Here is a 72,089-nt window from a genome sequence, read left to right as displayed (position 1 = left end):
GGAGATTTGTGGGTTTTGGAGGTATATGATTTTCTATGGAAATGTGGTAAAGGTTTTCTTGTGATTAGGTGTGGATTGAGCTTGTACTTCGTGATATTAATTTTTGAGGATATAGCCTTTACGTATTTTGGTGATTAATCAGAGTATGCGCGAAAGCATGATTTTTGGAGATACTTAGAAGTTCAAATTTTGTATCGATTTTGAAAAATTAGTAGTGATTCGAAGTTTTAATAGGAGATTGATCTTTTGGTCATGAAAATTTTGTTTATTGATGGTTAACTTTGGAAGTGGCTATTAGGTTACCAAAGTTGGAATGGGATGAAAGTTTGGAAGGTAAAACAGAGACGTCGTTGATATTAGTAATTTATGGTGTGAAGATAATAACCATTGGATTGGTTGGGAGTTGTCGATGATATGTATCTCTCAATTATCTTCAGAGTTGTATCCTGTATCTTTTTGGCGCTGGTGTTTGATCTTGCAAATTTCGAGGACAAAATTTGTTTTTAAGGGGGGAGGATGTGATGACCCGTTTTTACGTGTATTTTCACTGAAGGTGTGTTTTTAATTTAATTAATATATTAGTTCTTTTATTTTAAATTATTGTATTTTAATTAGTTTTTTATTTTATTTGATGCGGTGTTTAATTTATTTTAGTTGTTTTATGTTTTTAAAATCGTTTTCGGTGGATCAGTTTTCGGATTCTGGAAGTGAGGACTGGACCTCATTTCCTTTCTCTCATCTTTTCTTTTTCCCCCTTTTCTTTTTCTTTTCTTTTTCTTTCCCTTTTTCCTTTTTCCTTTTTCTTTCTTTTTCTTTTTTTCTTCTTCTTCTTTCTTCTTCTCCTCCCGTGCACCCGTTTCTCTCTCTTCCCTCTCCCCTTCGTCGTTCGGCCCAGCTACCTTGACCCGCCGCTCGCCGGCGACGTGGTCGGCACCACCCCTACCAAAATCTCCCCCTCTGGCCGATGATCACCCCCCACCAAATATCTCCCTCATCCGGCCAGCCGTTAGCCCCCTACGCCCCTTCTAAGCCGCATGGATTCTTGCCGATTCCAGCGCCGTCGCTCCACCTCCGTTCACCACCTCTTCACAGCTTCTTCATCTACCTCTTACCGACCTAACCCACCCAATTTCAGCCCCGATCCGTTGCCGGAGCAGCTCCCACAAGATCAACTTCGTTCAGCCCCTTTAAGTTCCTCCACCGCCGTTTCCACGACCACCTACGGCCAAAACTCACTTCCTTTAGTTTCATAAACATCTCAAGGCCATTCCCTATCAATTTAGTGTCTTGGTTTGTCCCCGTTCGAAAGTGGGTAATTTATTACCCACGACCACAGTGTAAAAATACACTGTTACATTGTTTTTCCTCCGCCATTTGCAACGCCGCAAGCTTTCGAAAAATACCGTATAGCGCTGTAAGTATTTTCTAAAGTCTACTTTTAGATTTAAATATATTTTGCTCTTACAATAAATATTTGATGTTGGTTGGTTGATTCCGGACTGAGTCCGAAGAGTTCGGAGGTCGGATGGATTGAGGACGAAGTTGCTTGATTTGTTGATTTGTATTGGTTGGTTGATTTGTGCCTTGAGATTGCATTTACATGGTGCATACACGTGCATTTTATTTAATTGAGAAAATCTTGTTTTATTGGCGTAAATGGATTTTCGGGTGTGTGTGTCTCACGAGCCCAAGCCGGGATGGGTTATTATCTCGGTGGATCTCCTCTGTTCACTCGGGAGCATAATATACTGAGTGATGTCCCCTGAGTTGTTGCTGGGCAACAACGGGAGCGAGCGGGATGGTAACGCTCTACGTATCGACTCCGTGACCCTTCACTGGCAAGGGCTAGATGATGCTTGGCTACGAATGCGCGGGGCGCGGAACTGGGCATCGCTCATTTAGGTGTCACACACGTGGTCGTTACCTGCGGTGTGGCACAGGGTGTGCGGATGACCCCTAGGGGAGGTCATAGTGCATACGGATTATTTGGTTAATAGTTTGAGTTGGATATGGGCCAAATGAGACTTTTGGCGAGATTTGAAAAATAATATATTTTTAGGGCCAAATGGGATTTTTGGCGTGCGTGGAAAAATATGGTTTTACGGGTCATGTGCATTGGCTTTTCTTTCATGCATATTGTTTGAGTTTTATATGTTTTTATCTAGTGGTGTTTGGATTTTACTTACCTGCGGCACCATTTTTGGTATCGTAGATTTTGGTGCAGAGTTAGAGGAGGAGGAGGAGGCTGAGCCCGAGGATGCGGCTCCGCTGGAGTTCTAAGTTGGGTTATGCTTTGTATTTAGCTTTAAAACTATATTTGTGTTTTGTAATATTTTATTATGTATGTTTTGAACAGTTTTGTATTAAACAATGAAAATTCTGGTACTTAGTTTATGACTTTGCTATCTGCTGCGTGTTTCTTCGTGCACATTTGTTGCTTATACACACACTTAGCACTCATCGATAGAGTGGTGATCCGTGATGTCACCATCCGGACATCTCGATTTTTCCGTGTCCGAGCGTGGGGATTTGGGGGCGTCACAATCGATTTGCAGTTTCAATTTTATCATTAACTTATTTATTTACTCATCCCTACCAAATTCACATCTAGATAAAAATTAGGTTAAAGCTAAAATTATCTCCTAATTTCTCCAAGGCCGCTTGATTTTCTAGGAAAATGTTTGTCGAAATCACATGTATGTATATGTGTACACATGCACACAAAGATCAAGAGAACTTCTAGAATCAAAGAGGAGCAAAAAATCAGAGGATCTGGCAAACACACACACAAATGCATAAGGCTGTAAAAGAAGGAAAAGATTGAAGTGCTTGAAGAATTAGGGGAGCTAGTAGGGAGGGTAGATTTTCGATTTTGTGGGTGCAAAAGCAGAGTAGATATGGGTGTGACAGACATGGTCAAGATGGGTCTGTTGCTTATAGGTGAGAAATGCAACTGATGCTCATGGATGAAGGTGGTCTAAAAGCCCATGAGGGTGTGTTTTAAACGAGGGTAAATTAGACATTTCATATATTCTGACGTGGAAGATGTGTGTTTTCGTGTTTTATAAGTGTGGTGCGTTCTAGCATTTTTCTATTTATAATAAGCTTTCTAACAAGCTAAATCCTAATTGATTTTGTCCCAAACAAATTAACGCGACAAGGAATGAGAATTGAGTCATTAATAGAATAATATCGAATAATAAACACGAGAGTTTAGTCATTAATAGAATAAAATCGAATAATAAACACCGAGGATACTGTCCAACGAGGTATCTATCTTGGAGCGAAAAAGTGGGCAGTGATCGATGTATCTATCTTGGGGCGAAAAAGCAGGCAATTATCAATCTAATAAAGCGTAAGTCTTAACCCGAAAGTACTCTTTTCCTCGCCAACCGGCATGGATCCCCGAACAGAGCAAGCAGAACCTCCAAGTAGAAGCTATTGGCGATGGAGTAAGCAGGACTTTTTCCCAGAAGCCTCATTCGATAGCCTCACATCCTACAAGGCCGCACTATCCCACATCTGCCACCGCCTCAAGGACCGCGTCCTTGACCGCTCCACCGACGATTTCGAGCTCGTCGAGCTCAGCAAGGCCAGCGAGCACCCCATGCACAAGTGCCTCACTTGGTGGGACCTCCTCTGGCTCAGCTTCGGCTCCGTCGTCGGTTCCGGCATCTTCACCATCACCGGTCTCGTAGCCCACGACCACGGCCCCTCCGTAGTCGTCTCCTACGCCGCCGCCGGTCTCTCCGCTTTGCTTTCCGCCTTCTGCTATACCGAGTTTTCCGTCGAGATCCCCGTCGCTGGAGGCTCCTTCTCTTACTTGCGCATCGAATTGGGCGACTTCATAGCCTTCATCGCCGCCGGGAATATACTGTTAGAGGCCGTGGTCGGCGCGGCTGGGCTGGGCCGGGCATGGTCTTCCTACTTCGCCAGTATGATAAAGAACGACCCAGATTTCTTGCGCATTGGGGTAAGTTATTTGGCTAAAGGTTTTAATCTTTTAGATCCCGTTGCCGTTGGGGTGCTTTTAGTTGCCAACGGGGTCGCTATGAGTGGGACAAGGAGGTCGTCTTTCTTGAATTGGATTAGTTCTATAGTCAGTGCTTTTGTCATTGTGTTTATAATAGTGGTTGGGTTCGTCCATGTCAAGAGCTCAAATTTGGTGCCCTTTTTTCCAACGGGAGCAAAGGGTGTTTTCGAGGCTGCTGCAATCGTGTACTGGTCTTATACCGGGTTTGATATGGTGGCGACTATGGCGGAAGAGACTAAGCAACCCGCGAGGGATATACCTGTGGGGTTGGTTGGTTCCATGGCTATGATAACTGTGGTTTATTGCATGATGGCTTTGGCATTGACCATGATGCAGAAATACACTGAGATTGATAAGGATGCGGCGTATTCAGTTGCCTTTGTTAATATTGGAATGAATTGGGCCAAGTATTTAGTGAGTATATGTGCACTGAAGGGGATGACTACGAGCTTGTTGGTTGGATCACTTGGGCAAGCTCGATACACGACTCAGATTGCGAGATCGCATTTGATTCCCCCCTGGTTTGCTCTCGTGCACCCAAAGACTCGAACCCCCATTAATGCTACTCTATTGATCACGGTAACTAGTATAATTGTGGCATTTTTCACTAGTTTGGATGTATTGTCGAGTGTTTTCTCGTTCAGTACGCTCTTCATTTTTGTGCTTATTGCTGTTGCATTGCTCGTGAGGCGACATTATGTTTCGAATGTGACACCAAAGAATGATTTGATTAAATTTCTTATTTGCTTATTTGTTGTTATCGGATCTTGCATTGGCGGAACGGTATTTTGGAATTTGAACGTAGGAGGGTGGAATTGGATTGGGTATGTAGTAGCTGTTTTAGTTTGGCTTTTTGGGACCTTGATGATGGCGCTGCTTCCAAAGTACCGTGTTCCCAAGTTTTGGGGGGTTCCACTCGTTCCATGGTTGCCTTCACTGTCAATTGGGATGAATATTTTTCTCATTGGGTCACTTGGTTCTGTCGCACTTTGGAGGTTCTTCATTTGCAGCGTTGTAATGCTTGTCTACTATTTGTTAGTTGGTGTCCATGCCACCTATGACATCGCTCATGAAAACAAGCAGGATTCAAAAGAAGTTGAGGGAAAGAAAGATGTTAATCAAGGTGTGTAAATGTAAATGTAGGTACGGGAGTCTCAAATTATGTTGGTGGTTTTCACGTTCCCGATGTTACAGCCATATTCAATGAATATCATCCGTATTTACTTCTTTTCGGAATTGTTTTGCCTCTAGTGGAGACTACTTTCTGAATCAATTGGCGAATTTTCAGTACAAGTGCATAGGTTGAAGTCTCAAAAGCCTCTCAGTTCATGCAGAAATGCTTAAGTATAGAATTATATCCATTTCAACCCCAAGGACTCCACTTAGTTCTAGGACTAGCATTGGGTAATGATTGATTCTTATATAGTGAATAAAGGAGTAATTAAGTATGGAAAATTAATTTTACAGCTTGTGTAAATTATCCAATTTTATTTAATTTTAATGCCAAGAGCTTAACCCTGTTGCCATTTCTGCAGCAACACTTGTGTGGTTTTGACACATGCTAGGACAAATATTTCCCAGGATTTACTAGGAAGCAGCCACTATTCATGTTACACGCGACACACTTATAGGTTTTTATAAAGTGTATGGATTCTTTTTATAGGATATATAGATATTTTTTATAAGGTGTGTGGTGTGCAATGATGAATAGTGGTTGCTCTCAATATTTTCTCATATTTCCCATGGGCTCAAAGGGCCATAAACCAATTCAGCCACAGCTAGGGCCGCAATCGCCAAAATACCTAAGAAATTCGAACCCATCTTTCATTTGTAAGGACTTAATGACGTAACGGACGAGGATAGAAGTCAATACCCTCTAGCATGATACTCGCCCACTACATTCCCGATCCATATGAAATCATGCTGGGAGGCAAGGTCAACCAAAAGAGGATATTCGACGCATGTAAATAAAGATCGAAGTGCGTACCACAAAGACGGATTTGAATAGAAATTTGAGAAACAACATATACACTTTAATATCACTGACTTAGTCTCGATTTGGATTGTTAGGGGTTCTCAACCTATTTCATCTTATCTCATTTCATCATTATAACTTTCATAAATTTTTACACAAATTATAATAAACAATTCAATTTTTTCAAATTTTAAAATAATAATAATATTAAAAAATAATATTCTAATAATATTTTATTCAACTTTCATCTCAACTCATTATCCAAACTTAACTTTAAGTATCGGAAGTGTCCCTCACCACCTGAGCCATCTTTAGTCTTTAGTTGCATGTTGCTAAAGAGGTTTTGCAGGAATAAGAAACACGTGCACAACAATACGTAATTATTTATGGAATATATGATTCCATACTACCATGTTTCGTCATTAATTAATATCATTGGTTCAATCATAATCAATCTATAGAGAGCCAATTCGCAAAGCCGGCAATGGAACCATCAAGATTGACAATGATTTTGATGCAGTTTCTGAAATTTCCCTCTGGCTTTGGTCATGATTTGTAGAGATTATTTTGGACATACACTTGTGGTTTCTACATGATTCATTCATATAAGATGTTACTAGCGACAACCAAGAACCAATCTGGAATGGCTTTCAAATCTTAGCATGTTTTATAAAATTTGACTGGATGGAAATAACAAGTTGTTTCTCAGCATAAAACAAGCCTTTTCTTTTCCATCACACTTGTTCTTACGTTTAAAACTTTTTATTGGATGTAACATCCTGTCTCTCTAGGCATGTATAGCTAGGGAAATTGAATGCTACAAATCTTAACACATCACATTCTTACACCAAGTATAAAATATTCCACACATTTATAAACTAAAATATGAGTGCTTTATTCAAAAAATACCCCATTTTTATACTAAGCCGCTCATGATTCGGCTATATTATACAAAAAATGGAGTATCGATGTTATCTGTGATGCCCTCAAATTCCACTTGGGATAGGACAGACTTTGAAACGTTAGAACATGTAACACAAAGTTACCTGCTCCCGTTCATAACAATTAAAGATGCAATGTACATAGTATGCATATAGCAATATGTAACGTTCACAACGGATAATATTTTTCTTAAGCAATACTATGTACCAAATGAGATAAATCCCAAAACTTTAAAACATAATACATAAACATTAGAGTGATAAACATTCTTGATTACATAATAAGTCCAAAAGGTCTGTAATCACAAAAGTACAAGAGATAGAGCTCCATAAGTACATGCATAAACTCAAACATTTACTGTACTAATCCATCGACTAGATCACGCAACTTGATCGAGGATGGCATAATACTATCTATGAGTCTAATCATGGAGGCTACTAGTTTAGCATTGTTTTTGTGCTACCTAGTCGACCGTCTCCAGTCAGCCAGCGTCTGTTGTATCTCTTGGTCCTGAAGACTAGAACTATGTGAGTGAAGGGGATCTTATCTTTTGTTAGTGGGATAGGTGCCCAAAACCAAGAGAAGGCCCAAGGTCTAATGAATTTCAGTCATAAAGGGGTTTAGGATCTGAGAAAAGCCATTAGGGTTTTGTGTGTAAGTGAGAGACCACTTGGAGCAAAGCAAGAAGGGGAGTTTTGAGTTCCCAAGGCTACAATTATCATGCATCTAGGAAATAGGTGTTTCGGTTTTTACTAGGGATGTGTCACTTGGCAAGCATGCAGCCAAGCTTTTAGAAGAAGTTATAAGAAAGAAGAAGGGCTTAGGGCCCAATTTACTAGAGTGCACACGTCCCCTTGGCAGCCAACTTCAACATGGCCACTTGCCACACATGCATATGTCTATGGAATTTCTAGAAGAATCTAATGATAGATGAAGAAGAGATGGAATTCGGCCAATGAGTAGGAGACACCACGTCTTCCATGCAAAGAAATTTAAGGATTCTAGAAAGATCTTATGATGCACGAAAATCATTAGGGTTTCGGTTTTGGAAGGTACACGCCACCCACACTACCATTTGGCAGCGATGCACTTCACCTTCTCTTGGTTCATTGTATCTTGACCAGAAATGGATGAAGCGGAGCTTAGGGTTTAGCCACCTCAAGTGAGGAGCCAGATGTCCTCCATGCAGAAAAGTCTCTTAAGTTTCCTAGAAAAATAAATGATGAGAGAAAGAGGAATAGGATTTCGACTAGGACATGTAGAAAAGAGAATGGCAAGGCTTTGACACATGGCGCCCATGCAAGGATGATTCTTACATTTTCAAGGAAGCAATGACGAGGGAGTAAGAGACAAGTTTCAATAATGGCAAAGCATGCCACTTGACACCATATTCATTTGGAACTTTTAGGTTTCCCAAGAGTATAATCATGAAGAAGGCATTAAGGGGTTTCGGCTAGTGCCACTTGACACACATTCAAAGTGGTCTTAGATTTCCTAGGAAAGCAATTATGAGAAAGATGAAGAGGATTTTGAATTTTCAAGAACCCATGCCACTTGGCAAGACTATTATTTTCAAGAACACTTTTCATATTTTTATACCCTATATCTTAGCCTAGTGTGCCGACCACCATCAATCAATATCACTCGAGCAATTAAAGCTTAGAGGTGGTTGGTGGAGCATTTATGAAGAGTTATTAATGGATCTCATGAGAAATTGCACAACATTTATGAAGAGTCATTAATGGTGTTCATGGAAAATTGCACAGTATTTATAGTCATTAATGGAACTCGTGGGGAGTTGCACATCATCTATGAAGAGTCATTAATGATGGAGGCGCCACTTGTCTAGTATGCATCAGCCATGCGCCACTTGTCCCACATGCAATAGCAAGGCGCCACTTGTCCCACATGCATCAGCTAAGCGCCACTTCTCCAGCATGTAATAGCCAAGAACTAGGACAATCCACTTGGCAATAAAGTTGAAATAAGAAGAAAGAGAGTTTGAGCTAGTTTTAGTACAAAACCACCCCTTATCTTCTTAATTAAGGGTTTTACACGAAAATCACACTTATTTCTTGCTTTTCTCTTTTTCTTCTCTCTACTTGCTCACACATAAGGGTGAGAATCGGCCGGTCCGATCCAATTTTGGGAAGACCAAATGAGTTCGGTTCGATCTCGGTCCGGAGGTTTTCCACCCCGGACCGGACTAGACAGGACAGAATAAAAAAAAATTAAAAAAAATATATAATTTATATAAATAATTTTATAAATTAATTATATAATTTTTTACTAATACTAATATTTATAATTATATACTAATACCAATATCTATACTAATACTAATAGCCTAATATGGTATTAAAAATAATAATACTAATAGTCTAATATTATAATATACTATAGTTATACTTATACTAATATTTTTTTTTTTTTTTGAAAATGGGATACTAATATCATTGATTATGCTGAAAACAGCTCAGACATTATAGTGGATTGAATGGACATAGGGCATTCTTCAATGTCATATACATCATCATCTAGAGACAAGGTAGACTTGGCTAGTTTATGAGAAGCTTGGTTGCCTTCTCTATGAACATGCGATACTTTCCAACTTCCACAATTAGCTAAAATCAACTTTGCATCTTCAACTAGGAGGCCCCCTAGGCTCCAGTTTCTCTCTACACCTTTTAAAAGGTTGATGACCAGCTGTGAATCCCCCCTTCCAGGTGGAGCTGTTTGAGTCCTAGTTCCCTGCAGAAAGTGGCTGCCAAGACCGACCCGTAGGCTTCTGCTTCTAGAGCATTCCCCGCTAGAGGCCTTCTTGCACTTAGAACACCTATTACATGGCCTTTATAGTCTCTAGCTATCACTCCCAGCCCCATTGTACTTTCTATGTTGAGGGCAGCATCCCAATTGACCTTGTACGTTCCCTTGGCTGGCTTCCTCCATATTCGTGTGTCCTGAGTAGTTGGCTATATGTGTTCCTTCTTTGAGCTGTTTGCTTCTTTGTAGTTGAGGATTTCTGCTTTGGCTCCCCGTACTATTGTATTTGGATGTTTGAAACCCTTTGCATGCATACTCTCATTTCTCCTGGACCAATTGCCTCTCATTGTGATAGCACACTCCTCAAGTTCAGAAGTTTTCAATTTTTGGTTCAGCTTTGACCAAATTTTGAGAATAAGATCATGTTGAAAGGACATTTTCTGGGTTTTGACACTTCCCTGGTTCCATACGTCTCTTGCTGCTTCACAGCCCCATAGTGCATGACCAGATGTTTCGGGTTCCAGTTTGCAGATTGGGCACATGCTCTCTTCAACTACTTTCCTTCTTTTCAGGTTGGCTAAGGTGGGAAGAGCTTCTTTACAAGCCCTCCACACAAAGTGCTTGACTGCAGGAGCTATCTTCATTGACCATAGACGTTTCCACATCTCCTTTTCCACCTGTTTCTCGAAGTTCTCGCCTAGTTCTTCAGTTTCCAGCTGCTGATGAAAATGGTAACCACTCCTTACCGAGTATAGCCCATTGTTCGATAAACTCCACGTCAATCTATCCTCCCTGCCCCTTGTACTGATCGGTATGGAAGTTATGGCTTTGCACTCCTCATCTGAGAACATTTCCTTGAGTATATCTTCATTCCACCTCCTTTGGCCAGGCAGTATTAAGTCCGATACTTTTTCACACCAGCAGTCCTCCTCTCTTGATGAAAGCACTCTGTTGTATGGGAGGGATGGGACCCAACTTTCTGTCCATATGTTAATACTGCAGCCGTCACCCACTCTCCACATTAGGCCAGGTTTGAGTGTTTGCAATCCAGCCATGATACTCCTCCAAACAAAGGATGGCCCCGCTCCTGTTTTAGCTTCCAAAAAACCACCCATGGGGAAATACTTCTGCTTTAACACTCTAGACACTAGTGAGGCTGGTTCTTGTAGAAGACCTTGAGATCCCTGAAACCGAGCCCTCCCTTTTCTTTTGCTAAGCTGAGCTGATTCCATGGGACCCACTGGATCTTTGATGAATCTTCATTAAACCCCCACCAAAACTTTCTAAGAAGTTGGTTTAGTTTAGTAGTTATGGATTCAGGTAACAAGAACATGCCCATTGAATAAAGGGGGATGGCTTGGAGCACAGCTTTGAGGAGTATTTCTTTACCTGCTGATGAGAGCTGGTTGGTTTTCCAGTTTACTACACGAGACCATGTTCTATCAATGAGGGTGTGGAAAGCTCGGACTTTGGTTCTACCTAACATGGCTGGAAACCCAAGATACTTTTCAAAATTGCCCATGGCCTTCATTCCAATCTAACTTAGTACCCTGTTTTGCAACTCTTGCTTGGTGTTCTTGCTGAAAAACACTGAGGATTTATCTCTATTTAGTACTTGTCCCGATGTCTGCCCATAAATGTCCAGAATTGTCATTATTTTGGTGAGTTCCAACGGGGATGCTTGGCAGAATAAAAGGCTGTCATCTGCGAAAAACAAGTGACTTACTTTCGTTGGACCTCTGCCAATAAGAACATTTGAAATTTCCCCTCCCTCTTCAGCTTGGTGCAGTAAGGCTGATAAGGCTTCAGCACACAGTATAAAAATGTATGGGGAAATTGGGTCTCCTTAGCGGATACCTCTCGTGGGTTTAAAATTCTGTTGGGGCTCTCCATTCACCAAAATTGAGTAAGAGACTGAATTAAGGCACTCTTGTATCAGTTGGACCCACCGGGATGGGAAACCCATCTTGGTCATTACAGCTTTCATGAAAGTCCATTCTACCCTATCGTATGCCTTGCTCATGTCTAGTTTGAGGGCCATGAATCCCTTTTTTCCTTTGATTCTTGTACTCATTAAATGAAGGACCTCGTAGGCTACCAATGTGTTGTCTGATATGAGTCGACCAGGAACGAAGACGCTTTGATTTACCAAGACCAGCTGAGGTAGAATTGGTTTCAATCTGTTAGCTAGAGTTTTGGAGACCACTTTATACAGCACATTGCATAGGGTTATTGGCCTATATTCAGTTACACTTCTTGGGCATTTGACCTTGGGAATGAGGGCTATATACGTGTCGTTTACTTCCTTTAGAGTGCCACTGTGATTCAAGCATTGTAGGGCAAACCCACACACATCTTTCCCTACTAGGTCCCAGTTTTTCTGATAGAACTGTGCAGGGAATCCATCCGGCCCTGGTGACCCGAGAGGATTCATTTGGAAGAGGGCCACTTTAACTTCCTCTTCAGTAAACTGTTTACAAAGTTGTACCTCCATCTCAGCTGTGATTTTTAGTTGAATGACAGATAAACATGACTCAATATTAGTCGGTAATGATGAGTTGAACAAATTTGAAAAGAAACCTGTGAAGGCTAACCCAATCTCCTCAATGTCCACGACTTTGTTTCCTTGTGGGCCAAGGATGGACTTGATTGTGTTGATCTTCCTTCGGTGAGTGGCTTGCATGTGGAAATATGATGTATTTTTATCTCCATTCTTCAGCCAATGCTGTTTTGCACGTTGTTTTCACTTTAGGTCATTTTCCTCAAGAACTGTTTCAGCTTGTTTCTGCAAGGCCAGCATTTGATTTACATGGTTACCATCACCCTTGTCTTGCAATTGGCTTATCTTTGCCCAGATCTGGTTCAAATCCTGGTTCTCATGCTGGTTTTTAACTTTTTTCCACTTCATGAGTCCCACTTGGCATCTTTTTTGCCTCTTTCTCATGGATTCAGCTATGTTTTTTCCCATCCAAACCCTATTCCATTCAGCTTCTATGACTACAGCACTGTCTTCACTAACCTCCCATGTGGCTTCATATCTGAAGATTTTTTGTTTTCTCCTATTTCTTTGGATTTGAACTGGCATTCTGATGTGGATTGGAGAGTGATCTTCACAGCCGCCATGACATTACAGTTCGCTTCATTAAAGAGATCCAGCCATGGTTTATTTGCCAATGCTCTATCAAGCTTTTCCTTTATGTGCCCTTCCCCTCTTCTGTTATTTGACCAGGAAAAGCTTTGACCTACACTTGGGATATCTCTGATTTCACACTGTTCTAGCACCCTTCTGAATTTTTCAATTTGCTTATATGGTCTACTTGGACCACCAACTTTCTCTCTTTGGTGTAAGATCTCATTAAAGTCTCCTACACACAACTAGGGGGTAGTTGGGTCAGGTTTTAACCTCTTGAGGAGGTCCCAGCTGCCATCCTTTTTCCCTTTGTCTGGGTGACCATAGAAACCCGTGAATAACCAGGGCCTTGCTGAGTCCTTGCCAGTGATCATTGCACTAATGTGCCACGTGTATAATTAATTATTTTGACCTGCCACTCCTCCTTCCACAGTAGAGCAATTCCCCCACTCAGCCCCACACTCTCCACGTCAAAACATGCATCAAAACCTATAGATCTTCTAATGCCCTCCATACTACTTTTGTTACATTTAGTTTCCACAAGGAAAACTAGCATGGGAAACTTCTCCTTAGTTAATTTCCTAAGGATACGAATTGATCAAGGGTTCCCAAGCCCCCGACAATTCCATACTAGGAGACTCATTGGGGAGGGCAGTGCTGGGATCCAGCCACTGCCTTCAGGCTTTTGGATTCGGGATCTTGAGTATCATTCTTTGCTCTTTTCTGTTGAGGGGTCACCTCTTTGTCTCCCCTTAGACTTCTCTTTTTAGGGCCCCTTTGGACTTGTATGTTGGTGATATCCTGTAAAATAATAGGAGAGGGTACCCCCCGTGCTTTCCTTTTCCACCTGCCCCCTTTATGATTCTCATCCAGTCTAGCACCTGTCCTATTCGAGTCCCTTTCAATCTTGACATTACAGAGGTTGTAGTTGGGTTCGGTTGAATCTGTGTTGTCACCATTATGTTCAGAATCCCCTATTCTCCCTCTTGACTGGTTGGAGTTAGAAGTCTGTTAGGTTTAAAGTCCTCTTGCTTAGTACAGATGTCCTTTGGAGCACTACTCAGATCCAATTCCATCATAGTAGGTGGAGCCTCTTGACTACTTTGTAGTGTTTGAAAACTGTCTTCCTCTTCTTGTGTACCCAACATTTTTGTCTCTTCCTCGGGTTGTCTCTTCTTATGGGCCTCCCCTATACTCAGGTTTTTCATAGCAGCTGAAATGCTTTTTTTCCCATCCATCGTGAGCACACCAACAGGTTTTTCTGCTGTTACTATCACTGCATCTGATTCTTCAGAGTTATTATGCTTACAGCCCCTCTCTTCCTTAGAACTGGCTTGCTCCATTTCCTTATAGCCCCATCTATCCCTCTCCCCATTGTCCTCCTTAGCCGAGGTCTTCTGGTTTTTCACCTCCTCCCTTGCCTGATTGCCCCCATACTTCCTCCTATCAAATATATATGAGTTCATAGGCTATGCCCGAAGCCATGACCCATATTGATATTGGTTTTCCTCGGGGTGGACTTCAAGGTTGTATCTCGAGCATATTTTGCCTTTGTGGTATAATACCCCACAATGAAAACAGAATGCTTGCAGCCGTTCATACTTAAATGAGATCCAATATTTTAGTCCTTCAAATTCCATCCATTTACCTCTTAGGAGAGGTTTGTGCAGGTCAATGGTTGTTCTTACTCAAAGGCATCTGCCCCAAGCTGAGCCATCCGAATCTGTGTCAACCCTTATTACATGTCCAATACAGTTGCCCAGCTTTTCTCCTATATCTTCATTCATGGCAGCTAGTGGCAAGTTATGGCATTGCACCCAAAAAGGTTCAAACCGAAACTGGGTAGCATTGATTGAAGTTTTGGCATCAACTTCTTGGAGGGTCAAGAGGTTTCGGTCGAAACACCATGGTCTCCCGCTCAACACCTTTTCTTTGTCTTGCACTTTTTGGAATTCTATTAGGAAGCATTGATCATTTAAATCTTTAAAGCGCACCCATCCTTCCAACCTCCAGACCTGGGCTATTGTATTTCTAAATGCTTCATTGTTTACCCCTTTTTCTGAGAGGATTCGGCCAACCACACAGGCATTTTCTCGAATAGCTTTGGTGCGTGAGTCTTCCGCTTGTATTTTAATAATAGTCGTTTCTTCATTTGACAGGTTCAGACGTTCCCATCGCTTGGTAATCTCCTCTTCAGCCATAGTAGCAGAGAATGAAAGAGAAGAAATCAAAATCCCAATTTAAACAGAAAACGAAACTCACAAACAGTGAGACCACGCCGTTTGTCGTAAAGAGAGAGAGAGAGAGAGAGAGAGAGAGAGAGGGCCTTCGAATCAGCTATACATTGAACATTGCATAGAGACTTTTTCAATATACTTATACTAATATAGACTATATAGTTATATTAAATACTATAAGTAATACTAATACTAATATATAGCTAAATCACTATAAGTATAACTATATATATTTAGTATGAATGTATTATTATATTCTTTAATGTATGACTATACTATATAGTACAACTATATATTAATATATTAACATATTATAAGAGTTATAGTATAAATTATAATATAGAAATTATAATATACTAAATCACTATAACAATATAACTAATACTAATATATAGCTATACTATTATATAGTTATACTTTCACTATAATTAGTATTAATATATAGCTATATAGCTATATAGTTGTACTAATACTATTAATCTATTATATAGTCTAAGACTCTTAAGTCTAATATAGGCTATATGGCTATAACTAATACTAATATTATTAATATTAATAATGTAGAAAATAGTTATACTAACTGATTGATTCAACATAACTAATATTATTAATATAATATAGCTATACTAAATTACTAATAGTCTAATACAAATACTATTATATAGTTATACTAATCGTAAATTCATAATAATTAAATCATTATAAGTCTATAACTATATATATTTAGTATCAATGTATTATTATACTATTTAATGTATAACTATTAATTATAATATATAGTACTAGTATATATTAATATGTTAACATATTATAAGAGTTATGGTATAAATTATAATATATCATATATGTATAAATTTATAATGTATTGGTATAGTTAACTTAACATGTAATATGTTATTATTAAATCACTATAACTACATAGAGTATTAATAATATAGTATTTAATATAACTACATAGAGTATTAGTAATAAAAGTATTACTATTATCTAATATAGTATGACATAGAGTATTAATAAATATGTGTTGTTTGAAGAGATATAGTATATTACATATAGTATTACTAGTATTACATATAGTTATTAGTTATAGTATTAGTACCAGTGTATTATTAGTTATAGCAAATAAGTTAATAACTATTACTAATTTACTATATACTAATAGACTAATAGTATTAGCATATTACTAATATATATATTAATATATATATAATAGTATACTATATATATATATATATTAAATATATCACAATATAATTACATAAGTATTAAACAAAATGTCATAGGATTTAAAAAAAAAAAAATCAATTGTGGACCAAATGGACCGTCCGGACTGGACCGAACCAAATGGGACCGGACCGTCTCGACCCTTAGGGAGTTCAGTCCAGTCCAAGGTGGAAAAACCCTAGACCGAATAGGTCAGATCCAGTCCACAAAACCTCCCCAGACCGGACCAAACTCACCCCTACTCACACACACATGAAACTCTAGCTCCCTTTCTCCCAATCATAAGAAAACCACACAAAAATTTTGAGAACCAAGAGTTGTGGCTTCAAATAGTGCAAACCTAGCCTCCTCTTCAAAGATTTTCAACTTGGTGAGTAATCTTCTCCTCTCTATTTTTCGAAATAAATATTGGAGGGTGTGTTAGTGGTCTAATGGAAAATTTTTCTAGAAGAATGAAGTTGATTTATGGTTTGAACACATCATGGAATTGATATTTACAAAACATTTCAACAAATCAACAAAACTCTTCCAAGTTTCAATAACATACTCCAAAACCAAACATTTCCATCACCAAACACCAACATTTAACCTTCAAACCTCCAATAAAATTTGACCATTACTCTCCCAAGAATTCAAGACCTAAACCTTAACAAAATATAAGAGATTTGAGTTAGGAGAATAACACTTGCAAAGCCTGGAACACGAAAAACAAAGCACCAAAAAAGTTTTCCTCCAAGGTTTACTAGGTTTCTCTCTAGGCCAAAGGGATAAAAAAATATATCAAGTGTGGGAGAAATGAGAAGGGTGGTGTGGGAGTATAGGAGCTGACTTGGAATGGGTGAGATCTATGATACAAGATATGAGGGTGGCTTGTGCAAGAGGAGGAAAAAAAATGCCGAAGTGTGGGCTAGAACTTGCCGCCGAGATGGTGATTTTGAGGAGTGAATTGTTGCTTTTTTGACCTTCCATAAATGGCACTATTTGGGACTGAAAACAAGGTGGAATTTGGGCCATGAAATGATCATTTAAGTGGGAGAAGCTTTTGTGAGAAGCGTGGAGGAAACTAGAGGTTTCAACCAACAAGAACTAAATAGGCTTAAACGAATGGCATGCATTTAGGGTTTATATGGGGTTTCGGTTAAGGTCTCAATCCACATCCAATTTCCTTGGTCAAATGAAAGTACCAAGGTGTAGGGGAATAGATGAAGGTTTAAGAAAGTGTAGTTGAATGGTTCGTTACTTGTGGAAGTGGTTTAAATCTAGAGGAAAACACCTGGTCAAAACTAGTTACAATGTTTAGGGTTAGGATTTCAGTTACCCTAAGCATTTGGGGTTTCAAAATTCACCACTAGGTTTGGGTTTCATTAGAGTTGAAACCCTCTTTATGGCTGGCAAAATAGTGCTTAAGTGGATAGAATAGTGGATTGTGTAAGAAGCATGTTAACTTGCTTGGTTTTCACTCCATTCACCTTACACGATTATACTACTCTTGATAAGTGTCAAGTGGATTTGCTAATGGAGGGTTGTTATGATATCATGTATCCAAAAAGGTTTTCTAGAGATTATAGGCTGATTTGGAGAAATTCATACTAGGCTTTTATATATTTACACAAGACATTACAATATGTTTGATATAATCTGGAACCTTGTCCAAAAATACAAAATCATTAGGTAAAGAAATTGCATCTTTAGCTAAGAGATGAGCCACATGGTTAACATCTCTTAGAACATAATAGAAGTCCCAACCCAAGAAGATAGACAGCAAAGCAAGAGCATCTTGTATAAGATGACCACAAGAGGAATATAAACCAGAAGCAGCTTTAATAAAGTTCACAACATTTTTAGCATCTCCCCCTAAGATCACTTTGCCAAAGCCCAGCTCAATACAAAAGGCAATAGTTAAGAAAGCTCCAAAAGTTTCTACAACTTGAGGTGTAGGATTTCCAAACTTGCAAAGCTGCTTTGTAGCAATGAACCTATCAATTTCATCCCTTAGAATAATACCAATACCCATTCTTTTACTTTGATAATCCAGAGCAATATCCCAATTTTCTTTTATAAAATTTGACAATGGCAACTGCCAAACCTGAACAGGAGCTTGCTCTTGAATAGTATTATGAAATGAAGATTGAATAGTTAGCTGGAACTCTTTTAAAGAAACATTAGCCATTTGAAATAACTGAGAGGATGCCAGAAAACACCATCATATAGAAGTTCATTATGTCTCAGCCATAAAAGTCTAGCAATAACCAGGAATAATTCAAAGTCTACAAAGTCTAAATACTCTGCCTTTGTAAGTAAGTACCATGCCCATGAGACGGAGAGCAAAAAGACTACACTTTTGAAATTTTTTACAACAAAAGCCCACACATCCTTAGACAAAAAGGCATGCCCAAAAGAATATGTGGCACGATTTCCACTTCAATTACACAAATAGGAGATAAGTCCTCCTGCAGCACATGCTTGAGTTTAAGATTACGCCGAGTAGGAAGTATATCACAACAAGCCTTCCAAATAAAAGATTTCACCACTGGTGGTGTGTTAGAATTCCAAACCTTCTACCATATTTTATCAAACACAATAGCTTAAGAAGAGGAGCAAGAAAAGTTGAAGTTTAAGTTGAGTTGAAGATAAGATGCACTTTTAACATAAAATCTCTCATCATAAGTACACCCACATACCATTCTGACTTCACTTGCCAAAGGACTAATACACATAATTAAGAATCATTTCAACTTCATCTTCATTAAAAACAATCTGCACCAAAGACTTATTCCAAACAGTTGTGCCTAGAAGAATAAGTGCTGAAGCTGAATCATTTTCACCAAGCACAGAAATTGGAGATTGAATCTTACAAATCAAATTGTACAATATGGATAGTATGTGGTGTAAAAGTCTTAAAATAACATTGCTCTTTAATCAAAGTAATATTTTAGAACTCCTATAAACTCTAAAAGATTGCCTCCATTCAAACACCCTATAAATGTAAATGAATGATGTGAAGAATGAAATAAAAGAATGAAAATAAAGTAATGAAGGATTGAATACATGAGACTTAAAATGAGAGGTCCGATGAATGTTACAAAATTATGTTACCAAAGGATGAGGGGCAGATTGCAATGTCAAGGTGGCTCACTGGTTACACTTGTGATGACCATTTCAATCTACTAGGTTTCATCTGTCAATTTCATGTGGAACTATGATCACAACGATCACTAATCCTAAGATATGGGCTACAAAAGTGTTTACTGACAAAATAATAGGAAGAATAATAAAGTGTATGGAAATGAATGATAACGTATTGATATCATCTACAAAGAAATATTTTATTCAGTCAAAATATGTGATACAATGTGAATGAAACTGAAAATGTACGAAAATCCTATGTTCGTATATTTACTATGTGAAATACCTCACCTTGATAATAACTATGCATACATGAGTTTTGTTCAGAGTATAATTCCTTGACATCCTTATATATTTGTGATTTATTCAGACGGTGGTTCCTCACTATAACTATGAATACATGTATTTCTGCTTGAATGGTGATTCCTCACCATGAATAAATATGTGTTCATAAATCAATTTACATAAAACCGTGCATGCATATTTATCATCATTAATAGTACTATCATGGTTGTTTAACCTACTATGGTGGTCCCACCTGCCATATTGTTAACCAAAACCTTAGGCTGTATTTGGATACTGAAAGTACCTTCTCACTACTATTCATTACTTTATTATTAATTTCCACCTACTTTTTTTTTATAAATACTTTCCACCTACTTTTACTACTATTTATTACTTTTCACCTACTTTTTATTACTATTCATTACTTTATTATTACTTTCCACTTACTTTTTACTACTATTCACAACAATTCTCAACACCCAAACCCACCCTTAGATCTTGATGCAAATGTAACCCAAGCAAAGTTTCCCAAGAAAGAATCACCGATCCTACCTGAGTTGGAAATACGAAAGTCAGTCTCTACTATTAATTATTTGTAATTGTTAAGATGTACCTTTTAGTCAGGAGATGAACTATGTTCAGTTCGTTGTACCTAAATGTAACTAATTAACAGTTGGTAAGAGTATAATATTTTTTTTATGTCGGGGAACCTCTCCAAAGCAGGGCCCTTTGAACCCACTCTTGCAGAGTAAATCCCGATTCCAGGCACCACACACTCGAAAGTTTCCCTACACGAAACTAATTTAATCGTTGGCTTTTCACCAAGGGGTATGGCCCCAAATAATTATTTGTCCTTGAGAGGTATTGAACATTGAGCCTTGAAGGGAGTGATATCCAAAGACCAAGGTTTTCATCACTTGGACCATCCCTTGGGGTTGGTAGAGTATAATATTATTTGGGAAGTATCAATGACATATAGATATTACTATTATTAATAAATGAATTTCTTTTTGGTATAAACCCCATGTACAATTAGCAATTAGTTTCTAACTAATCCTTTCTCATTCCATTCAAACTTATTTTACCAACTACATACTCAATACATGATTACATGCCTAGAGCCAACAATAAAAATTGGGATGTTGCTAACTCGCTGACATCTCCGACACCACGAATCTCCAATCTCTTTACCGAGAAACGGGATGCCACAAAAAGTAAAATAAAATTAAAAATATTAGAGTAACACTCGTTCTTACATATTAGAGGGGCCGCCATTCCTTGCTATTCCACCCATTGCATTAAACACACTTATATAGCTGATTTACCCAACAACATACATACACGATTATGAGAATGATTCATCTTCTTTTGACAATGATATTGAGTTGTTCAAGACTCATTATTTTCATTTATAGAAGAGTCGCTGAAAGATCTGGACTAACATGATTTAACACACCTAATAGGTAGTGTTTGGATAACTAGAAAAATATGAGAAAAAATGTAAAGAAAATGGTCAAATTCAAGGTTGACCTAGCCTCCAAGAGAAAAGAGATAGAGATAAGAAGTAGGAAAATATTGTATTAAGTTTCTAGATTTCCATTTTTAGTAGCTACAGTACCCTTATATGTTAAAATGCAAAACACTAGATAAAAAGGCCTTAGCCTTGCTCCAACATGACTCACGACTACTAAGCAACTTAACAAAAGAAAACAAACCAAGGCCCAGCTACTCTGCAACCCACTCCCTAACATGATGACAATTAAGTAAATCAGGCCCGATTAGACTTGGCCTAAGCCCGACCCAAGCATTCCATTCGTGGACTGTGACAAACCATCCCCCATAAAAGCACCTTGTCTACAAGGTGTTGTATCTTTGCCCACGATTGTCCCACCACCTAGATCAAAAACAAGAATTTTCTTTATAAAAGCGTGCACAACATGCTTTTGCATTCGCAAGCCAACTTCCTTTCTCAGCAATTGTGAAAGACTTTCTAACACCATTGTCAGGGCAAACTTTTCCCTCTCAATATAAGCACTAGACTTTGTTATAATCACATTCATCACTAAGATTGTCTCTAGGTTCACACATTCTTCAAGATTCCTTATGGAAATTTGATGCATAAATTCAACTAGAGAAAACCAGTCTACATGCAAAACTCAAATAGTAATATCATGATTACAGGTCTCCATGCCTGAAATTCTAGCATCAGGTAATATATTCCCCAAGTGGAGTGGAGTTTGAATAAAATATTTCATTTACGCTCACAAAGCACATGCCCCTATCAAATCCATGAGAATCCACAATGTTGTTCCCAGAGCGAAGTCCTTCAACAATCACATTGTCCCGTCTTTCGAACTTCCTTTCCAAACTCAAGAGGTGCTTCAAAGAGACATGCAATATACGTAGAGATCTATGAACAATGACAACATTTTCTAGAGTACAGAGATCAAGCAATGGTTCAAAAAAAAGCCTCCAACCGTGCGCCTCCATTACTCATCTTTGTCAACACAGAGTAGAGATGAGACTTTTGCAGCTTCTGATGTATGAAAAGTGTGCATATGAAACTTTAAAACTACATCAGAACTTCCATCTTTGAGTGATTCCACTACCAATTTTGAAATGTTCATGCTCATGAACCCAAAAAGGACATGAAAATCTGTCTGACACATCACAAGCAATTGGGTAATCAAATTTATTCTGATGTTTCGACAGTTTGAAGAGCCCCAGGTGGCTAACAATTTCTCAAAGAGAGTAAGACAAACAAGTGGATCATCAGGATCACACTTCGTCTAAACTCCAATGGCTTTATCTCTAGCAAGCACTTTGTGGCCAGTCTCCGCTACTTCAACAATACTCGCAACAAGCCAAGCATCTCGAAAACCATCTGTCTCTTAGAACACCTTTCGGTGTTGCCCTGTTTGGCCCACCTAGTTGAGTGATGGCATCGACTAAACGGTCATGAAGGTTTGAAGTCCAGCGAAAACACTACTTCCCAGTTCCCCCACCAGAAGAAACAGGCATTTAGTTTTTTACTACCAAAATTTTTGGACCCACAGAGGAACTGCCTCGCTGCTTAACACATGAAAAGCATCTTGTGAGTCATGCCTTAGCTTCTGGTATTTTCTCTGGCCTTTTATCAAACACATTACATGCAATTCTCAAATTGATGATGATCTGTCGGCAATCACGTCCGTTGGACAGTAATTGGAAATGAAGAAAGACATGGGAAAGAGAGGAAATAAACAAGAGAAATATAGCAAGGAGTGGAAGAAGTGTTGTTGGCTTTTTGGATTTAAAGTGACATCAACAAAGACAAAGGTTAGAGAATAAGAAATGTGAGAAAACAAATGTACCTGCCATGAAGGAAAAACTTAAGGGCCTTGTAAATATGTGTTTGTTTCTCAAGAAAGTGTAGGAGAAGAAATAAATCTGAGGGATCTGGAGATGTGGGAAACGGAAATATTGAGGACCGGATCCACCCGAATCAAACTTCCATCTGGTATCGAGAACTATCCAGATGGATTTTCCTTCTCTGAGCATTGTATGGGCCTTGATTGGGACATCTGACGGGAGGGAATGAAAGATGAGATCATTTCTAGAAAGTGATGGAAACGAAAATCGTAGAGGGAAATTTGAGTGTTGGAAAGTTAATTTCGGATATTCAAGAGAATATCTTGGAAAAGGAATTTTGATGGGATGACCCTTGGTTTGATCTTCCTCTTCCGACAACGCACAGAGCTCTTGTTCCAAATAGGCAAACTGTTCATTGAAGTTGTTCCTAAAGCCTTGAAAATTATTCTCGACATCTTTGAATTTCTACAAAATAACTTCAAAATGTTGTTGCGATTGCTTGACCATCTCTTTAATTTTAAGTAATGATGAGATAATTTCTTCCATTTCTAGGATTGATGAAGTAGCTGCCAATGAAAGCTTGGCTCTGGATACCACTTGTAACACACCTGATGGGTAGTGTTTGGATAACTAGAAAATATGAGACAAAATGTAAAGATAATTGTCAGATTCGAGGTTGACCAAGTCTCCGAAAGAAAAGAGATAGAGATCATAAGTAGGAAAATATTGTATTAAGTTTATGGATATCCATTTTCAATAGCTACAGTACCATTATATGCTAAAACGCAAAACACTGGATAAGAAGGCCTCAGCCTTGCTCCAATATGACCCATGACTACTAAGCAACTTAACAAAAGAAAACAAACCAACTAAGGCCCAGCTAACCTACGGCCCACTCCCTAACATGATGACAATTAAGTAAATCACCAGCTACTCTGCGGCTCACTCCCTAACATGATGACAATTAAGTAAATCAGGCCCTATTAGACTTAGCCTAAGCCTGGCCCAAGCATTCCATTCGTGGACTATGACACATGCTAACTGAGAAAAGAAGTGGGATTTCACCATCAAAGTTTATAATTTTCTCCAAAAATTGTTGGATGCATAAATGTTATCTCCTTTTTCCTAATGAGGTGGGCAAAAGGAAAAAGACTAGTCTCAAAGATAACGTAATCAATTACTAAGGTTTAGAGAACAAAATCAAAATCAATAGGTCTAGCATCGATGAAAAACTACATTATCTATTTGGTTTCATATCATTAAAAATGACAGACATGCCAATGAGAAACTAACTCAAATGAGACCTCCCCTCCATCTCAAAGGAGAGTGAAGTTCCACCCAAGCACACTTGTGGCTTGCCGATTGGAAAAAAGTTCCACCAAGAGTCAGACAGGCAGATTCGAATATTCAGGAAAGACTTCAAGGAGAAGCACAGCCTCTCATACAAAATTGTTTACAACTGTAGGTTCAAACATATATATAATGAGAATATCCACATCAAATAAAGTGTGGCCAGGTTTGAACAAAGCTTGGATTCACTTGGCTCCGTCAAGTTTTACATAGCATTCAAAAAGTAACGATGTGAATGTGGCCAACCAAATACAAGAAACGATATACACATCCAAACACAGCCTGCTTTTTGCTAGAAAATTGACTTGCTCATAACCAATTAAGAAACAAAGATAATCAACGCACCACACCAACAAATAAATCAGAAACCTTAAGCAAAAGGTTGAGATTTTATTTAAGAACCTGAAGATCTGTAACTGAATGACCCAAAAACATGCAATAAGCAATAAACTACACCTCTTATTCCCAAATGTACTGAAACTTTTGTCATAGAAGTCTACATTGTCTATTATTTAAGGCACTCTGAAGGTCATGTTAAAAGTAAAAGAAGTTTAGCCTCAAAACAAATTTGAACCACAAGAATAGAGATCAACATCACCTAGTAAAAATTGATAGAGAGAGACCTAAAAGCATCAAAATCGATTGAATTAATTTTTGTAGAACAAAAACCTAGACAAATCTAAGAAAAGTCCTTTTAAAAAAAAAAAATTTTGATGAATTCCTTTTAAAAAAATCAGAATAAAAAGTACAATAAACAGAGAATTAATCACTTACCAGATGGGCATATGATCATGATTCACACATATCTTAGACAGCCATAGTTTGCGGGAGTAGAAGATTTAAAAATGTCAAACCATCACACGTACCAGCTTTAATTATCAGACTCTCTGCCCATGTCCAGCTGTTTTTTTCATTATTAGAGATTAGCCAATACAAAACTGTTGCAAAAGTCAGAGAACACAAACAAGAGGAAAAAAACAGTTGTTCTAACTTGTGTTTATTCATCACTGTTCCAATAAAGATCTGTCAAGGAAGACACTCAGATGAGCAAGGCAAACATCATATTTGGCCCCACACACAACCACCTGCAGCAGTAAACTGGGCAGTCATGAGACCAGGATCTGTCACTTGTTTCTTCATGGTCCACCATTAACACAATCACGTATAGGGTGTAAGGCTGAAGAGAAATGCAGCAGTGAAATACACCAGCAAAATTTGTACTTATGATTTATGAATACACACTACAAAAAAATTGCCCTTTTCCAGTGCTTGATTTTGTCACAAAAAGTGCCCAAAATGGCTGCAGTTGTCTTTTTTCCGTTGATTTTTGCATCAATGCTAGTTGGATGCAATAAAAGGGATACAACTGCTTTTTACCAAAGATTTGTTGCCGGAAAAGGTCCATAAATTCGCCACATCAAATCTATTAAACCATGGTTAAGAGTCGGCGCAAGGAGTTTCCTGGTGATATAAATAACCATTTCCGGTGATTTAAAATTGCCGGATATAGTGTAACCGTTTGAGAAATATATTTCCGGTGATTAAAAATAGCTGGAAATGGACCTTACAAAATAAATAAAAAATATTCATTAAACAGGATACATGAAACATTCATATTGTAGCCTTCAAATGCCCAACATTAACAAATCTTCCTCCATACAATGTGCCACCATATATTCTCCATTATGACTTTATGATTATAAATGAACATGCTTTACTTTTTCAAATGGCAGATGACAAGGTAGGGGAATAGGAGGTGAAGATGGCACTCAAGACAGATGCAGGCCACCTGTCTTTTTTTTTTTTGGATAGTGTAAATAGGTTTCATTGATATAATCAGGGAGTTACAAATTTGTAAATCCATACAATTTGCTGTAAGAACTCTGGGCAAGAATTCCAATGTCTTCTATATGCCAAGCATACCCACATACCCAACCTACGAGCATATCTGGGGTATGAAATGGAGAAAAGCAATATCTATTGCCATGATGCATAAGAATCGAAAGTGATGCAAATAAAAGGAACCTATGAAATATACATGGACCAAAAAATTATACATATGCAAAGTATCACAAACTGACATTAGTCAAAACACAATTGGGAAAGCTGTAAAGAAGTGCTGCCAAATAATAATTGGATTAAGACATTGCACCAAATGACAAAGACATTCAAAAACAATACAGGCCACCAAGATATATATCTATCATTCAGCTCACCAAGAAAAACTAAAGTTCCAATAAATATGAAATCCACATGAAAAAATTAATTTTTGAATGATAAACCCCACTCAATACCATTTCGAACACTCATGATCTGCTGTTTACTATAAGAAAATAATTCCATTGATATTTTTAAGAAAAGAACACTCATGATCATGTCACTGGATATTAACTCACAGTGTTTACCAAATTTACCTAATACAACAGAGCATTGAAGTTTTTTATTTCATGGAGGTTCTAACCTTATTCTGCTCAAGGTCCCATCATTTCACTAGTTTGTCATCACCAGCAGAAAACTTGTAAGTATGTTTGTTGTTGACAGCAAGGCCTGCAAAAGAAAACACCCTTTTTTACCCATCTTGTGCCCAATAATATAGCCATTAATCATGCCATAATTCGGCACTAAAATTTCTATAACATCATTAATTTGTTAGGAGCTGACCTCGTATTTGTTCAATGTGTCCTGTTAGTGTGAATTTTAGCCTTCCACTTCCCACATCCCATATCTGGTCAGGCAAAAATAACAATAAAAAACACTCAGTTGTTGTTCCTTACAAAGACTAAAGATAATAGCTTTTTTAGTTTAATTGGCTCAATTTAGCCAGGTTTTCTGCCCAAGTTCCCCAGAGCAGTTTCTAAAGATATTAGTTACCTAACCATTTCGAAGTTCCCATTATTCAGATGTAGACAAATTCCTACAAGAAGGAAAACAAAGCAATCTAAGCCAAATTGTGCTATGTGCCAGACAATAAAATTGATACGCATGATAATGCAAAATGGTCTACAATCCACTTTCAAACTTCAATTGTCTACTGGTTTCTTAGAGAGAGAACTGAGAAAATTCAATTCCATTTCCAATGCTCCCTAACTGCATATTTGAAGAAAAATATATGATGACAAGTATTAAAGTGCATCTAAGCATAATGCATGCGCATTTCAACAACAGACTGCATGATAGTAACATATGAGCTTTTTAATATAAGGACCCTACATTCACAATTTTTTTTTATATAAGTAAAGAGTACCCTAAAAAATTCAGCCAATGACATAATTTGCATACATTATTCCAGGTCAAGTTTATGTTGTGAAGAAACTCCATATATTGCAAGAGATATTTAAAAATGTAGTCAAATATCATACTTTATAGGGACAGGGAGCTTGATCATGTCAGCATAGTGATTCATATTTCAAGGACTCAAACTCAAATAAGTTTAGTAATTGAAATGAGTATATATATATATATATATATCCTTATGTATGCATGTATGTATGTATGTATGTAATGTGTGTGTGTGTGTGTGTGTTATTGGAGCATATCTTGGTCCAGTCTTCCACTGCTCTGAGTTTTTGATTAGGTATCCATCTTTAAGGATGCAATATGCTTGCTTGTTCGAGCCTATTGAGGGTTCATCTTCCCTAAAAGTAAACTTTGAGCATATGAATTAAGAGATAATATTTCTTTTTAATCTTTCCAATCGATTTGTTAAAGCATCTAGATTTATTGAAGTCAGTAAATAGAAACAAAAACTAAGCTAGACTTTTCCCCTTTTGATGACTAGCAGTAGTACTTGCATATAAAACCATTCAATCCTACAAAATTTAACCATATAGATATATATATTTATTAGTTGTGTGTGTATGTATGTACATGACGTGAATGAAGAGATTTTGATGGATTCAATGTTCTCAGGACAAGGCCTTTAAATAAGAAAAGTGTCCTGTCCTGCTAACTAATCTATGCGTTTCATAGAACCAAATAAAAAAAAAAAAACTCAAAACAAAAACAAATTAGCTATAGAGACCAGATGATCACCTTAATTCCTCATACGTAGTCTATTAGCTGCTCAATGCCATCAAGGGAAACAGTGATACAAGCCATACAGATTTGGGCATTTCATACCTCAAAAATACTAGGTATTAGTTTAATAGCCAACAGAAGCTGCCAAGCAATTTAAAACAATATATATATATATATATCAAATGCATAAGACCATGGTCTGATAATATACATATGAGCTTAGTCCATTGCATTGTATAAAATTCAACTGCAACTGCATTGTATAAGCCCACTTACAGGTGCAGACATACCAAATACATAACACAACTAATTAAAAGGAAGAAAGCACCAACTTTTTGAGCCTAAATCCAAAACCTTAAGCTATATAATTTTGAAGTGGTGGCATTTAGACTCTCCACTTACCCAAGAATTAATGCTACTAAAACATGGAAAGAAAGGCATAGGAGGTTTGAAAGCTATCTATGGTAAACAAAAATCTGTGAATCAACCAAGTAAAAAAGCATGGCCAATACTTCAATGAAAGTTAAAAAAGAAACATAGTCGAACTTCATAAATAGCCCATTATACTGCCAAGATCTTCAATAGCTAAAGTGAGTCCAAGTTGGCCCGGTTTCCCATTTACCACATACAAGATAATTATATGAAGTCTAATATTTTTACATGGTATAAAGTTTACAACAAATAAGTACATGCATATACGTTGTCTGAAATTTTTTTTCCCTATTTCAATATATTAATCGATCAACATATGTGAGTGATAAAAGCTGATTCCGACCCCAACATTTTAACTCAAGTGAAGTACTTTATTCATGCACTTTATGGTTGCAACTGAACTCATTTTATGCTCAAGTGCAGATCATTCCGATAGAGAAGAGTAGAGTGCATTCTTTTCAAACCTTGAACAAACAAGTAGAGTGCATCTTCCGATAGAGCAGCACGTCAAATTCATAAAAAGTGTGAACATGAAATTAACACCAAAGCAGTGAGGTTATTGTAAATAAAAGCATTTCTTTCTACGCTACTAAACAAAACCTGTTAATTAAATAAGAAAAGTGTCCCGTTAATCTGATCAAAATTACCATGCAGATCGATCGATTCCGAAAGCCCAGGAAATGGAGAAGAAGAAGTTGTGGGAAGAAAGATGGATTGGGGATTGTACGGACTAAAATCGAGTTTGGGCGGTGGGGGAAATAAGGCATTTTCGTTAGTTTTGGCGGCCGGGTGATCTGCTCTTAAAAAACACCAATTCCATCGGGCCACCTATGGCGTTAACAAGTCTTTATCTTTTGCGACGAATTTTTTCATCGTAAAAAGCAAAAAATGCTGCAAAAAGTCCATTTTAAAACTTGATGCTGTTAAAACAGTATTTCTATCGGACCACTCACATGGCAAGAAGTTTTTGATTAGAGGAAGTATTGGGAGCAGCCCCTGTTTGGGATCAGCCGAATGCACACATTACGTGGCACAACTAAATGACCAAATTCTCCTCCAACTTTCCGTTCCCTCCCTCAGTATTTTCACATTTGAGCTGAGAAACTGAGCTCGAAATCCTCTCCCCTGAACGTGTGTCCGAGTCATTCCGTCGTCAGCACTCTCTCCCCACCATCACCTCCTCGTCGTCGTCGTTCCATGTGCACTCTCAGCCCACTCTCCCCCTCATCTCGCGCATCCTCTCCCCCAAACCCAAGGTCCCCCTCGCATTCTCTCCCCCAACCCAGTCTCTGCCTAGCACCTCCTTCTACCCAGTCTCTGCTTTATTTTCATCTTCACTTTGTTTGTGTCTAATCGAAGTTTTTTGTGATAGAAATTTTTTGATTCATCTCCATATTTAAGAACTTTCTCTTGACTCAAAAAAAAAAAAACTAAAAATGTAGAATCGGGAGTGGGGAAATGGGTTTCATATCTCAACCGAGCAAAGAAGCTAGATTCTCTTGTTGGTCGCCATCCAACTGCTCCTCCTGCCTCCAAAAGGACTATATGTATATGCCAATGTTGGAAGCGGTATTATGCTAAAAAGTTTTACTCATCTTTAAAGTCAATATTTTTTTTTTAAAGCCAGTACTTGCCAACAAAAAATGCTTTTGGTTTCTCATTTGACTGCATCTCTCAATGTATCATTCCATCATTCATCACTGCAAAATATGTTGTTGTGGATTTAAGAGTCTTGCCTTCACAATGATTTTGAGTTTCTCTGTCCATTTAACTTGTTTCAAAATGGTTTACTGAAAATAATACAATTAACTAAAGTAACTATTGCAGTTTTTGTTGGGAAGACAATGCCTATGGATATGTTTTATAGTGTCACTGATGGAATTGTTAAACATCGAAGAAGGTATCACTTTCATGAGGTGAGCTTTTGCTTATGTTTTCACAACACTTGGTCCAAGTATGATGATCATCAATCCTGCATTCTATATGGTCAATTGAAGATATGGCATTTGACTATAGTATTCTTGAACACACACGGAGTAAGTTATGTTTGATTTTTATTTTCTAATGCTCAGGCTATGCTTAAAATTAATGAACATGCATAAGATATGGAAGAGCCAGGTGGAAGAAAAGTCTTTGCTATCTAGCATTTCTAGTTGGATTATGAATCTTCCATTTGATACAAAAGTTAAGGAATGGTTGGCTGCAGGAGAAAGAGACAAGCAAGGCATACATATGAAAAAATATTCTCTCAACTTTAGCAGACAAGTTTCTCAAATTAGGTTGTCACAATTGTAATACTTTTGGTTTGGTTCGGATAAACTGTATAGAAATAGCACGTTATATGGAGTATATCGTTATTGAATAGATCGACTGTAATGGTACTTCTCCTATTTTTTGGTCATGATGTACAAAAAGGATATTTGTAGGTTCATTAAATTAACCTTTGTAATTAAAATAGCTTGTGTACATCTCATGAATGATTTCAGTTTTGATTCCATTGTTGCTAATGGTGCAACATGAACGCAACTTCACTTGCATTCTTAGGTTGATAGGACCAGTTTTTTTAAAAATATACAATTAGTCGCAGATTGAACTTCTTTCATTTTACCTCATAATCTTGGCACCCAATCAGAACATAGTTACCCAACATAATAAAACTAGAAGGATTGGCTACATCAAGATTGCAACATAGTCTGTATCTAGTTTTTGATTTCATGCAAACGGAATAATAATAACATAATACATGGAGTAGCTCATTTTGGAATAACATGAGAAAGGAAAAATAAAAGAAAAGCAAATAAAGAGGACTACTCTTTCAGGGAAAAACTGTGAATCAATAAATTCACAGACATTTTCTATGAAGTGAAATATAACCCTGTCTTAACACTGTCATAACTCTTTCTCATTCCCTTCTTAAACGACCTAGATGTTCCATCTCTTGGATGAGTAGCATGGCAAAATCCATCAACATCAGACCCACATTTAGTTACTCCAATATTTGAAGATGATGAGAATGTAGAATCCAAATCGTCCAACCTACGAAACAAAGTCATTTTACACGAAACAAGATGCTTCTTATACCATAGCAGGAAAAAATAAAGCTCATACACAATTACAATCAACAGCTTTTTTGATAAGTAGATACCAAAGATTTCATTAAAAAGTGCTACGGGCACATTGCAGTAGCTTTCATTATTGCACTACTGATAAATGGCACTTTCGAACACATTGCAGCTATCACCTGCATATAAGTTAACCAGGAAACAAATTTCTGCAACTTCAGCAAGTAGATTTACAAAAATTGAGAGTTGAAACCTACCAAACCTACCAAGGTACTGAGTGATTGATCATCAACAAGTACCAACCATCTGTAACAGAGATAAAAAAAATCTGTAGAGCAAGAGCAATCAAGAAGAAACTTTAATCATTTCTTGACTTGAGAACAAACCAAAGCCACGACAAAGAGAAATCAAATACCATCAATTGTAAAGAGTAGCTATGTTGCAAATGTTTGAATACTGAACTTAAAAGTGTGATTTAAGTCGCCTTGAGAACAAAACCATAAACCACAAATTGAAAAAAATGCTTCTTACTTAAATGTAAACAATGCAGAAAGTCATTCAAGCCAGAAAAATTGCATTCGCGCATGAAGTCTTTAACTATAGTCTACAGTAGGCAAAAATACCATAAGCAAATCAAAGGAATCAAGTTTGACAATGATTATTTCCTAAATCGATTGACATGTTATTCTCTTTAAGTTCGAGATAATGGCCTTTTCCTTTTTCTATAATTTGCAAAAGCTCTATGAACAACAAAGAATCTGCCTCCAAAGTCAAAAAGTTGCAATGAATGGGATGAACAGGTGATGCAGAAACTTACCGGATTGAAACTTACCAAATTCATGCAAAGTTGTTTGTCTTGCAAAGTCAAATCAAAGAAGCAGTGCCATATTTTCTAAGTGTAAAGTGACAAAGTGACAGAGATTCCTAAGTGCTCAAAGGAAAAACAAAAAGTTAATAGGCCAAGGCACCATGTCCAAAATTGCAATGCTACATCAAAAATCCATGGGACAACAACAAAACTTGTTGCACGGAGAAGAAATTGGAGAGGATGAGGGAAAGAGAGAAGGGCAACTAATGCCTTAAGACACAGCAAAACTGCAAGGAAAGAGAGGATCCTCCATAGACGCCTCCCCTGGAGCTTATGATGGGTAGAAAAAGCTTGCATAACTGGGGCTCTTCAGAGATCCTAGAGAGGATTCTGGCCAGCAACCCAGCCACGGCATGGGTGTGGAAAACTAAAAGAACCAAAACATAGTTATCATTCGTAGAAAAAAAAAAACCAAAAGATTTTTTATGGCATTCGATTCTCAATACAGATAAAAAAGAAGTTGCAAATCAATGTATGAATCCACTTTATGGAAGCAGAGCCCGAAACTAGAGGTCAAAAGCCATGCAACATTGTTTTTTATTCATGCCCTAATCCGCAATATCCATATCACAAAACCCAAAACTCACCTCTCTCAATACACGATAAATCCAACCATATGGAAGTTCATCCCTCGTAAAAAACGTGACCTTCGTATGAGCAGTTGTAGAGACGAAAAAGTCTCGCTAGTTTGTGTTAAATTACCTCGTGGGGAGGGGCGGGGCTGGGCTGATGGATGAGCTGCGCGGGGTGGTGCTGAGCAGAGCTCAAACACAAGGCAAGTTGCTTGACGAGGGAGGAGGGGTTCTTCCGCTAAACAGAGGGACCACATCGCAGGTTCTTCGTGAGGGAGGTTGCTTGACGAGGGAGGAGGGGCTCTGTGCAGACCAAGTAGATTCGCTCGGTGTCGCTAGGCAAAGAGACAGCATCGCTGGTGGCGCTGGGCGGAGGAAGGATGCTCGAGCGAGGGAGGAGCATTTCGCGGGAGGAATTTGAAATGTAGTCAAAAGTACACCGACCTCACTTTTCAAAAAATGCACATTTCTAATAATTAAAAAAAAAAAACACAAAAACACGCCACGTATGGTGTGTAGTGTGTGCAACTGCTACAGTTGCGGATCCATAAAATTACTCTTTTGATTATTGCGAAGAATTTGTTAAAAAATCACTGTAAATGATCAGTTTTAAAACTTGACATTAAAAGCTTACGACATCAAAATCTCTTGGTTTAATGACTTATTGCAACAATTTTATTTTCAACCATATTAAAACTGCCGGTAAAGAACCTTTTTCTTATAATTGTACATAATAACAGCAATAAAGATTCCAGTAGGATACTTTCTTTTCCTATACTACATATTTTGCACGTAGAAGATGTGTGACATTTCGACTAGAGCCAAACATTTTTAAAGCCTCTGGAAGCCTCTTCTGTTTGTGTAATTACCTTATTGCCCTATAATAATTCAAGGAGGCTGATGTGCTTGTGGGCTTAATTCTCTCGTTGGGTTTGATCTCTTGATGGACTTGTCTTAAGTGGCCTGATTTTCACATGGCCTTGGTTTTGTTGCATTTCCGAAAGTGTTATAAAATTTAAATAGGCTGACTTTCTTGTAGGCTATGGTTGTAAGTTGGGCTGATTTTTCCTAATTGGGCTGGACTGAAATTTTAAATTAGGGCAAATCTTACTTGAATAAATATATTATCCCATACACCTTATTTTTAGAGAAAATAATTAAGGGCATAACTCATATTGCGAAGTATTAATTTATGAGTTGATCGTAGTAATAAGTTACAAAGATTTTGATACTAATACAATTTTGTTTGGCCACTAAGATTTTTTATATGAGAACTTTAAATTTTAAGATTAAATATTAAAATATTATATTTCAATATTATTATTATTTTGAGATTTGAAAAAGTAGAAAAAAAGTTGAATTTTTTATTATATTTTGTATAGAGATTTGAAAAAATTGTAATAATTAGATGAGAATTTTATATTTGAGATGAAAATTCTTGATGGCCAAACAGTACCAGTCTATTTTACGAACCAAATGTTTCCCCCATTATTTTATAGATTAAGATAAAAATATATTCCTTACTAATTATGATTGAAAGACTAAATATGAAATTACTATTTAAATAATTATATGATATTAGTAGTTACTAATGTTAGCATATATCTAAACATTTTATTAAATTAAATTCCATGATAAGTTTTTAATTACGTAAAGTATTATAGCAGGTTTTTCTAGAAATTTAGTAACGTTTAGTGTCTCATATAGGCGACGAGTTACGAAATAAAATTCAGGAAGTAAAATGACGAAGTAAGTAGCGTGTGATTATAACTTTTATGTGTGCTGTAACTATTTTGTTCAGCATGAAAATGTGTTGTTCACCCATGCTATGTATGTGCCAATTCAAGGTTAGCCCATTTTCATGAACCTTTTGACGAATTACGGTGATAAGTTTGTGAATGAAATGATGTATGTTATGCTGATTAGGTTGTTTGTTAGAATGCATGTGATATTTATGAAAATCACACGTATGCCATGTAATGATTACGTATATTATGTTATGCTTAAATTATGCTATGTAACACTTATGCTATGTTATGTAAGTTAAGTTATCCTATGTAATGCTCATGTTTTTTCATCAGAACAAAAACCATTTCTGGAATTACTTTAACCTAGAGAGTTTCAATGCTCTCAAGAAGAGCAAGGAAAACATGAGAACGTGTTTGAGGATGTAAAACGTTAAAATGTTTTATAGCATGAAAATCATAGGAGGTAAACAAATGAATGTATAGCAGTGTGATCTTCACAATAAAGGAATTGATGTATTATAATCAGGGCATGCTATAACTAGTTACTTATTTTCAAAGAGAGAGAGAGTCTTAAACTAAATTCCATAGGAAATACAAGAGGGAACTAAATTCAAAGGGAGAGCAAATGCAAGACCGAATATTTGGACATATTTAGCTTTGATAAACTTGGTTAGTATTAATAGAGATGGTTATTGTGGATGCAACCTCACCGCTAAAGTTTTACACAAATCTTATTAATACTTCCCAAGTTTGAGAATATACATCATATTAACCTAATTTGGAATACATAGACCCCAACGATTTCAAAAATAGTGTACATATGATGCAATCAGAGTCTTATCTTGAACGATTGGACAATCGATTTGAGTAGAAGAGGTTCTTCATGGAAAACAGAATTGAAGAGTAATTCCCTCTTCCTGTAGGCAAGGGACGCTACGTACAACACAACTCTCACAAGGTAAGAGACCCAAAATAATAAATTCTTCATTAGATGGAGTCATTAAATATAAAAACATAATCAGATTAACTCTAAGAAAATATTTGGTTTTATACTTGTAAACATAAGAGATATAAGTTAGTTATCTTCCTGTTACCAGAACTTGGCATCAGATTTGAGTTTATTAGACACTAAATGAGTAAATGATGATAAAAGCCTTGTCCTGCAAAATGTCTTCAGCGGACTTGGCACATAACCACCGTTTTCCCCACTACACTTCTGTAAGAGTTTTATTTAAACTCTATGTCCCACACACTCATCTTAATAGAATTTGAAATAGTTCAAGTTTATCAGATAAAAGATAAGTGATAACAGGATAAAAAAAATCCTAAGAGATAAGATTAAAACTCTATATCTTTAATTATAGTCAGATACAAACTCTTAGATTTCTTGATGGTCAGAAATCTATAAATAGCACTGAGTGATTAAAAGGTTCTCACCTACAATATTAGAGTGTCTTTTGCCATCGTGAGACACTTGTGAGGCAAAGTTGTTAGGGTGATCCTTTCCTCATAGTCAGATCTAATTCTTCATCGATCTGATGGAGAAATGTACGCATTTATTTATTACTGTTTATTATTGTAGATCATATAAAATCGAAGATCCGTTTATCTATGTTCATGTTAAAATATTTAACATGTGATATCAAAGTTTTAGGTTATAGATTTTTTTATGATCTCGATATAATATTACACATGCCGCATATCACTTTAATATTTCTTTCAGTCGTGAAAGATAAAAATATATACTGCTTGTACCGATATTATGCATCAACACCACACATGCATAAAATTATAATTTTGATTCTGTGTAATATTATCATAGTGATATTCATAATCTGTATATGAAATATATATAGATATATATGTGAAATTGTATATGTGAATTTCTATATATTTATGCATATGAAATTGTTCCAAATTTTAGAAACTATAAACTGTTTATCAGATGAAAACCCGAATGATATTAGTGTTTTGCGCTGAAAGGAGGCCGAGAACCTCCTTCACGACGCCACTGTGACGGCAGCACAGAGGGCTTCAAAGCCCGGTGGCCACATCATTTAGTTCTCTATAAAAAAAAAGTTAAAAAAATTAAAAAAAAAAAAAGAAGAGGGAAGGATGGTGCGGCGAGGAGGCTGAGAAACTCCTCGCCGGCGTTCCTATAACGGCAACAGAGGGCTCAAAAGCCCACTGTCGCAAAGGTTCAGTGATTAAAATAATAATAATAATAATAATATTGAGAGGAGGTGGACCTCGGCGGTGGGTGGAGGCTGGGGATGCCTTGCCATCCTCCTCCTCGCCGATGAGGACCACTGTGAACTGCCATAACTCTTGATGTGCTGCGTGCTTGTTGAGGAAAGAACTCTGGTGCGATGCAGGAAATATTTCCTAAGGAAGAAGAGTTGTGCTTTAGGTTTTCATGTTATAGACTAAAGGGTTTGGACTTGGGCCATGGGCTTTGGCCCAATCCAATCCATTTTGATAAATGAATATTCTGAAACAGGATATTCGATGGGCCGACTGGGCTTAGCCCAATCCAAGACCAAGAAATCAAACGGGCCTATGGGCCATTGATGTGGCCCAGCCCAATAAAAGAAAAAAAAAAAAAAGAGCAACGGGCCTGTACAGTAGCTCCAGACCAAGTCAACAAATCCAGTTGACTTGGTCTTGGTCCGGTTTGTTGAACCAATCTGGTTAGGTCAGATTAAAATATTATTATTTTAATATTATTTAAATAAAAAAATTAAAAAAAATCTGAATTTTATTTATTTATTTATTTATTTATATATACATGTTATTATTGTTATTTACATGTATGAAAATTTTATTATTGATAAATTTATATGCATGTTATTTTGTTAAGTACATGTATTAAATTTTATTAAATGTCATGTGCATGTTATTATTACATACATAAAATACATGTATGAATTGGCTCTTATTATCATGTTATATATAATTATTTATCCAATATGGGCAAGTGATTTTCATCAAAATTAAAGAAAAACTTGGTTGCCCAAAGGTACAAGATTTTCTTCAATTTTGGTGAACAATCATTAAATTCCATAGTAAGGTAGATATGATAGAGTGAATAATTTTGTGTGTCAAGATCTACTCCCAAAGGAGAATCTTGATGATACTACTAGTTCATCTATCAAATTAAAGTTGGAGTGAACACTTTGTGTATAAAGATCTACTCCCAAAGGAGGGTTTTGATGACACTACTAGTTCATCCATCAAAAGAAAAGGTGGAGGGAACAATTTGTATGTCAGAGTTAACTCCCAAAGGAGAATTCTGATGATACACTTAGTTCATCCACAGAATTTAATATTTGTGAAAACACTTTGTGTATTAAGATCTACTCCCAAATGAGGGTTTTTGATGACATTATTAGTTCATCCATAATTATTTAAATTCTTATTATTGTTTATAAGTGTCTAACTCAAAGCATTATGTGACGAATATTTTCTTGCAGTAAATGTACTGACATCATTACATTCACAAACTTCATCAGTTCTTGTTTTGAATGGCTCTAATTTTCTGAGTGGGTTGAGCGAGTCAGATTCACCTTAGGGGTCCTTGACTTGGACTCATCCCTTACAAGTCTAAAACCACCACCCCTCACTGAACAGAGTAAGAGGGATGAGAAAGAGTCATTTAAACAGTGGGAGAGATTAAACAAGTTGAGTCTAATGTTCATGAAAATGACCATATCTGAAAATATTAAAAATTCACTCCCTAGTGTTGAGGATGCCCAAAGTTTTTTGAAAAATACTGAGGAGAGATTTAAGTTTGCAGATAAGTCTTTAGTAGGAACACTGATGGCTAGACTTACCACCATGAAATATGATGGAGCCAAAGGAATGCAAGAGCATATCCTTGAAATGACAAATATTGCTACCAGATTACAAACCCTGGGAATGAAAATAGAGGAGTCCTTTATTGTTCAGTTTGTTTTGAACTCATTGCCACCTCAGTATGGTCCATTCCAGATGCATTATAATTCTATTAAGGATAAATGGAATGTGAATAAGCTGGCAAGTATGGTAGTTCAGGAGGAAGTAAGACTGAAACAACAAGGGCATTACTCTGCTAATTTTGTGACCAAAGAAGCTGGAAAGAAAAAGCACCATTATAGTAAAAAGAAACGAATTGGACCACCAAGAGGAAAGGAGCCTAGAAATGTTAATCAGGTTCAATATAGTAGTATCAAATGCTACTGGTGTGGGAAAAATGGACACATGAAATCTGAGTGTCAGAAACGTAAAGCTTGGTTTGAAAAGAAGGGTAAGCCTCTTGCCCTTGTATGTTTTGAATCAAACCTTGTAAATGTTCCTACTAATTCTTGGTGGTTAGATTCAGGTGCTAATGTTCATGTTTCTATAACCATGCAGGGATACCTTACAAGCCAAACACCAAGCCCCAGTAAGCGATTCATTTTTATGGAAAATAAGAATAAGGCTGAAGTTTTGGCCATAGGGACTTTTTGCTTAGTTTTGAGTACTAGTCATTGTTTAGACCTTCATAACACAGTTTTTGTGCCTTCTGTGAGTCATAATTTAATTTTCCTTTCTAGACTGGACTCTGATGGTTATTCCTTTTCATTTCACAATGGTAGTTTCAATTTGTTCAGAGACTCTTTATCTATTGGTTTTGGGTTTCTTTCCGATGGTCTTTATCGACTTTGTCTCGATAATACATTTATTCATAATACTTATATCCATAACCATGAAATGTGTATTGGAACTAAAAGAAACATGATGAATGAACATTCTTATGACTTGTGGCATAAGAGATTGGGGCACATCTCCAAAGAAAGGTTAGAGAGATTAGTAAAAGAAGGGACACTTCTGCATTTAGATTTTACTAATCTTGAAATATGTGTGGATTGCATTCCTTAGTATGTGTGGATTGCATTAAAGGAAAGCAAACCAAACATACTAAGAAAGGTGTCACAAGAAGTAAAGAGCTTCTTGAAATAATTCACACAGATATATATGGACTACTCTCCACTGAATGTTTTGGTGGAGAAAAGTATTTTATCACCTTTATAGATGATTTTTTACGGTTTGGATATATCTATCTGCTACATGAGAAATCTCAAGTTGTTTCAGTACTTGAGGTATTTCTCATAGAAGTGGAAAGGCAGTTAGATAGAAAGGTGAAAATCATCAAGTTTCATCGAGGTGGAGAATACTATGAAAAGTATGACGAATCGGGTCGTAGCCCTGGTCCATTCGCCAAAATTCTTGAACAACATGGCATTGTTGCACAGTAAACGATACCAGGGACGCCATAGCAGAATGGTGTTGCTGAAAGGCGTAATCGAACTTTATTGGATATGGTCAGAAGTATGGTAAGCAATTCTACCTTACCCAAATCATTGTGGGGTGAAGTCATTAAGACGACAACTTATATCTTAAATCGGGTTCCTAGTAAGTCAGTTCCAAAAACTCCTTTCGAGCTATGGACTGGTAGGACACCCAGTTTAAGACACATGCATGCTTGGGGTTGCCAAGCGTAAGCGAGACTTTACAACCCACATAAAAAAAAATTGGATCCCAGAACAGTAAGTGGGTACTTTATAGGCTACCTAGAGAGATCCAAAAGATATAGGTTTTACTGTCCTAATCACAATCCGAGAATAGTGGAAACAGGAAATGCCAAATTCATTGAACTTGGCGAAATCAGTGGGAAAATAGAACCTAGAGATGTAATCATTGAGGAAGTACGAGTAGATGTCCCCATACCTACATCCTCAGAAAAGATAATGGTTCCTCTAATTGATCATCACAATGATACATTGGAACAAGAAAATGATCACCCATCTTAGAATGATAATATCACTGATGAACCAAGTTCAGAGTTACCAGAACAGATAGTCTTACGCAGATCTCAGAGAGATTGGAGACCTGCTATTTCAGTAGACTATGTGGTATATCTTCAAGAATCTGAATTTGACATTGGGACAAGTGAAGATCCACTAACGTTTTCACAAGCTATAGAGAGATGTGATTCTAGTAAATGGATCGATGCCATGAAAGAAGAGTTGAAATCTATGGATCAAAATCAAGTTTGGAATCTCGTTGAGTTGCCTAAAGGGTATGAAAGAGTCGGGTATAAATGGGTCTTTAAGACCAAACGCGACTCTAAAGGCAACGTCGAACGACATAAGGCCAGACTTGTGGCTAAGGGTTTCATCCAGAAAGAAGGCATTGATTACAAATAGACATTTTCTCCAGTATCTAAAAAGGACTCCTTCAGAATCATTATGGCATTGGTGGCTCATTTTGATTTAGAGTTACACTAGATGGATGTGAAAATAGCTTTTCTAAATGAAAGTTTGGATGAAGTGGTCTACATGGAGCAGCTAGAGGGCTACTCAGAAAACAACAAAGATCACCTAGTATGTAGGCTTAAGAAATCAATATACAGTTTTAAGCAAGCTTCCCGACAATGGTACTTAAAGTTCAATGATACCATTACTGTCTTTGGATTTAAAGAAAATATCGTTGATCGATGTATATATCTAAAGGTCAGTGGGAGCAAGTTTATATTTTTGATCCTGTATGTTGATGATATCTTGTTGGCTAGTAGTGATCTTGGCTTACTTTATGAAACCAAGGGTTTTCTATCTAAGAACTTTGAAATGAAAGATATGGGTGAGGTGTCCTTTGTGATCGGAATTGAAATCCTCCGGAATCGAAAACAAGGACTGTTGGGATTGTCTCAGAAAAATTACATAGAAAGAGTTCTTGAGAGATTTGGCATGAAAAGTTGCTCATCACTTGATACTCTGATATCAAAAGGTGATAAGTTTAGCCTATCACAATGTCCTAAAACTGAGTGGGAGCGTAAAGAGATGGCAAAAATCCCCTATGCTTCGGTTGTGAAGAGCTTGATATATGCATAGATTTGTACGAGACCAGACATTAGTTTTGCAGTTGGCATGCTTGGGCGTTACCAGAGTCACTTAGGGATGTCTCATTGGAAAGCAGCAAAGAGGGTATTGCGATATCTGCAAGGAACTAAGGATTACCAGCTTACCTTTAAGAGAACTGACAACTTAGAGGTAACTAGATACTCAGACTCTGATTTTGCCGGTTGTTCTGATAGTAGGAAATCTACTTCTAGATATGTTTTCCTACTAGTCGGTGGAGCGATCTCACGGAAAAGCATGAAGCAAACTATCACTGCTTCATCAACAATGGAGGCTGAGTTTGTGGCATGCTTTGAGGCCACAGTGCATGGTTTATGGCTGAGGAACTTTATCTCAGGGCTTGGAGTTATTGACTCTATAGAAAGGCTACTGAGAATTTATTGTGATAATTCCTCTGCAGTATTTTTCTCCAAAAATGATAGGTATTCTAAAGGTGCTAAACACATAGAGCTCAAATACCTAAGTGTCAAGGAGGAAGTACAGAAACAGACAGTGTCCATAGAACATATTAGTACTGTGCTTATGATAGCAGACTCATTAACAAAGGGCCTAGTAGCGAAGCAGTTTAAAGAGCATGTTAACAGAATAGGTCTTATGATGTAAACATGTTATTGAGCTCGTAGATGTTTTATTTTATTTTAGACACTTAATGATATCTATTATGGTTGTTTTGTTTCTGTTTTCTTGTCTTTCCATTTCTTTGTACATTGAATGGTTTGGAAGAATGATGACAAGATAATGTCTGCAACAGACATGAATTGGAACCCAAGGCATTACGGTATTAGCCTTAATTATCCCAATTAAAGATCACGTAAAATTGGTTGCTGGTGTTGTGGTACATGGAAGGGAATTTGTTGATTATATATAACAAAGGACCATCATGACTCGCATCAGTGGTTGATTTAACATTGATATTACAGAACTCATGTAACGTACTTTGAGCTATGAAAATTTCAGGAAATAAATTTGCGCAGTATGGTTAATTTCCTGTAATAAACCCATGATCGAAAAATATTATTTTATGGGCGTATGGGCCAAGTGGGAGAATGTAAGAGTTTTATTTAAACTCTATGTCCCACACACTCATCTTAATAGAATTTGAAATAGTTCAAGTTTATCAGATAAAAGATGAGTGATAACAGGATAAGAAAAATCCTAAGAGATAAGATTAAAACTCTATATCTCTAATTATAGTCAAATACAAACTCTTAGATTTCTTGTGAGGCAAAGTTACTAGGGTGGTCCTTTCGTCATAGCCAGATCTAATTCTTCATCGATCTGATGGAGAAATGTACACATTTATTTATTATTATTTATTATTGTAGATCATATAAAATCGAAGATCCATTTATCTATGTTCATGTTAAAATATTTAACAACTTCTTCTATTGAGGAATTAGATGAAAAAACATAGGTAACAAAATCAGGCTTATAAACAATAATATTCCAAAAACCAAAGTAACAAATGATTCCAAAACCAGAAAACTTGTGTACAGTCATAAGTTCCAAACTAGAAACAAGTTTAATAAACTTAATGTGAGAATGAATAGAAGCAAGCAATCGAAATAAGCGATCTTGTAACTGCCAAAAGCTTATAGAAGACTGACTGAACTGGCGTTAATTGGCTGAAAGTGGACAAAATGGGCAATTAAAATGAAACTAGAGAAGAAACAGCCGAAGGTATGCAAATCAGCCGAGATTCACAATGAATCTCCCAGAACTCGAAGTTAGGAGTTAAGCTGAGATGGGTGAATCCTATCCATTTATACCTAATTTTTTGTTGACCAGATTTAACAGAGTAATGGGTTCACCTGATTCTTCAATTTTGCGAGTTATGCAAGGGATATCCCTCTCCGAATAAAGCACCACTTATCGTTGTGCCAAAAACCCCCACTGAAGTAATACGGTCTCCATGAATCGACTAGCTGAAGGAAATATCATACTTGCTACCTATACGCACGGCAGTCTATCATGATTGAAAATTATTAAGCTTACATGATTTCACAATGAATAATACCACGAACCACGATAATCTCTCCTCTGGCATCTGCATTCAGTTCTGCAAAATCTCTTTATCCCCAAATTTTAGATTCTGTTTAGGAAGGGAGTGATATGGGATAGAAAAATGATATTTGCAGTCGTGGTTGTGTAAGTATTGTGTAATATTTTAAAAAAAAATGAATTAATATAGGACCTACATGAAAAAAAAATTAACTTTTTAATCGTGAACTTCACTTTTTTCAAAGCGATTGCGTGGCGTTTACACACTCCATAACTATATGTAACATTACTCAAAAATAATGATAAAATAATAAATTATGGTAAATTATTCTTCATTACTCAAATCAGCGTCTGTAAAGATAACTTCTTCTTTTTTTAGAACAAAAACTAGTCTCCATCTTATCATTACTTGAAAAGGTTTTAGGATTTAAACCGTAGTTCCTAAATATGAGAACTATTGTTTATTTCTAAACTGTTATAAATTGATTTGTATGATCATTTTTAGTTATTAATTAAGATCATTTAGCCATCAATTAAGACTAATTTTTAGCTATCAATTAAGATCATTTAGCCATTAATTATGATTTAAGTTATATATAAACCCTTTTGTACTCCTATATATATGGGTATCATTCACTTGTATATGAAGAAGTTTTGCATTGAATAACAACTATTTCTCTTACAATATCATTTCTCTTTTAGTTTCATAACACGTCATCACGGAGGTTCTGACAATTTTGAAGCTAGTAGTCTTCTACTTCAAGTAAGTTTTTTAATATATTATTTGTAGTTCCCAAAATGAATATGAAAGGTTACATTACTTATTATTACTTGATGAAACTTTGTGTTTATTCTCATGATCTTGTAAATGTATTTCTTATTTACAATATAAACATACTTATTTTCCTGATTTATATTTGTAGAAAATGTTAAATCTTACAAAATTAAAATTCATTGCTCTTGACATTTCTAAAAAAAATTATTTATCTTGGATCATTGAAGCTGAGATTCATCTGGATGCAATGAACTTGGGAAATAAAATTAAAGAAGAAAATTAAGGGTCCCGACAAGACCGCGCTAAGGAAATGATTTTTCCTCAGCACTATCTTCATGAAGAATTAAAAACTAAGTATCTTACGGTGAAAGATCCCATTTTTTTATGCAATGATTTAAGAGAGAGATATGAGCACCAAAAAACTGTAATCCTCCCAAAAGTTCATCATGATTTGATGTACCTGAGATTGCAAGATTTCAAGAGTGTTAGTGAGTATAACTCTATACTCTTTAAAATTAGCTCACTGTTGAAATTATGTGGTGAAAAAGTTACTGATGATGACTTCTTAGAGAAGACATATACTAGTTTTCATGTATCAAATGTGCTCCTGCAGCAGCAGTATCGAGAGTGAAAGTTTAAAAAATATTTTAAAATTATATCTTGTCTTCTAGTGGCTGAGTAAAATAATGAGCTTTTTTTAATAAATCATCAGTAACGTCCTATTGGTTTTATATCATTCCCTAAAGTGAATGGTACTAAATTTACATCATTCACAAAAGCAAATGGTGCATCTTTTCAAAGAAACCGAGGGCATGGACGTGGTAGGAAAAACTATAGAATTTGAGGTTCTAAAAGCGACCACACTAAATCGTCTGTGCTGTAACCTTCAAAATATCCACAATAAAGTTGTAACGAGCTTCTATTGTAAAATCGTCTTCTACTAGCTCGTTAATCTCATCCATGGTTCTGATGAGTCTTGTATACCTGCCACAACTAATCGGTGCAAAATTGCAAGTGCACGGTATCGTAATTTTATAGTAAAGTGATGAAAAAAGTATCGTTCTCGGGGATTGGTAACTTACTCTTGACAAATACTGAAATTATACTAATCTTGATTTTATCTAGAGAAGTCACTAAAATTTTTGTAATTGCAATTTAAAATAAAATCAATTCAAAGAAAAATATGCAAAAGAAAAGAAAAATGATGTTCGAATATCAAATTAATAGGAAAGAAAATTTCTAGTCACCTAATCCCTCACTATGCTTTACTCATCTAACTAATTGAATTTAATTCTTTCTGTTTGTTAGCAAATCTCTAATTCATCCAAAAGCTTCTTTCGATAGTCAATTAGAAATTATTCTTGCTCATCATTTTCCACAAGAGTATGCAAATTAATAAAGTAAGAAAGCAATAAGACTAATGATTTAAATACTACATAGGTTTATACAAGTCTTTCAAGTCTTTCAATCTTTATATTTACTTATGTCGAAATATTCAAGATCTATCCTATAATTCTCTCTTTCGATAGAAAATCACAAGATTAAAATAATCTAATTAATAGTCAGTTAAATAAAAGTGATAAGCTTAGAATAAATCAGACAAACAAAAAAAGAATTACTTTAAATTAGCATAGTTTGAAATTTTCTAGAATAAAGAAAATTTAGTGTATGCCAAAAATTAAATTCAACGTAAATGAATTCACCAAATTTTTTTTATGAGAATAATAAAAAATAAATAAATATTGAAAAATGCTCCTCCCTGTAGTCTACAATCTCCTCCTCTCAGTCTTAGCTTTCTCCTCAAAAGAAAGGGAAAAAATTAAAAACTCCATATGTTGTTCCGTCCGTGCGTGTAAGAGCGAAAAAAAAAAAAAAATGCCTTTTTTTTTTTTCTTCCAATCTTCCAGCTTTTTATCTCTATCCCAAGTCAAATTTCTAAAGAAAATAAAGCTCCGTGTTTTGCGCCCCCAATAAAACCATTTCTCTATCTTTCACCCATTGACCAAGTCAAAACCAACATACCTTTAATTTGGCAAGTAATTATTACGATGGATAGTTAAATCCATAGATAGAATGAAATTTAAGCCTCTCATGTCATTTTCTCTTTTTGAATTTGATACTTTCTTTTATTTATTTTTTTAACTCTTTCTCATGTGGTGGTAGAGGCCAATAAAGTTTATCTAAATCACTTCTCTTTGCCGACTTCTCTTTCTTTTAAATTTAGAAATCTTCTTCTATCTTTAGCATCTTCAAAAATTTAACTTGATCTTTATTCTCAAATAGTACTAGTAATCAACTATTATATTTAAATAAATCTTCATTTAAATCTAAGAGTCTTTAGATGAAAGGCTTCTAAAATTTGGATCTTCATTTTTCTTTAAATCTGAAATAAAATTTAAATAACAATAATGAAGCCTAAAATCAACAAAAATAAATAGAATTAGAATAAAATTTAAAGTTAAGAGGTGATAAAATATATTAAATTATGCAAATCATCAACAACTTCTACTATTTCGGGTGGAGAATGGTAGGAGAAACTACCACAATGAGATTTCGAGAAATAGCACTGGTGAGAAATAAAATGGTAGTAGAAAATTTAACTTGATCTTTATTCCAAAATAACACTGATGATCAACTCTTATATTCAAATAAATTTTCATTTGAATCTAAGAGTCTTTAGACGATAGGCTTCTAAAATTTGGATCTTCATTTTTCTTCATATCTAAAATAAAATTTAAATAACAACAATGAAGCCTAAAATCAACAAAAATAAATAAAATTAGAATAAAGTTTAAAGTTAATAGGTGGTAAAATATATTAAATTATGCAAGTCATCAACAACTTCTACTATTTCAGGTGGAGAATAGTAGTAGAAACCTACCATAATGAGATTTCGAGAAATTTCAATAAGTAAATAAGCAACATACAACAAATAACATAAGCATATAAGAGCAAACTCAAAATAAATGCATGGACATGAACTTTGACTTATGCAACATTGACTTCTACAAAAAAAAATAACATGTAGCAAAAACATTTTGACCTTTTACAGAAAACGTATTTTCATCTTTTCATTTTTGGTTCTTAAACATATAACATATCATTTAAGTTTGGGTTCTTGGTCATTCACATAACATAACATATCTTAGAGTTCAAGGTCTTATTCATTTCATAAACATATGGTTGGATACTTCACGGTTCCCCTATGCACCATGTGTTCCCCGCTAGTTACTGCATCAACCAACGACCCACTTGATTGAGGTGACTATGTCATATTTTTAAACGTATTTATTATGACAATTCACATTTTTGCATTAATCGTATGACACCTACTAGTTTTAGGTGCAACCCTGCTTTGGTATCCCTTACTTTAGGATCCATTCAAGATTCGTCGACTGTACTTTATCGACGTAGGGGCTATCACTCTATTTTAAATACTCTTGAGTGGATATAGGAGTTCTACTAGGGCATTCACTCGTCCTAGAATTTGGGGTCATAACAAAACATTCATTGACTATTTTCTTTTAAAAGCAATGCACAAATCTAATACATGTGACATAGACTAATGAAAACTTTGAAGAGGCAAAAACATGTAGCAAAGTAGTAGCATCCAAACTATATACAGCTTAGGCTCCATTTGCTCCGCTGTAAAACTATTTTCTAGAAATGGTTTTTATTGTGTTCCGGTGATTGATTGTGATAAAAAAAGTCGGTTAATGAAAACCTTTTCTCAGTCAATAAAAAATCGAAGCCTTCTTTTTTAGATGTTGGTTCAAACTTTCAAAATTTCAAAAACCGAATTCCAATATTTTAAATTTGTACTTTGCTAATTTTTTATACTTTAAATATCTTAATTATTTAACGTTATAATATTTATGAGATTTATGAGTTTTTGAATTCTTTTCTTTTGGAATTTTTATTTTACTTTTGATTTTCTTTTTATAATTTCAAGTTTTTTTTTTCCCTTTCAGTTTTTTGTCTCGTGAAATGTCACGTGGCACCACATTAGTATCGTTAAGAGTTTAATGTCTAATGTAAGAGCTAACTAGATTGATTTTAAAAGCACAGAGTAAAAAGATCAATTAAAAATGCACAAAGTGCTATTTGACTTTAAGACAAAACACAGACTTTTTAATGTAATGTTTTAAATTTCGTTGATGCAGGTTTTAGCATTGGAATGTAATATTTTAGTACAGTGCGTTCTGTTTCGGGTTAGCTATATATATATATATATATATATGCGTGTGTATTGATAATTAATCAAATATATATATATATATATATATATATAAGTGTGTATCATGTATGTATTTGTTTATATGTGTATAATAACTGAAAATTTATAAAATGAATATGAGTTGAAAACATTAAAAATATGTAGAGATAATGATCTTAGGAAATATTTAAAAAATTACAAACTTGAGTTGAGACACACGAAAAACACAAAAAAATAATAAGAGCCAAAAAAATTATTAAAAACAATGAGAGAGAGAGAGAGAGAGAGAGAGAGAGAGAGAGAGAGAGAGAGAGAGAGAGAGAGAGAGAGAGAGAGAGAGAGAGAGAGAGAGAGCATGAGTGTCCATATTTAAAGTTATAAAATAATTAAAATTATATAAATTCCTTTTAGATTTTAAAATTACATGAATGCCAACTAGATTTAAAATTTACAAAAATGTCCTCTAAACTCAAAAAAATTAGAAAATTGCCATAAAATAGTTCAAAATGGAATGTAGTCTGAAATGCAAAATCCAGCTGGAATAATTGAAATTGACTAAAATGGCCAGAATGAACCAAAACTTGGAACAAAATTGAATGAGAATGTAGTGTGCCGGGTACTACACAGGAATGGAAAGTTCTGATTGTTTCGGCTAGAATGAATTGGAATTTAAAACTATGATTATTACCATATATATTATCAAAACTGCACAAGGCAAAAGATTATATACACCATACAAGAAAAAGTGTTTTCTATAAAGTATTATCAATAACAACCAAACATCAGGAAATTACTGCATCCAAGGCAGGGGAAAGAAAGCGAGATGAAGTTCTGAAAATTGTAATAAAGTTCTCTACTTATGTGTTGAGCAAATAGACCTTATGGGTGTAATTGTAGTGTATTTCATGTACAGCAGTTAGACTACGTCTTGACAGGGATGTAAGGATATCTAATAGGCCCAATTCCCACCCTAAAGAAAGGGCCTAGCCCCATTGGGTCAACTGACCTGCGGTATTACCCAACTAGATTAAATACCCTATACGCATAAAGGGAGAACCGGAGGTGGGGCACAAAGGGTCCTTCTCTTGTGGGAGAGTCGGCCTGTCAAAGAAGAAATAGTGTATCGAGATGACCATTCAATCGCACCCCAATGGAGGCAGAAGGAAGAGATGCCTTTGAAGCCAGCCAACATACTCTGACTGGATGGTTCAAGGATCAAGTTAGATCAAAATGGTCCTCCATAACTTGGACTTAGAAGGGTTAGTGCATTTAATGTGGAGAATTGTTACAAGCTTTGGTGACATAACGAGTTAATGGTGGTTCAATTGAGAAAGAAGATCAACCCTCCGTGACTTACCTATGTTAAATAAAATGATAGGAAAATAATCTTGGGTTGACGAGGAACCCGCCTCTTCAAAACAAGTTTGAGAATAATTTTTTGATTGCCTCCATTCATCATCCTCTTACAAAGTTATAGTCCTTGCATTATTCAACTAACCAAAAATAAAGCATAATAAGTAAATTAAATGCTAATTGATTTATTCCAAAATAGGGCAATATTGCCAAAGTAGAATATTTCCTAGACTTACTGGAAATTGATCTTGTTGGGCGCTCCTCCCTTATTAGTAATGCACCTTCTTTATTTAGTCCCCGTAACATCCCTCCCTCCATTAGGATGACCCTTGTCCTCAAGGATGAACTTCGGAAATTGCGACTTGATAGTTGCTATTTTTTCCCAAGTGGCTTCAGTTGGGTTGGTCCCGTGCCAATGAATGAGTACCATCGCCTTGCGCCCCTTGCCACGATATGCTAACACAACTTGCGGTTGGACTGGGGAAGTTGTGACTGCAGCCTCAAGAAGCTATGTTATTACTGTTTCCAACTTAAGTTTGAGAAGGGAGACATGAAATATTGGATGGAAACGGGACCATTTGGGAAACTCAAGCCGGTATGCCACTTGTCTGATTCGCTCCAAAACCCAGAAGGGACCATAATAAAGGGCTACTAGCTTCATGATTGTCCTTCTCTCCACAGTCTGCTGCCTATATGATTTTAATCAAACATAAACCAGGTCATCAAGTTGGAAGCTCCTTTCTTGATGTCCTCTGTCATATTACAACTTCATTCGGTTTTGAGCTTACTGAAACTTTAACCTGACTGCCTTAAGAAGTTGATCCCTCTCTATAAGCATCTGAGCTACAACTTTTACTCGTGCCATTCTAGGTACATAGGAGAGTAATGTGAGAGGTGCTCTGCCATACACCACTTCATAAGGTGATCAGCCTATGCTTGAATGGTTGCTGGTGTTGTACACATATTTAGCCCAAGGAAGCCACTTTACACATGCCGAAGGTGTCGAACTGGTGAAGCAACACAGGTACATTTTGAGTGTGCGGTTAACCACTCAGTTTGGCCATTCGTTTGTGGATGATATGAGGAGCTAAAGTTGAATCTAATTCCCTGTAGCTAAAAGAGTTCTTACCAAAAGTTGCTCGTAAACATAGGGTCTCTATCACAAACGATAGATGTCGGAAGTCCATGTAATTCAAACACATTTTCAAAGAAGATTTGAGCCACCACAGCTACTGTAAAGGGATGTTTGAGAGGCATAAAATGGGCAGACTTCAAAAATTGATCAACCACAACGTAAATAACATTCTTCCCTTGTGAATTAGGTAGTCTGGTTATGAAGTTCATGGAGATGTCCGCCCATACTGTAATCGAAATTGGTAAAGGCTAAAGAAGGCCGGCTGGTTTGGCGTGTTGTTTTTGTGTCGTTGGTAGTTGTCACATTCACGTATGAAAGTCTTAACCTAAGACATTACTCCACGCCAATAAAACACTGATTTAAGTTGTTGCCAAGTTTTATGAAATCCTTCATGAGTCCCTGCATGGAACTCACTAATAATGAGTTGAGTCAATGGTGAAGTGGCCCTCAAATAAATATTATCTTTGTAAAAAATGATTCCAGACTTGATACTCCACAGTCCAATGGCTTCTCCAGCTTGAATATTTTTAGCCAAGATCTGCAACTTAGGCTCATTTTGTACTTCCTCTCTAATGGCATCGATCCACATCGGCAATGGCATGCTGAGAGCAAACACCTTGTGCTCCATACAAGTGCCTTCCTCGCACCTAGAAAGACTATCTGCAGCAGAGCTTTCACGGCCCTTGTTATACTCAATTACAAAATTGTATCCCATGAGCTTGACTAGCCATTTTTGTTGAGCTTTCATGGCGATGGTTTGGTCCACAAATACTGAAGGCTTCTTTGACCTGTGCCAATCACACAAACTTGTTTCCAAGTAGATATGGTCTCCATTTTTTTATGGCAGCAACTAAAGCCATGATCTCCTTCTCGCATGTTGATAGGCTTAAATTACGACCTTGAAGAGCCTGGCTAAAGTAGGCAATTGGCTTACCATCTTGCATGAGTACAGTGCCTAAACCAAAGCTAGATGCATAGCACTCTACCACAAATTGCTTGAAAATATCCGATAGTGCTAGAACCGGATCAGTGGTCATTGCTTTCTTAAGATGAGTAAAAGCATCCTCTGCTCCTTCATTCTAACCAAAGGAATCCTTTTTGAGCAGCTGTGTAAGGGGGCTAGCAATTTGGCCATAGTTACAAATAAATTTTTGGTGGTCAAGCCAAGGAAGCCACGCAAAGCCTTAACAGTGGTGGGTCTAGGCCATTCTGTCATTGCTGCCACCTTTTCTTGATCCATTGCCACTCCATTTTTGGAAATGATGTGCCCCAAATAGCTGATATGGTATTGTCCAAACTGGCACTTATCCATTCTCATAAATAATTGGTTAGATCTCAACGTATTTAGCACCACCTGAAAGTGAGATAGATGGTCCTCCCATGTTCGACTATAAACAAGTATATCGTCAAAAAAGACCAACATGTACCTTCGTAAGGTGGACTTAAAAACCTCATTCATGAGAGATTGGAAGGTTGATGGGGTGTTGTTGAGTCAGAACGACATCGCAATAAATTCATGACCATGGTGCATCCAGAATGTCGTTTTCTCCACATCTTCGGCGTACATCTTTATTTGGTGATACCCTAAGCGAAGGTCCAGTTTGGAAAAATATTTTGCTCCGTTTAACTCATCTAACAATTCATTTATGATGGGTATTGGAAACTTATCTTTTACCGTGATTTGGTTGAGAGCCCAGTAATCAACACAAAAACGCCACGGGCCGTCTTTCTTTTTTACCATCAACACCGGTGACAAATATGGGTTGGTGCTTGGTCATACCACCCCTACTTGCAGCAGTTCGAATATCATTTTCTCAATTTCCCCATTCATATAATGTGGACAGCGATATGGTCGTACATTAATAGGTCCGCACCCATGCTTCAAGGGAATGTGGTGATTGTGTGAGAGGTCTGGAGTTAGTCTCACTGGTTCCGAAAATAAGTCCTTATACTCTAGCAATATTTTTTCCAGTTCTTGGCTCACATTTTTTGAACCTACAATATTAACACCCACATTAAATGAAAAGAATTCAGCAACCTCGTTTGGCCCCTTGTGCTATGTGGGAAGTAACTGGCAAAGGAACCTTGATTTTTTTCTACAGAATTCCCTCCCTGCTTCTCCTTCTTCGACCACCTTGTGTCTTAGACCCCTTATTCCCTTCAACTCCACCTGTCTTCCATTATACTTGAAACTCATAGCAACTTTTGTAGAGTCCCACCAGATTGGACCTAGTGTATGCAGCCATTAGGTGCCAAGAACTACATCACATCCTTCAATAGCCAACAAGAAAAAATCAATAGAGAACTGGTTGCCTTGGAACCATACCATACCTCTACACTGCTGCAACACCCTTCACAATCAAGCCTTTCTCCATTTGCCACCATCACTTTCATTCCTTGTGTTGGTTATGAAACCAGCCCCATTTTCTTAGTGGATGAAGCATTTAAAAAATTATAAGAGCTTCCGAAATCTAAGAGAATTGTGATGCCTTGTCCCATAATTGCTCCCTGAATTCTCATTGTTTGTGGTGGTATCGTTCCCACCATCGCATGTAAGGAAATCCTAAGCTCCTCATTAAACTCAAGTTGTTCCTCCATCTCCACTTCATCGTCCCTATCAGTATCCTGCACATATATCCCTTCGATTAAAAATAACTTCTTACAACGACGGCCTGGCGTAAATTGCTCATCACAATTAAAACAAAGGGCTTTCTTCCTCCTCTCTTGCAGCTCGTTGGAAGTAAGACGACGGGTGGCTGGAGTTTTTGTTCTTGATAAGTTGGCTGAAGGCATTAAAGGTGGTGTTGGTTCCACCGTTGTTTGTCACTTGCTATCCATTTGCTTCGGTTTCTTCTTATTCCTTGCTTCAAACAGTTGAGCTAACCCAACTGCATTCGTAATGGACGTGGGTTGTGGCGCTTGCACATCCATGCATACAGGTTCCTTAAGTCCATTGATGAAGCATCCCAGTTGGTGGTCGGGCGCCAACCCCCCCACTCGGCTTAATAGTTGTTCAAATTGTAATTGATATCCTCAGGCGAAGCCCGTTTGGCGCAGCTTGTTTAGTGAACCGAAGTGATCTTCAAACATAGTTGGGCCATATCAAATTCTCAGTCCTCCTTTTAAGGCTTCCCACGACACGATCTCTTCACTGTCTTTAAAAAGCTGGTACCACATTTGCACCTCCCCTTCTAGGTGATACATAGCCAGATGTAATTTCTTAGCCTCCTTGGTCTGTTGATAATCGAAAAATTGTTCCACCCTATAGATCCAACTTGTTGGATCATCCAAACCATTGTATTTTGGGAAGTCCAAATTAGCAAACTTGGGTGCTGCTGCATTGTGCCCTCCACCATGGTTCCTTCCATTCCTATTTCTTGATTAGGAACCCTCTCCATCGCCCATACTCCTGCTAGCCAAAAAGTCCACCTTCTATCTAGTCTCTTCTAATTTTTTCATGAGCCTCTTCATAATACTTCAAAAATTCACCATCTATTGCTCCAAGCATTCTATTTGGGGATCCGCCATGACATGCTCTAATGCCAAAATGTTACAAGCTTTGGCAACGGAACGAGTTAATGGTGGTTCAGCTAGGAAAGATGCCGGATCAAGCCTGTGTTGAATAAAATGACAAAAATAATCTTGGGTTGATGAGGAACCTGCCTCTTCAAAACTAGTTTGAGAATAATTTTTTGATTGCCTCCATTCATCATCCTCTTACAAAGTTATAGTCCTTGCGTTATTCAACTAACCAAAAATAAAACATAATAAGTAAATTAAATGCTAATTGAATTATTCCAAAACAGGGCAACATTGCCAAAGGAGAATATTTCCTAGGCTTGCTGGAAGTTGATCTTGCTGGGCCCTCCTCCCTTATTCGTAATGCACCTTCCTTATTTGGTCCCCGTAACAAGAATTGCCCTCTTAAGGAATCAGACCATGCTGACCCAAAAGCCCAGGGGGCTACTACATTAAATGCTGTGACATACTTACTAAACCACACATACCTCCGAACGAGATATATGAAACTAAGTGAGGAAAGTCCTAATTACGCTGTTGAAACGATAAATACACAATCAAGAACAAGTGAAGTAATTAAAGCAACTTTCAGGACGGTTTTCAAACAAGAAATAAAATTACTAGACTAGAATTATTTTTTTGTTGTTGTTGTTGGGGGGGGGGGGGAAGGGGGGGGGTGGGGGTGGTTACGACCATAGCATAAACCAGCAAACCTTTCATTCACTAAAAGAATCTGTTTTCCCTTCACATTTGTATATGGCAATAAAAGTGTATAGGGAGGGAAGCGAATCATCGCTATCTTGACACTCGAACAAGTTTCTTGCTGCTGCTTGGGCACTCGGGTCCTACGCTCGAGTCTTGGCTAGCTAAACAGCCATGGCCAGAAACATCTGTTTTATAAAGACTATCACTAGTAGGTAGACGTAGAACTACGACTGCCAGGAAACTCCAGGTCCACTAGCTATAGCTTGAGCTTCAGCCAAAGACACCGCCATAGCCAGCATCATCTGTTCCTCAAAACTCTCAGGAACAATGGGCTCAGTGGCATTTTGAAGGTTGTCCTCGATTTCATCAGGGAGTGGCAATGCAGAAGAATCTTCTGCTGCATCTGAGCTTGCATAACTGGTGCCCGCTACAGCAACATCTGATCCACGGTCCCCATAACATTCTCCATCATCCCTTGTCAAAGTCATCCTACCATCAGTTGAAGATTCTGTTGCGCACTCTGCAGTTTGGTAACTGTCTCTCTCTCTGTCCACCCGGTTGTAAAACCTGCCAGCTTGTGGAAGCATATTGCTCGCTGACATACTTCTGTCGGGATTAACAGAAGATTCTCCACCTATTTGCTGACGCTCAGCAAGGGCAGCTATGGCACAAGCAAGACCCCCTGAAGGGGAAGATGATGATCCAGCCGGTGGACCCATGGAAGGCGAGACATAGCCTCCGATGGCATATTGCTCAGAATGAAAATCACCGTAGGGTGGATTTCTCTGTCTGCTGTTCTGTAAAAATCATTTTAGTACAATTCAAAGGAATTGTGGGTCAGCTGGGGTTAATCAGCAAAACTAGAGAAGCCAAAAGACCAACTTCAAATTAGAAAAAAAGATTGATTGAGAACTAACAACAGTGGCTACACCAAGTCATGAAAGAAAATACCATGTTTGCATTCGAAACTACATAATTACAACACATACAAGGTCTTCAAATTCTAAACTAGGCAAATTGAAGGGGGTAGTTATATAGCCATTGCATTGGTATACTCTTTACATCTTATGCCAACTACAATTTGGGAAATTCTGTGTATCATAAGCTGCTCTCAGTGAATGTTATAAGCCAGTCAAACTCCATGATGAGAAGATTATATGAAGACAATCATTAACAATGTAATATACATATTTGATTACAAAATTGAAAGGGAAAATTATACAGTACATGGGATGGTACCTTAAAAAAGTATGAGACAGATACGTGGCTCACATGCAGAGAAACTAGAGAGGAAAATGGCATTCCTAACTCACAAGAAAAAAGTTCAAAACGAAACTTTGCATGGTTTTACAAGGGAACAACCATAACTGGTATATGACATAAATAGTTACAAAGATATAGTCTCTTTAAATCCAGCTTTTATATGATACCTCCCATATTGACCGATAAGTGATAAGGGTAGGTGGTGTATGAGATCCCACGTTACTTGAGAATGAGAAGTTTTCGTTCTTTATAAAGATTACAATGAGAGTTCAATTTTTTCATTGACTAGTTCTTTTGGAGTATAGACACAAATGTGACTTGGGCCTTGGGGCGTTACAAATGGCATCAGGAACTATCACAACCAGAAATGTAGGACTTAAGCCATGCCACCTACGATGTTGTGATACGCCATATTGACTGATATGTAATAAGGGTAGGTGATGTCATTGCCTTGGAAGGAGAAGTTCTTGCTCTTTCTAATGATTCCAATGTGGCTCAAATGGTATCATTGACTAATCATTTTTTAGTATAGACTTAGATGTGACTGGAGCCTTCCTTGGGGCGTTACATTTTAGCTTTTATTATCTGTTGTTCCTCAACCAATCATTCAACAAAGGAAAGAATGCAACGACTAAATGGCTACAACCATAGAGTAAGGGTATGTTTGGACACTTGGAGTATCTCAGAATTTTGTGAACAACAGTGAAATGGTTTGAGTGAAGATGTTTTATTGGATTTTGAGAAAGATGAGAGAAAAAATTGAATAAAGATATTATAAAGTTAAAAAAGTGTTTGATATAATTTTGTAATATTATTTTTATTTTGAAGTTTATAGAAGTTGTTTTGATTTTTGTGTTTTATTTTTAAGTTTGTAAAAAGTTGTATTGATTTTTGTATTTAAATAATGATTAAATGAAATAGTTGAAAATTTGAAATTGAAAAATGTTTTGTTGTTTTTTAGTGATGTTTGAGAATGAAATTATGAGAAATTTTAAGAATTCTCAGTGTCCAAACAAGCCCTAAGATGTGACTCATAATTTTATAATTATTACAAAATTTATATTGACTTAAATTTTTGGGTTTTCTGCAATGAAGATTCACTTATCAAATTTTAGAGACAACTACAGCCCAAGACAACTTTTTTATTTTATTTTAGGTAATAAGAGATTTTATTCCAAGTAAATAGGCATAGCCCAAGACAACTAACAAAGCATCACCCTAATTGTGACAGAAGTTGTGAAATACTTTGCTGAATGTTTGGAGTACAGCAGTAGAGGGCTTGTAATGGCATTGCATGGGTGTCAAATCCGATTTGTTTACTATGTATAATTAGGTTGTATAAGTAATTGCAGCGAATTGTAGCCTTGATTATTCTTTTTGAGGTATAACATAGGCTTAGTTAAGAAATCCCCAGATAGTAACAAAGGTATCGAAATCAACCTAGTAATACGAAGGTATACGCATAATCTGGGGTATCATATATTCTTGTCTACATTTTGCCACTTTGTTCTAACTTATAACTGACAAAAAGTTATACTCGTGGAATGCCTTTCCATGGAGACTCGCTAGTATCGACCACTCCAATCTATCACAATAAGTGCTAGAAAAGAAAGATTCCATAGGAATTTGAACTAGATTACTAATCTAAGTTTCACCATGAAAGAATACCATGCAAACGTCTCTACACGGTACCTATAAACTTCCAATGGGCATCCTTATATGCAACATAGAATGATGAACACTGAATAAAAAGAGGCATACCAACATCAAAGATCATATACATCAAACAAACTTCTGAAAATATCAAACTACTGTTTGACCCATAGAATCAACACTCTGTCCAAGGAGAAATAGTAGCTAATCCAAATGTAATTCCAAGTTTCTATGCTCCATTCAGAATGTTCATAAAGCATTCCACACCAGTTTCCTTTAAAAAAATGAATGAGCGATTACTCTTAATAGCAACATATAAGAACTTCTCAACATCATGTTCAAGCAATAAATTCTATTTTTTTTTTTATCACTGAAAACTTTATTAATCAAGAAAAGTGGTATGGCCTGACTACAGCAGTTTATACATGAGAAACACACAATAAAATAATAAAGTCAACTAGATATAGAATGACTAAAATGAGTGAACAAAAAATCAATTCTTAGAGCAAATCAATAATTGCAGCAGTTACTAAGCTCCTTTAGAGGCACTCAAGCAGTCCAACATAGGGCTATCAAACAGGTCAGGTCATTGGGATCATTTTTTAGCCAACAAGAATAATTGAATGGGTCAATCACCCTGACCCAAACCCAACATGCATGTTTTACGGGTTGACCTGGCACAACCCATTTGACCTGTTTCTTTATCCCAGGTGTGTTGTGTCGACCTGTTTGACCCAAGAAAAAAGGATAAAAAAATAATATTCACAAATATTTTATCATTCCTATTGTTGGATAACAAGGTGAACGCTATATTATAAAAAATCTTTTAAAATAAGTGCTATATTTCTCAATCTAAAACTCAATATCTAACAAAAAAGAAATCTAGTGGGCCTTTGGGTCACAGGTTGACCTGAGTGAGCCGTGAGCCAAATGACTTTCTTTTCATTTCTTTTTTGGATAATTAGGTCACTCAGATCAACATGTGAACTTGCAGGTTGACCCAACAGGAACCGATTATTTAGTTGGGCTGACCCGAATTGATCTAAACCCAATTGTGTCCAATCCTAACCTTATTATAGCGGGTTGGGATCGCGGCTCGTATCAACAAAACCAAAACAAGTTTGTAGCATTTTGATTTGTTAAGTATACAAGTCTCAATATACAAATAAAGGAGGGTTTTTATAAAAAAAAAATAAAGAGTAATAGATGAGGTTTTCATATCTCAAGACAACAAATTGAAACTGTTTTGAAATCTTTGTTTGACTGGTCCATTACCTATCTCTCCTTTAGTTTGTTTGAGTGGATGAATAATGTCAGCACGGTCCATTACCTATCTCTCCTTTAGTTTTTGGACATTCTGATATTCCAATTGTAATTCTTTAAAGAACCATCTAGCTCATATCATGTGTACTTAGTTCTCAAATTATTTAATTAAAAGCAAGGACTTTTAAAAAAATTATTTAAAAAATAATATTTTTGAAAGTAACAATATCTCAAATAGTTAATTAAATGAAGCACAATACAAAAATTGACTTAATCGATGTACCTGAATGGAAAGCCAAATTGCTTCCATGACCATTATGTCCTCAAGATCAAGGTCAAAATCGTCATCCCTGCAACTCCAGAATTTGATAATAAATTATAAAGTTGCCATGAAAACTATTCGCCAAACATGAGAGATTCAATTCAAAACATCTAATAATCAGAAGTATTAAAAGAGGTCTAAAAATTCAGAAAAAAAAAAAAAAAAAAAAAAAAAAAAAAAGAAGAAAGGAAAATATCTAACCACCATATTATGACATAGCATCCCATATGCCAGTCTAAAAAAAAAACCAAATTTCTGCACACCCAAGTAAAAATTGTACGAATCACATCTGTACTAAAACTCATGTTTGCTAGAAGTGCCAACTAATATTCAAAAGTACCCACAAGAAATTTCCGGTCCAGGACTGTATGAAGCCATCATATAAAAGGTTTTAAGCATCAGGCACAAGTACCAGTGTGACATACCGGTAGGCAAAAGCCAAGAGGAGATATATGTGAATTGCCAAGTCTGAAATATTGTTTAAATCTTGTTTTAGAGCTTTGATTTTACCAGCCAATACAAAACTCGGAGTACCAGAAAAAAGGTATGAAGACCACCACAACCTCACCCTATCCACAAAGCCCTCTTCCTCCAACCACATATTTTCAAATTCAAAATACCTAGGCCCTCTAATAATGCCCCCACAATCCAACATAATGGGATAATGATCAGAACAAATTCTCGGTAACCTTTTCTAACTCAAATCAGGAAAACAAGCTTCCCAAGAAGCCAAAAGCATAAATCCTTGGACCATGCCCTTCCATTGGACCACGTAAAATCCCCACCGGCCATCGGTAAATCAATCAAATCTAACTTGAAAATAAGATCTGAAAAAACAGTCATCGCATGAGAGGATCCCCCACTCGCTCGCTAGGAAACTGAGTAATGTTGAAATCCCCTCCAAAACGCCAAGGAAGATCCCATCAGCAACAAAGACCCACCATTTCATTCCATAAAATTCACCTATTACTATCCAAATTAGGGCCATAAACACCAGCAAAAGCCCATTTGAATCCATCATCCACATTCTTAAAATAGCAAGCCACCAAAAATTCTCCCACATAATGATCTATCAACTCCACAACCCTCCTATCCCACTTAACAACAATACCACCCAAAGCTCCATTCGAAACTAATTCAACCCACCCCACACTATGACAACTCCACAAACTATTAACAATTGATTGATTAACAAACTTCAGCTTGGTCTCCTGAAAGCACATAACATCAACCCTCCACTTACGGATCAAATTCTTCACCCAGAAACATTTTCTATAATCATTAAGCCCCCAAACATTCCAAGAAATAATCTTAGGTTTCATTGGTAACTGTTGGCAGCCCTCTCCTTGCCTTTATCTCTAAAGGCACTTCCTCCCTTTATGTTATAATTAATGGAGTACGACAAGCTCCTCAATTCCCTCTCCTTTTTTGAAGTGGATCTAGCCAAACATGGTTGACCAGCCTCAATAGCTATAAGGAGTGCTATAAATTGTTCCTCAAAACTGTCGCAAGAGATTCCCATGCAATCCTTGATTTCATCCACTTATCTCAACACCCAATCATAGGATTTATTAGTCCATTCAATTCCTAGAGGAATAGAACACAACAGCTCAAGATCCAAATCCTCATTTGATACAAACAACTCCCTGAATCACTTGCCTCAGAACCTTCCCCTCCACCAAGACCCAGCTGCAACGTCTAAGTTATTAAACTGGGTACATGGGACCCCAGAATCAAACTTCTCAACAAACCCAGGAGCATTTTTGACTCTCAACCCCTCACCACCATCTACTTCCTCCACTACCACCTGCTCAACACCACCATTGCATAACTGTGAAAATGACCGTGACTGCACCGACTCCTCTCTACCCTTCTCGTGGTGGGAATTAACCTTCAAAACCACAGGATCTGAAGACAACATCTGCCTTCCCTTCACCGGAGTAATACTTGTTCCTTTGGAACCCCCAAAAGAGTCATCTACTGCTGTCGACCCATTCTTTGTTGAAGATCCTTCCATCTGAGCCGTTGTAGGTCTGGGCTGGACAACCACACTTGTCAAATCCTTAGATCCATGTTGATGAAGAGTTGCGTTGAGAACTTGACGTCGGATTACCTCTAGAGAACTTGCCCGCTGCCAACAACCCTATCTGTGAAGTCGAAACATCCAACAGAGCCGCCAAAACCTTGGGCTGAGCCACCACTCCTTGGCTTTTGGAAACCTGCTGCCCACATAGGCTTAGCCCTCCATTGAATAGGCCTATTTACTGGGCCTCTGACCAGCCCACCTCCCTTTCTCCCTTATTAGCATTAGAATCCATAGGCCCAGACAAAACTCGCATCGCCTCCTTTACCACTTTAATGCCACAAAATCCTGGCCCAAGCCCCCATCAACTTCCTTCAACAATGAATCCAACCTCTCCTTCCAGCCGATAAACTTTGCCCGAACATGCCATAGACCCTTCGACTTCTCCTTTCTTTGTAGCGCCACGGAAAGCCAACCATCAACCCCGCCATCAAGATGATTCCGCCGGGATATAACATTCATACCATCCTTCCTATTTCTTACAGCCGACACTAGCTCATCCTTACTAGTATTACCATTTCCATTTTTCTGGCAAAAACCAGAATTACCATACACTGGTTTCATCAATGCCAACTGGTAAAGAGCTTCACGAGGAGAGGTAACACCTTTGTAAGAAGTATCTGATATCACCTCTCTACCTCTGGATTCCCGAGCAACACCATTGTTTGTAACAACTCTGTTTTCAGAAACAGAAACAGAGGAATTAGAACCAACCATCTCTCTCATTATCCTCACAAAACCAGCCTATCCACTCCCTTTCTTCCCTTCAGGAATCTGTAACATACGAACCTAGAATAGGATCTTAGATTAATTCAGTTAGAATTTATTTATTTATTTGATTATTTATAATTACTATGTTATTATTTTATTTATTCATTTTATTATTTACTTATATTTTTTTTATCAGATGCTTATGATTATTTTTTTTTAAATGGGATAATAGACCAGATTAATTAGAGTTTTTAAAGTAGTTCCTCTTATCTTGGTTCATCTGTTGTTATTGGATAAGTATCAAATGTTTTTAAAAAAAGATTCTTAGATCAAATCAACACTCAAACCACTTCCTATCTAATCTCCTGGTGACCCAGGTAAATAAGAAACCCTTCCTCCATAAAAATCCCACGTTACACTCTGGTTCTTTACACAAAAAGTTTTGCAGAAAAACTCAACTCTCATAGGCTTCATTTTTTTCCTGCACTCTCAGCCGACCACCCCCAGAACGTCGGAGAACCACCTTTACCCACAGAAATCGCCGGCCAGTTCATCTCCGACGAACCCACTTCCTCCGGTAAGCCACTGTCGTCGCACTCACCCTCCTCCAACCTCTACTTCTTTTCGGTTTCAGCCTCTCACTCTAACCCCCTTTCTTTCTCTCACTCTGTCGCACCACCCTACCCAGAGAAGCCCAGTACATTGCCAGTCAAACCCAGCCACCAGAGTCTTCGTCACAGCTGGTCTTTTTCTCGGCGAGTTGTCTGTTTTCCATTTGTATGGTGCTGCTCTTGTGCTACGAATTTCTTTATTCCTCTATTTTCCACCCTCCCGTATGCCTTTTATTAAGATGAGTTTATTTAGGGGCTGGGTTAAGTTGTTTCTGGTTTTGTCCTTATTTGGGTGGGCTTTATTTATTTTAGGAACTACCGTAATAGAGTTTGTGGATTAAAGTTGTGTGGGTTTGAGGATTATATTGGGCTGGTTGTGTTTTTACAGAAACTGATTTATAACTTTAAATGGGCTGCTTCGTTAATTAGGGGCTGGGCTGAGATTTTAAGCCAGGCCAAGTTTTACAACCCTTTTTTTTTAATAAAGTGTGTTTAGGGGATATAAAGAAAGTCTTAAACTTTATTCTATTGAATTTTATGGAACCTATTATTTTAGTTTTTTTTTTCTCATGGGCTGGTCAGATCAGAGTGTGTAAATTTTATTATGTTATATTCTTTTAAATATAAAACCAAGGGATATTTTATGGTTTTTAAATAATATTATATATATTAATTTTAGTATAGCTAATTAATTGTTATATTAATTTATGGCATGATTCTTAGTACTTAGATGCTATGATATATTTTCCTAGAAATATTAGTGACGATTAGCATCTCGTATAGGTAACGCGCACAAGTCGAAAATCAAGAAACAACGCTAAGAGGTAAATAGTATGATCATATAAATGTATGCGTAATGTAAATATTATAATTGGGTATGATAACATGATATGGTTTTGATGGCTATCTACGTTGCGCTAAGAGCCAAGTCAAGGTTAGATCGCTTTCACGAACTTCTATGAATTACAATGATTTACATGAAAGTAAGCTTATATATGTTATGCTATTATGGATTGTTGATTGATGGATAGAATGTTACTAAAATCACATGAAAGCCATGATATGATCATATAATAATTTAAGATGAGTATGCTATGAATTAAATAGCCAAATCATGCATGCTACATTCATGTAGTACTTAGACCATGTATGCCATGTATTGTTTATGCAATAACTTAAGTCAAGCATGCCATGTAATAAATAGCCAGATCATGTATGCCATGTTCATGTAGTTCTCAAATCATGCATGCCATGAAATGTCATAAAATGGTTATATCATGTTAGGCCATGTCATGCTATGCTATACCATGTACAAGAATATATAATGTTATGCCATGCCATGTACAAGAATATGCCATGCTAGAAAAGTCTATGAAGTCCAAGAAAGTTATCATGCATCAAGAAAGATAAACATTTTAAGGTACTACGGACCCAAGCGTGTTAACCACCACAAGTTATGCTAAGACGGTATCACGGACTCAAGCGTGGTTACCACAAGTTAAGTGAACACGGACCCAAGCGTGTTTCACTCCATGTCATGCAAGTTAAGTGAAACACGGACTCAAGCGTGTTTCACTCCATGTCATGCAAGTTAAGTGAAACCCAAGCATGTTTTACTCCATGTTACACAAGTTAAGTAAAACACGGACTCAAGCGTGTTTCCTTCCATGTCATGCAAGATAAGTGAACACGGACTCAAGCGTGTTTCACTCCATGTTATGCCAATTAAGTGAAACACGGACTCAAGCGTGTTTCACTACATGATAAGTTATGGGGTGCCATGGACTCAAAAGTGGTTCTCCATATAACATATTAAACACAAGATAAACAAGTTATTCATGCATTCATGTTTATTTGTCCGCCATGATTATGTATGTTTCCGCTCATGTTGTTGATGAATAGACATGCTATGAGAATTCTGTGAATGATATATGTAAGTTGTGATGAGGCTTCAAAAATTAAGTTTATGCTAAGTTAAATAATATTTTACGATATGATGTGCTATTTATTGTGTATTCGACTTATTTTTGTTATTGTCTGTCTTTCCGTTTTCTTCTATGTTGATTGCCACAGATGGTGATTATGATGATGCAGAGTTGGATGGCCAAGAGTAGTTCTAGTATAAGGACTTAGAGATGAGTAAGTGTCATTTACACAAGGATTAAGTTTTTCTTTTTCTTTTTTGTCATTTCAATAACTAGTCTTGTTTAAGACTAGCTCGTGTTTTGCTTTATTTCAGTTTCAAGTTTCAAGACTATTTATGTCCTTTCAATTAAGCTTTTCAATAAATGAGGTATTTCAAAATAATGAGTCTCTTTACCAGGCTTTTTGTCATATATGTTATAGAATCACAATGATACACTTTCCCGTACCAGAGCCAAACCCAATCAACTTCACAAACCTACCTGTAACATATGGTTCCTAAATTAGGGCTTAGGATTTTAGTGTTATTATTATTCTAGTAGAACATTTTATCAGATTAGTTGTGAGATAGTAATTTTATTTGAATAGGATTCTTCCACTCTGTATGCCTCTTTTCTCTCTTAGTTTGATTTCCCAAGTTTAAATACTTTCCTAATTGGTAACTAATTCACACGGCAAAAACCCTAGTATAAATCCTCTTTTCCCCACAGCAGTCCCTCCATCAAACAAAGAATTCACACAACCAAAACCTTTCCACCTGGAACCAAAATTTCCTACACAGATAGCCAAGACACCATTCTCACCAACCTAGGCGGCCACCTCGCTTGAAAACACCACAGAAGTTGCCGACCTAGCCTCTTGAACTCAGATGCACATCCCTCCTCCCTTGGTAAGCCACGTTGACCACAGGTTATGATATTTAGTGCCACAGACTCAAGCGTGTTTCATTACATGTCATGATATGTTATACGGTCCACAGACCCAAGTGTGGTTCACCCATGTTACGATATGTTATTTATGGTCAACAACAATTGGACCAATGCACACGTTATGATGGCCACTAAATAAGTGAAAGACAAGATGAAGAAGTTGTGTTCACGGAGTTAGTCACGCATGAATCATGTTACATGTTAAATAAACGAGGACTTTTTATGATCTCGAATCTCTTTACCGGTCATTATGCTATGAATGTACGTAACAAACCTAACCTACAGGAAGGGGAGTTACACTACCATACGAATTTTGACACCTTTGAACCAAGATTGCTCTATTTCCCTCCCTTGTAGTCTGGTAAGATTCCATTTTTCCTGATGACCTCAAACATTCCTCCACCACCTTAGCCATCCAAACAACCATACCCCCACTAAGATAAAGGACTTCGTCAACTTCCTACTCTTCTTAGAGATACAGAAAAAGTTGCCACCTTTCGTACTAAACACGAACATCTTAGTTTCTATCCAAAATCTACGTTCCATCTTTACCTAACTAAGGAAATAACTAGAAGAAAAAGGAAAACCAAGAAAGATTAAGGATTATTCCTAGTGAGAAGCACCGGGAATGGAAGACGAAGAGTCAGAGAGAGAGCAAAATGATCTTTTAATATTCTCCGCCATCTTAAAAAGCTCTTATGAAAACTTCAAGATGATCCTTTTGATCAACTATATACCCTTCAACAAGGTAATTTTTTAATTATTCTAAAAAGTATAAGGAATTAAATATTAACTGTAAGGGTGTTCAAAGATGGGCCAAACCTGACCCACCTAATACCAATCAAACTAGCTGGTTTTTGACCGGGCCAGTTCTCTTTTTTTTGTTCTGAATAAACTTCACAGTCAGTTTTCCTGCACCTTCATTAACCAGGGGCAATTTCTTACTACTTGAAAACGGATTCACAATAAATAATAGTTGAAAACCTCATTACTAAAGGGATTTGGAGTTAACACCCTAATTTAAGCCACCACAAGATGGTGGTGCCGGCAGGGAAAGCCCTCTTTAATTTGCATTTTCAAATAACAAAATGTTTGCATTTCTTATGACAGAATTCTATTATTCAATTTCCTTTAAAAGAATTATTTATTATTTTAAATTATTATATGTAGTTAATAAATTTTTAACGTGGCAATAGGACTGCCACATGTTTTGCATTAGTGACGGTAGATGGAAAAACTAACTGAGAGATCTTTTTCTCATTTAAGCATAGCACATGAGGCCATTTCTAGAAGGAACAATATCACAGGGAGAGAGTCTCAAATTAGGCAAACATAGGGAGTGTTTGAGCACCTTTTTAAACAAAGAGTTCTTTTTTTTTTTTTTTGGGGGGGGGGGGGGGGGGGGGGGACTAATTTGCTTTTTTTTTCTTGGTGTTACAGAAGCTTCCCTTTTTGCGCAAATCTTATATCCTATTACCCTGCATTTCAATATTCTTGGAATCACCAAGAAACAAGAAGCAGGGAAAAAACAGGAGAAAAACCTATACGTCAACCAACAACAGAGCTATTTTATACAGTTACCAGGCAATCCGAAGTCTTCCATTAAGAATAAATATATTATTCTTCCAACCAAACTTTATGTTCAACCCAAGAAAAGTGCAAGCGACATCTGCACTATTAACTCTAAAAAGACAAGTCAATTTAAAACTTCCCAATAAATCACTTGCAAAGTCCAGTTTCACCTACTAAGTAGCCAATGTGGGACTTAACACCTATTCCTACCTTTATAGACAACCCATCCTACACAAGGCTCCAGTTTTACTTTGCTGGCCTCACCATGTGGCACTGATACCATATTTAACGACCCAAGGAAAGTGCTAGGCACATCTGCACTATAACAAAAAAGACTAGTCAACTTTGAAGTTTCCCTAGAATCACTTAAAAAGCCCAGTCTCACCAAGTAGTTAATGTGGGACTTGTCACCCATGACTACCTTTATAACTCACCCACTCTATATGACTTGTTTCTTATTACCATTGTGGGATTGTATTCTCTTATCATTCTCTAATGAGAATGAAAGAAGACAGAAGACATGAGGATGTGGTTTTGATTAAACAATGAAATATTATTTTTTGATTGGTAAAAAAATATTAGCAGACAATAATTGTAGGAACAATCATATATTTTGACTTATTGAGAAGGAAAGTGTTTTAATTAATATATCTTTATGAAGTAGCAATGCCAATTTTCGTCTCTTTTCTTTGGTTTCATCGACTAATTCATTTTAATTGTTTATAAATTCATTTGAAGAAGAATACACAGGAAACACAAATAGCATAAAAATACACATACTGGCATTGCTACAACTAAGATCATCAAATACCTATTTGTTCTATGAGCTGGGCGTGGAAGGGGAGATGGTCGGATCATTGGAGATGGAGATGAATCGCGAGATGCGACAATTTCCTCACTTTCAACAGGAGACCTGGAATATGGAACTGCAAATACAGAAATGAAACTAGTATATAAATGATATAATCACTAAATATTGAACATTAGATACATAAAGGAAACAGACCAAAAATAATACCCGTTACTGAGCTACATTCAACCTCTGTGGGTGTCACATTTCCACACAAATAGCTGGGTTCTTGCCTTTTCAGCATTCTCTCTTCTTCATCCTGAAGTTCCTGCTGCCGTATCCTAATCTTGGCTTCTATAACGCGCTGCTCTTCCTGCATAATTTCAAATCACATAAATCACCTTCAAGGGCATTTGTGAGTAAAACTACCAGAGCTATTAACCAATAAAAAAACAAAAGTGGCCAAATCAAATCTTACAATCTGCTCCAAACACTTCTCTTCCTTTGTTTTAACACCTCGATACTCCACAGCATAATTTGCAGTTTTGCAAAAAGGACACCTCCAAACTGTTAAAGACAGACAATAAAATGGCCACTGAAAAAAAAAAAAAAAAAAAAAAAAAAAGGCCTATAGGCTATAGTTAATGATGAAGGATACTGTGTCGGACGTGTTGAATTGGGAACTTTCATCTGTAGAAAACACTCTGGTGAAAAGAAGACAAGTCAAATTCCATGCATATAATATTGTACACTTATCATCTTGGATATTTCTAAATAATCAATCACCTGTGCAAATGCTTTTCATGCAACATCTTGACCGGTTGAGACTTGGATAATACTAAAATAATGGAAATAATGCAAACAGTCAATTAGGAAATACAACACCAATGCAACCAAAATGAAAAGCCATCAATTAAAATGCAGAAAACTAAATAATAAATTTGGCTGCCATGGATATTTGGTGTGCTGATTTATAAACCCAAATGATGATAACAATAAGCACTAAAATATTATGTTTTCGGTTTACTGGCTTCCAAAAACTTTTCTATAGAACAACTAATATGCAGTCAGCAAAACCAACTTATAGAAGTATTTAGCTTCAATTTTCTTACCAGAAAGCAAATCGGACACTCTTCAAGATCACAAATGCATTCTTCATCTCCAGGGTAGCATGGAGCAAGCTTAGATTCAAGTATTAGCTTTCGAAGCTTCTTATGATCTACATCTTTATGATTGTAAAGTCCCTGTGGTTTGGTGTACTTCTCATCTACCACTTGTCTCCTTCTCCCAAGTTTATTACCCATTTCCTACTGTTCAAAAATTACAAAATCACATCAACAATTTGAAAAGTTGAACAAATTATACAAAGAAACGCATTCAATTCTAATATGCTACCATAAAACATCAAAACTCCAAATTTCTGCAATTTCGGTTCAATTGCTTCTGTAAAGTAGTGAAAGAATCATATTAGAGACGCCAAGAAAAGCAAAAATTCAACATAAACCCCAAATTCACTCCAATTTTAGAAACAGAAGCACTAAAATAAAGCAAATAATACACAAAATACGATGCATAAAGCATAATACTAGACTAAAACAGGTTTGAACCCTATCCCTAAAACAAAATCAATAACCCTAAACGATGAATTACAACATTTCTTAGGTCCAATTGGCTATCATTGCTATACAAAAATTTTATTGCTTAGGATCACAGGAACGTCAACGAAGGCAACGAGAAAAAAGCTAAAGGATCCACAGCATAATGAAAACCAAAAGAGTAAATATGGAATACAAACAAGTGAGGAATTATGCTTAGAAACGGAACGTCAGAAACCCTAACATGGAACTTCAAAGACTGACGGGTCCAATTCGCTATGAATTCTACACTACAACGCTCTCTAAGCTGAAATCCGCTACAATTCCGTACAGGAAAACATTCCAGGAATCACCAACGGAAAGAGGAGCAACAAAATGGATCAAATAAACCTTACAAAGCAGACTACAACGCAGGGATCACTAAGCGTGATAGGATGCTTCGATGTTGAAGAAAAAGAGCACAGCAGTCTGAGAGGAATTAGATTGGAAAACGAACCTGGAGAAAATTGTGATTCGGGGAGCGAGAAAGAGAATCTCTCCGCGGTAGAGATATCCCAACAAGAAGAGGAACACAACTTTCGCAAGCAATTGAAGACCGAGAGAGAGAGAGAAGATTATTCTACAATGTATAGATTGTGTATTCGTTTCTTTCTCGTTCGGCCTCTGTGCGGTCTACGGGACTTAGACTTTTATATATGTGTGGGCGATGTGAGGGAAACAAAAGACAGGGAGGGTAGAGTAGTAGACGAGGAAAGAATCGTCCAACAGACCATCATCTACAACAAGACCAACAACAAAAAAGTTCTCAACGAGCCGAAGCCGACCGCTAGCTCCCACCACGCGCTTGCTCCATCGCGTCTGCTTCAAACCCAATTTAAATCTTTCAAATGTTTTCTCATTTTTTTTTTTTTTATCATCTTTATTTCCAATTCGTGAACCAAAAAAGTAGAAAGAAACGGCTTTTTTTCTTTTTTTTTTTTTCCTTCTGAGAAATATTTGATTTAAACAAAAATATTACGTAAGAAAACTCAAATTGTAAAATTTTATTAAGTGACGCCAGAGTTTAAATTCTTTTTTATAAAATTTATATATAGACCTAACACTTCTCTTTCGTTCAAACCACGACAATGTAACTAACTCTTTGATAAAATAATGACATCACATAATTAAGAGGATAAATTAACACTATGTTTATGCCGGTAATATGTTTTTACAAATTCTTGACTTACTAAAAGAGTTACAAAAAATATATATTTATGAAATGAGTAATATTGCAAACCACACTCTCATTTTACTTTCATTCTATTAATAAAAATATGGCACATTCATTATTATTAAATAAAAAAAAAATATCTAATAAAAGATTATTCAAATGTGATAAATATGATACATTTTACTTAATGGGATAGTAGTGCAGTGCATAGAATTTTTCTTAATTAATTTCAATTTGGATAACCGGCTAGAGAAAACTCAGAACTTCTCTTTCTAGGAGGTGTTTTTTTCCCGTTTCTCTACAAAAATATAAATTTTATTTGTGAGATAGATAGTTTTAGACAAAAATTAAATAAAATATTATTTTTTTAATATTATTATTGTTTTAAAATTTGAAAAAGTTGT

The 72,089-nt window shown here is 36.7% G+C and overlaps 4 protein-coding genes and 1 long non-coding RNA gene across 15 annotated transcripts; 1 reads left to right on the top strand and 4 right to left on the bottom strand.

Annotated features, from left to right (window-relative positions):
- The first annotated feature begins 3,273 nt into the window (after positions 1–3,273).
- LOC122280381 (cationic amino acid transporter 8, vacuolar) lies at positions 3,274–5,269 on the top strand. The gene has a single exon (XM_043091257.1). The coding sequence runs from the start codon at positions 3,398–3,400 to the stop codon at positions 5,162–5,164; it is 1,767 nt and encodes a 588-aa protein (XP_042947191.1). The 5' UTR covers positions 3,274–3,397; the 3' UTR covers positions 5,165–5,269.
- Positions 5,270–12,456: 7,187 nt separating this feature from the next.
- Positions 12,457–13,217, bottom strand: LOC122282256. Its single transcript, XM_043094206.1, has 3 exons — positions 13,117–13,217; positions 12,733–12,999; positions 12,457–12,688 (listed from the first exon to the last, which is right to left on the bottom strand). The coding sequence occupies exons 1-3, from the start codon at positions 13,215–13,217 to the stop codon at positions 12,457–12,459; spliced, it is 600 nt and encodes a 199-aa protein (XP_042950140.1).
- Positions 13,218–14,531: 1,314 nt separating this feature from the next.
- On the bottom strand, positions 14,532–15,044 carry LOC122282255. The gene has a single exon (XM_043094205.1). It carries the CDS (start codon positions 15,042–15,044, stop codon positions 14,532–14,534), a length of 513 nt encoding a protein of 170 aa, XP_042950139.1.
- Positions 15,045–18,923: 3,879 nt separating this feature from the next.
- Positions 18,924–29,830, bottom strand: LOC122282110. Of its 9 annotated transcripts, XR_006230395.1 has the most exons (6): positions 28,449–29,506; positions 27,288–27,330; positions 27,078–27,141; positions 26,878–26,963; positions 25,408–25,593; positions 18,924–25,317 (listed from the first exon to the last, which is right to left on the bottom strand). It is a non-coding gene; the product is annotated as an uncharacterized LOC122282110 (long non-coding RNA). The 9 variants fall into 9 exon arrangements; XR_006230391.1 differs by having other exon boundaries at positions 18,924–25,593; XR_006230398.1 differs by having other exon boundaries at positions 18,924–25,514.
- A 25,917-nt stretch (positions 29,831–55,747) lies between these two features.
- LOC122281043 (E3 ubiquitin-protein ligase DA2L-like) lies at positions 55,748–71,235 on the bottom strand. 3 transcript variants are annotated; one of them, XM_043092249.1, is made up of 10 exons: positions 70,969–71,235; positions 70,273–70,320; positions 69,990–70,187; positions 69,664–69,715; positions 69,536–69,581; positions 69,356–69,437; positions 69,106–69,250; positions 68,899–69,013; positions 60,220–60,286; positions 55,748–56,554 (listed from the first exon to the last, which is right to left on the bottom strand). In XM_043092249.1, exons 3-10 carry the CDS (start codon positions 70,179–70,181, stop codon positions 55,982–55,984), a joined length of 1,272 nt encoding a protein of 423 aa, XP_042948183.1. In that variant the 5' UTR covers positions 70,182–70,187; positions 70,273–70,320; positions 70,969–71,235; the 3' UTR covers positions 55,748–55,981. The 3 variants fall into 3 exon arrangements, with proteins under 3 accessions (XP_042948183.1, XP_042948182.1, XP_042948181.1); XM_043092248.1 differs by lacking the exon at positions 70,273–70,320 and having other exon boundaries at positions 69,990–70,184; XM_043092247.1 differs by lacking the exon at positions 70,273–70,320 and having other exon boundaries at positions 70,969–71,234.
- Positions 71,236–72,089: the final 854 nt, after the last annotated feature.

The sequence above is a fragment of the Carya illinoinensis genome, chromosome 11 (assembly GCF_018687715.1).
Source record: "Carya illinoinensis cultivar Pawnee chromosome 11, C.illinoinensisPawnee_v1, whole genome shotgun sequence".
Taxonomy (NCBI): domain Eukaryota; kingdom Viridiplantae; phylum Streptophyta; class Magnoliopsida; order Fagales; family Juglandaceae; genus Carya; species Carya illinoinensis.
This window is presented reverse-complemented; position numbering and strand designations above follow the sequence as displayed.

Coding starts and splice junctions, on each gene's coding strand:
- LOC122280381 (XM_043091257.1), top strand. CDS start 3,398: ATGGATCCCCGAACAGAGCAAGCAGAACCTCCAAGTAGAAGCTATTGG.
- LOC122282256 (XM_043094206.1), bottom strand. CDS start 13,217: ATGATCACTGGCAAGGACTCAGCAAGGCCCTGGTTATTCACGGGTTTC. Junction 13,000..13,116: donor AGCTGGGACCTCCTCAAGAG/GTTAAAACCTGA, acceptor TGAAAAATTCAG/AAGGGTGCTAGAACAGTGTG. Junction 12,689..12,732: donor GATATGAAGCCACATGGGAG/GTTAGTGAAGAC, acceptor TGAATGGAATAG/GGTTTGGATGGGAAAAAACA.
- LOC122282255 (XM_043094205.1), bottom strand. CDS start 15,044: ATGGCTGAAGAGGAGATTACCAAGCGATGGGAACGTCTGAACCTGTCA.
- LOC122281043 (XM_043092249.1), bottom strand. CDS start 70,181: ATGGGTAATAAACTTGGGAGAAGGAGACAAGTGGTAGATGAGAAGTAC. Junction 69,582..69,663: donor CATGAAAAGCATTTGCACAG/GTGATTGATTAT, acceptor TCTTTTCACCAG/AGTGTTTTCTACAGATGAAA. Junction 69,438..69,535: donor AATTCAACACGTCCGACACA/GTATCCTTCATC, acceptor AACAGTTTGGAG/GTGTCCTTTTTGCAAAACTG.